This window comes from Nicotiana tomentosiformis, chromosome 8 (assembly GCF_000390325.3).
Source record: "Nicotiana tomentosiformis chromosome 8, ASM39032v3, whole genome shotgun sequence".
NCBI classification, from domain to species: Eukaryota; Viridiplantae; Streptophyta; class Magnoliopsida; order Solanales; family Solanaceae; genus Nicotiana; species Nicotiana tomentosiformis.
Window position 1 is genome coordinate 73573429 of NC_090819.1, and position 72089 is coordinate 73645517.

The 72089-nt window shown below is 38.2% G+C and overlaps 1 protein-coding gene and 1 long non-coding RNA gene across 4 annotated transcripts; one reads left to right on the forward strand and one right to left on the reverse strand.

The window, feature by feature from the left end:
• Nucleotides 1-11625: 11625 nt before the first annotated feature.
• Nucleotides 11626-20628, reverse strand: LOC104089690 (protein ACTIVITY OF BC1 COMPLEX KINASE 1, chloroplastic). The gene is made up of 14 exons (XM_009594645.4): nt 20111-20628; nt 19183-19389; nt 18225-18314; nt 17988-18134; nt 17363-17527; nt 17100-17240; nt 16838-17017; nt 16381-16576; nt 14463-14590; nt 13848-13919; nt 12519-12631; nt 12288-12435; nt 12144-12213; nt 11626-12042 (listed from the first exon to the last, which is right to left on the reverse strand). Exons 1-14 carry the CDS (start codon nt 20375-20377, stop codon nt 11978-11980), a joined length of 1989 nt encoding a protein of 662 aa, XP_009592940.1. The 5' UTR covers nt 20378-20628; the 3' UTR covers nt 11626-11977.
• A 2499-nt stretch (nt 20629-23127) lies between these two features.
• On the forward strand, nt 23128-39021 carry LOC117275079 (uncharacterized). 3 transcript variants are annotated; one of them, XR_011410403.1, is made up of 2 exons: nt 23128-23232; nt 38746-39021. It is a non-coding gene; the product is annotated as an uncharacterized lncRNA (long non-coding RNA). The 3 variants fall into 3 exon arrangements; XR_011410404.1 differs by lacking the exon at nt 38746-39021 and adding an exon at nt 32826-33376; XR_011410405.1 differs by lacking the exon at nt 38746-39021 and adding an exon at nt 25155-32258.
• The last annotated feature ends 33068 nt before the right edge of the window (nt 39022-72089 follow it).

The following is a 72089-nucleotide window of genomic DNA, read 5'->3' on the forward strand; positions in this document are numbered from 1 at the left end:
CCATTAGAACTTTCTCAAGAATTACCCCCTTTGTTCAAATCCACATTACACCGCCCAAATGGGCCAAAAGACACGTTCCCCATTAGTACAACAACTCTCAAAGAAGTAACTCTACTTTAATACCACCTATCAAATTCATACTCCATGCGCACTACATCATTCACAAATAATAACTCACTCATCCCACAATTTTCATATACTCATAAGTGCAATATAACCCATATCCAGGAATTTCCTTATTCGAGCCATCATCGATCTCAACTTTTGCAAGTCATAACTAACCCACCAGTATGCCTCAGACCAAAATTAAAATTTAACACCTAACCATGAAATTAAATTATCAATAGCAGACTCCCCCACTTGGCTCAAAGCCATAGATTAAAACATTCCACAACTCACAATACAAATACTCTCTTACTGCCATAATGCCACAGTCAATCTAATGAAACTTCTTCCCAAGTTCATATAACACCAACCATAAAAATACCCCAATCATCCGCTAAGCTCGTATTCATCCTCTTAACACACAAGTCAACTTTCTCAACCAGATTCAGATTCAAACCTCTACCCACATACCCCGTCGGTAGAAAAGAAACTCTCTACTCACATTATAAGGAATACTCCTACGTAGATTACTCCGCAGGGGATAATTCACATGCCTAGCCTCAATCTGGTATCTTGTTATACCCTTTCGCATTCACAATTACTATGCAATCACTTAGTCTATCTGAGTCCAAACTCATTAACCAGATGTAAGAATTTAGTTTTAACCCAAAATTTAACAATGTGAAAGATCCTTCAAAACATTCCTACTAGAGACTGTACGCCACATCAATTCGAAAATCAAGCACCCAATGGCCTTTCCTTTACATTTCAAGGAAACACTTCTCGTCATATTCAAATCGTCTTAACACATCCCACATTTACATCATACTCATCACAAAGTCATTCCACCGCTCATCGAGCCACAACTTCCACTCATAGGGATATTATCGTACATATGAGTCTAAATGTATAGGTTACAACTGAAGCTACCGAGCCTAAGCTGCGGTCTAAACCTGGCCTTAAGTCCTCCAGACTGGCCCTTTCACCCATACATAGAATACTCATCTCAAACTTCATTCATGGAATCACAAGCCGGTGATGCATAGCTGATACTGAGCGCTCATGTGCGCATACAAAGACGTGGAAGGAATTCATCTATACTGGGTTTGGCAGGTTATTATCATCGGTTCGTGGAAGGGTTTTCATCTATAGCAAGCACATTGACCAGACTAACCCAGAAGGGTGACCCATTCAGATGGTCAGACGAGTGTGAGTTGAGCTTTCAAAAGCTCAAGACCGCTTTGACTATGGTGCCAGTGTTGGTATTACCCACAGGTTCAGGATCATATACGGTATATTGCGACGCATCTCACATTGGGCTTGGTACAGTATTAATGCAAGATGGCAAGGTAATTGCATATGCGTTACGGCAGTTGAAAGTTCACGAGAAGAATAATCCTGTTCATGACTTAGAATTGGCAGCCATTGTTCATGCGCTGAAGATTTGGAGGCATTACCTTTACGGTGTCTCATGTGAGGTATTTACTGATCATCGCATCCTTCAGTATTTGTTCAAATAAAAAGATCTTAATTTGAGGCAGAGAAAATGGTTGGAGTTGTTGAAAGACTATGATATCACCATTTTGTATCACCCCAAAAAGGCCAATGTGGTGGCCGATGCTTTGAGTAGAAAGGCTGTGAGTATGGGCAGTCTTGCGTATATTCCGGTTGGTGAGAGGCCATTAGTTGCAGATGTTCAAACTTTGGCTAATTAGTTTGTAAGGTTAGATGTTTCAGAAGAACCCAGTCGGGTTCTAGATTGCACAGTCACTCGGTCTTCTTTATATGAGCGCATCAGAGAGAGGCAGTATGATGATACTCATTTACTTGTCCTTAAGGACACGGTGCGGCACAGTGATGCCAAACAGCTTGCTGTGGGGAAAGATGGGGTTCTGTGAATGTAGGGTCGTATTTGTGTGCCTAATGTGGATGGGCTTCGTAAATTAATTCTTGAAAAAGCACACAGTTCCAGGTATTCTATTCATCCAGGTACCGCCAAAATGTATCAAGATTTACGGCAACATTATTGGTGGAGGAGAATGAAAAAGAATATAGTTGCATATGTAGCTCAGTGTCTGAATTGTCAGCAAGTTAAGTACGAGCATCAGAGACCTGGTGGTTTGTTTCAGAAGTTAGAAATTCCTGAATGGAAGTGGGAGTGTATCACTATGGATTTTGTTGTTGGGCTCCCACGGACTCAGAGAAAATTTGACGCAGTTTGGGTCATTGTGGACAGGTTGACCAAGTCAGCACTTTTCATTCCAGTGGCAGTTACCTATTCTTCAGAGAGACTAGCTGAAATTTACATTCGTGAGATTGTCCGCCTTCACGGTGTGCCCGTGTCTATTATTTTAGATCGACGTACGCAGTTTACCTCACATTTCAGGAGGGTTGTACAGCGTGAGTTAGGCACGCGGGTGGAGTTGAGTGCAACATTTCATCCACAAACAGACGGACAGTTAGAGCGCACTATTCAGATATTGGAAGATATGCTTCGCGCTTGTGTTATAGACTTTGGAGGTTCTTGGGATCATTTCTTGCCACTTGCGGAGTTTGCTTATAATAATAGCTACCAGTCGAGCATACAGATGGCTCCATATGAGGCATTATACGGAAGGCGATGTCGATCACCAGTTGGTTGGTTTGAACCGGGAGAGGCTCGGTTGTTGGGTACCGATTTGGTACAGGATGCCTTGGATAAGGTCAAGATTATTCAGTATCGACTTCGCACAGCTCAGTCTAGGAAAAAAAGTTATGTCGATCGTAAAGTTTGCGATATTGCATTCATGGTTAGAGAAAGAATATTGCTCCGGGTTTCACCTATGAAAGGTGTAATGAGGTTCGGAAAGAAGGGCAAGTTGAGCCCTAGATATAGCGGACCCTTTGAAATTCTTGAAAGGGTGGGTAAAGTAGCCTACAAGCTTGCATTACCACCTAATTTATCAGCGGTTCATCCGGTGTTTCATGTGTCTATGCTTCGAAAATATCATGGTGATCCATCCTATGTGTTAGATTTCAGCTATGTCCAGTTGGACAAGGATTTGACTTACGAGGAGGAGCCGGTGGAAATTATAACCCGGCAAGTTTGCCAGTTGAGGTCTAAGAGTTATCCTTCAGTTCGGGTACAATGGAGAGGTCAGCTGGTAGAGGCATCTACTTGGGAGTCCGAGTCGGACATGCGGAGTAAATATCCACACCTTTTCTCCAACTCATGTACTTTTTTCTAACTCCGTTCGAGAACGAACGTTTGTTTTAGAGGTGGAGAATGTGATGATCCAAAATATCATTTTTAAATTTAATAAGTAATTCTATGTTCTAAGACCTCGAAAAGCACCATTTATCATTTCTCGACTTGCGTGCGCAGTACGTAAAATTTTCCGGAAAGTTTTATGTGAAAAATGAATTAAAATATGAAATAGAGCTTTAAAAACTCAACTGAGTTGACTTTAATCAACGTTTTGAGAAAATGGACCCGGATTAGTGTTTTGACAATTCAGATAGGTCTGAATCATGATTTGGGACTTGGCGTATGCCCGGAATCGAATTTCGAGGTCTCTAGCTCGAGATATGGAATTTTGAAGAAAAATTAAAAGCTTGAAAGCTTAATGATTTTTAAGAAATTACTGATATTGAATTTATTGACCTCGGGTCCGTATTTTGGTTCCGGAGCCTGGTGTAGGTCCACTATAATATTTATGACTTGTCTGCCGAATTTGGTGAGAATCGGAGTTGATTTGACGTGATTCGGACGTCTGGTTATAAAAATATAAGTTTTAAGGTTTTCTTGAAAATTTCCTTTGATTTGGTATCCGATTCGTAGTTCTTGGTATTATTTTGGCAATTTAATCACGCGAGCAAGTACGTATGATGTTTTAGGACTTGGGTACATGTTTGGTTTGGAGCCCTGAGGGCTCGGGTTGGTTTCGGGTGGTTAACCGATCATATTCGGACTTAGGAAATTTGGGTTTCGGCAGACTTCAGGCTTCTGGTGTGTTCTTCTTCGCGTTCGTGAAGGTACTCTCGCGAACGCGAAGAGCAAATTGGGGCTGGCACATTTTGTGCTTCGCGTTCGCGACACAGTGACCGCGTTCGCGAAGGCCTGAGGTTCAAAGCTTCGCGTTCTCGACCGAAGCCTCGCGTTCGTGAAGGGAAAGAGGCTGGCCAGGATTATTGCCTTCGCGTTCGCGAAGGCCAAGCTAGGCAAGCTTCGCGCTCGCGAAGTAACCCTCGCATTCACGAAGTGTAAAATGGGACAGCACAAATTTGTGCTTCGCGAACGCGAGACACTGACCGCGTTCGTGAAGGGTAAAAGTCCCAGAAACAGAACGTAAGTTCTGAAAAATGGGATTCGTCCCATTTTTAACCCTTTTCCATTTTTGAGCTCGGGTAAGGCAATTTTTATGCGATTTTCACTGAAAAATATTGGGGTAAGTGTTCCTTATCCTATATTGATTATATTTCATGATTTCATACTCATTTATATCATAAATCCGTGAATTTATGGAAGAAAAATCAGATTTTTATAAAATCTTCCAAAAACGAAAATTTAAGATTTGAAGGTCCATTTGACATCGGAATTGGATAATATTTGTATGGTTGGACTAGTCTCGGAATGGGTGTTCAGATTTCGTAAGTTTTTTCGGGATTTGAGACTTGGGTTCCACTGCCGAATATTTTAATAAATTTCCGATGTTTATCCGGAAAATTTGTAAATTCATATAGAACTAATTCCTATGATTCGTATTGAGTATATCGAATTGTTTGTGAATAGATTTGAACCTTTTGGAGACAAATTTAAAGGAAAAGTTGTGGTTGAGTAATTGATTGAAATTTGGAAAGCGAGGTAAGTGTCGTGGTTAACCTTGACTTGAGGGAATAGAACCCTTAAATTATTTGTTATGTGAAATGCATGTGAACGACGTAGAAGCGAGGTGACGAGTGTCTATACGTCGTCAAATTAATTGCTTGCGTATTTACTTGAAAAATCATAAATTATTTTAAAATATGAATTAATTATTATAATAATTGTTTCTCTCCTATTCTTTGTCAAATATTAATTCTTGAATTCCTGCATTAATTGTTACATGCTATTTGAATTATGTGCCTTAATTGTTATTTGACATTTAGCATATTAAATATTAAACTGCATATTTTCTCTCTGATTTCTATAATAATTTGCTATTTGCCTTTGTTTGTTTCGTAATTAAATCATAATTATTGTATGCTTGTTGTCTTATAATTTTTATTAATTGTTGCATTTATTGGGAAAATTCTTCTATAAGAATTGGTAAATGAATATGTTGGAGGAGTGGGTTGCAAGCCGCAACAGAATTAATTATAATAAATATATTGGAGGATCGGGTTGCACGCCGCAACAGACTTATTAAAAGTCCATATTGGAGGATCGGGTTGCACGCCGCAACAGACTTATTAAAAGTCCATATTGGAGGAACGGGTTGCACGCCGCAACAGACTTGTTAAAAGTCCATATTGGAGGATCGGGTTGCACGCCGCAACAGACTTATTTAAAAGTCGACATACATATATATATATATATATATATATATATATATATATATATTGGGGGATCGGGTTGCATGCCGCAACAGACTTGATTAAAATGTGAATATATTGTGAGAGCGGGTTGCACGCTGCAACAGAACTGAATGTGAATATATTGTGAGAGCGGGTTGCACGCTGCAACAGAATTGAATATGAATATATTGTGAGAGCGGGTTGCACGCTGCAACATAATTGAATGTGAATATATTGTGAGAGCGGGTTGCACGCTGCAACAGAATTGATGGAAATGATAATTGGTTATGACTGCTGAGTTGGCTTCAATTATTATAAACGAGTTACCCGATTTATTTCTATTATTGTTGTTGATACTAATATTACGTACAAAATATATAAGTGACCGGCCTTAGCCTCGTCACTACTTCGTCGAGGTTAGGCTCAGCACTTACCAGTACATGGGGTCGGTTGTACCGATACTACACTCTGCACTACTTGTGCAGATTTCGGAGTTGATCTCAGCGGCGTGCCATAGACTTGCTCGGATTTTAGTTATTCAGAGGAGACTTGAGGTATAACTGCATGGCGTTCGCAGTTCTGAAATCTCTGTCTATTTTACTTTAGTTGTGTGTTTATTTTCAGGTAGCTTTATTTTATTCAGACCTTTATTTGTATTATTCTAGAAGTTAGTGCACTTGTGACACCAATTCTGGGATGGTATTTAGACACCGTTATTTTTATGGATTATTTCACTATATTTCAAACTTTGCTTCCGCTTTTGGTTCCTTGATTATTAATAATGTAAAGATTGTTTAAAAATTGGTTAATATTATTCTAACGTTGGCTTGCCTAGCAAGTGAAATGTTAGGCGCCATCACGGTCCGAAGGTGGGAATTTCGGGTCGTGACAATTGTTATTTGGCTTATTTAGCGGGTGAGGTTAGGTGCCATCACGGCTAGTTGAATTTGGGTCGTGACAATATTGCACCAAACGAAGGTGATTTGGAGCGAAAAGAGAAAAAAAATGAGAAAAGAAACTTGAAGCGAGCTCGTACAAAAGCCTTGCATCGCAAGAGAAATATACAAGAAAAGAAAGTGAAAGCTTTCGCAAAACAGTAAACTAATGCCCATGAACGAGAACGGGTGCAAGGAATTAAAAAGAAAGCTGGAAGCTGGCTCGTGCGACGAGGACCCCCTAACGAGGCCTCCAGCAATTTTCAGCTTTTCCTTGCGAATTGGCATTGGACTAAAACACCTCCTACACCAATAAATATACCTTAAACGCTATTTTTATAGGACTTTGATCTAGGGAGAACAAGAAGTGAATGTGGAGCTTGAGGTTCTTCTTTTCTTCCGTCAAACTTGGTGATTTTTATGTTTTTTTGGATGATTTTTGTTTGGCTAATATGTCTATGTAGAAAATAAGATGTTGCTGCCCTTCCCTCTTTCTTTTCTCGCTTTGCTAGTCTTCCCCTCTAACGTGGGCCAGGCGTCGACGGGTGCGAGAGAAAGAAACCTAAGAGAAGACGCTCGTCTCTTAGGTACGTTTTTTAGGTTTAGGAATCCGCAATTCATCAAGAAGTTGAGATTAACCCGAATCAAAAGAAAGCTTATTATCGAGAGACATATTACATGAGAAAGCCCTATATCATATGGCTTTCATTTCCCTTAGAGAAGAAGAGAAGAAAAGCCTTAGAGTTTTCCAATCACAATATTTTCTGTCGAGATTTCTTTCTATATATAGAATACTATATTTTCTTGGATAATTATTGATATGAAGATTGCCATGCATATCAAAAAAATTGTGTTTGGACGTGTTGGAATTAGAAGAAATGTTGAGGTTCTTATCTACTTAAAAGGGTAATCTAGAAATAAAGAGTTATTTTTATTTTCATTTTACTTCTAAGGTTGTGGTTCTTTCATGACCATTGTTGTTTGAATACTAATTTTAATTTTTTGATTTATTATAGTGGTTTATTTATTCACTCTTGCGCTTAATTATTTTATTGTTTGATCACTAATTGAATATTATCTACGAATCTAGAGTTGAACTCGGGAGAGAAAAATCTAAATTGCAAATAGGATTGAGTAGATCTTGTTTCTAAACCCGCGACTCGAGAAATAATTTTGTGGTTAGGAAAGAGATATACCTAACAGTGTTTCTTAGTTAAATGTCGTTGTTACATTTCGTATTTTCGTACATAAAAGTTTCTTCGTAAGTTGATCAATGTAAGCTCGGGAATGAGATTAATTTTGAGGATATAGGTAATTATATTGTTTATAACAGGTGATAAGTAAGTGTCGTGAAGGTTAGAGGGTAAACAAATCGAAGAAAATGAGTTTCGTTGAAATTTGACAATTTAGGATAAAATATGGTCCAAGCTATAATACCCCATATTTATGGACTAGTGTCATACAATGTACCACATGACCATGATAGTAAGGTGTATAAAGTATGTTAGAAGTGATTAGTATTTTAAGTAAATTAGGATAGTACCTAATTATGTTGGTAATGGGTTAATTATTAATTTGAGTGGGAAGTTAACAAATCAATTAGAAATTTGTGAATAAGTTTTTGGTGGAATCATCACCCCAACGTGGCAGCAAGGGGTTATGTTTGCTAAGACCAAACAATGACTCTTGGGCTTATGTGGCTAGGTGGCATATTTAGGAGATTTTAAAAAAGTAATCCATATCAAGTGGGGCCCACAACCCACTATGATAAGAAACCTCCCTAATTCATTAAAGGGAGATGCATATATCTGCAAAGTAACGGAAGAAAGCTACAAAGGAATTCATACGAAACTACATAATGTAATAGCAACGTGACTTGCAATTATAAGGGAGCACGGTATAATCTTTCTTAAGAATATCATACGGATTTTTTCCTACTTCGATCCGCTGTTACGTGTTTTATCGCAAAAGACGTGGGTTAGAGGGATTGTTAAGAGAATCAGCTCAGGTATGTTAAGGTTAACCCTTCTTTCCTTTTAGCATGATCCATACGATACAAATGAAACGAGCAAACGTACAATTTTCATAAATGCTACTATTCTTAAAAGTACTAGGGGTTCCTATGTTCTTGATTCCCCATGTGTCTTATTATTATATCTTTTGTTCATGAGTCTCAGAAAAATATGTACTTGATAAAATTTATCCGAATGCATATTGATTTTATGACATCCGAGAGATCTTATTGACTTACTTTTCATTACATTCATTTATACATGTAACCCATGACCAGATGTGTGTGTGTGTGTGTGTGTGTGTGTGTGTGTGTGTGTGTGTGTGTGTGTGTGTATATATATATATATATATATATATATATATATATATATATAAACGCCGTAACCTTTCCTCATATGTATATATACATATGTACATATATGTATGTATGTATATGGGGTATGAGAAAAGGTTACGGCGTTATATACGCAGCACCACCTGATCAGTTGGTATACGTTGATGATTTCGCCCACTGAGGCCGAGATGATATGATGGGATGCCCTCAGAGGCTTGATAACGTTATGTACGCATATACCTATGCATGATGTGACATTTATATGCACATGCATGACATTATAAATATTTCAGGATTCACAACGTTATCTAGGCTTATAGGCGGATTCCTTTACTCCATACTTCTTTTATGACTTCTATGTACTGATTTTCATGCCTTACATACTCGGTACATTATTCGTACTGACACCCCTATTTCTTAGGGCCTGTGTTTCATGCCTGCAGGTGCATTTAGACAAGCTGACGGTCCCCCTTCTTAGGATTCTAGCTCAGTGAGAGTTGGTGTGCTCCACTTGATCTGGAGCTGCTATTGACTTTGGTATGCTTTTGTATATAGATATGGGTACGACGGGGCCCAGTCCCGTCCTTTATACAATTGTACACTCTATTAGAGGTCTATAAACAGTCATGTATAGTTGGATAGTATGTTATGTGGCCTTGTCGGCCTCTAGTTTTTGATATATAGTTATCTATGGCAGCCTTGTCACTCGCCCTACCATATTCCGCATGTATATATATATATATATATATATATATATATATATATATATATATATATATATATATATATCTTTTGTGCATGTTTTTCTCACGTATGTTATTCACGTGATTCAACAGTTTATTGACATATGTTATATGTGACCTACCCTTAATTCATGTTTATATCTTAGACGCATGCTTAGGGGTGTTCGACAGGTAAGACTCAGGCACTCGTCATGGCCCATCGGTATGGGTCGTGACAGTCGTGTTCTTTATTCATTGATAGATTCAATATAGTAGGAATATAAGATTGATATATTGTGGATAGGCAAATAGTACTGTGAGAACATGTTATGCATATAAACGATCCAGTCAACTAGCAAACCAGATAGATAAAGAAGTTGAATTAGTTGAAGAATACAATAGGATTGTTAGATAGCCCACAACCCTAGATCGTGTTCATCACATCAATAACATAAAAATCTGCCCTTCATCTGTTTAAAGTTCAGTATTTTGTCTTTTTTATTTTAGTTAGTTAGAGTCAAATACTTTTGGATCTAATTCTTGTTTAGATAATTAGGATAGTTTAATCGAAAACTGCCAGCTATCTCCATTAATAAGTAGCTTATTACAAGAATTGGCCAATTCATTAAATATTACTAATATTAGTCAAATGTTACCAATATTAACCAATTAGTTATTTGTAGCCAAAAAAGGGTCAAACTTTGCTTTCTTTTGAGTGGGTGTTATTAGAATAGATTGATTATATCTTAAGAAGTTTGAATCTCAGTTTTGGGATGATTTGGTGGAGTTTTGAGGTGGTTTGAATTGAAAATTCGAAGTAGAAGATGAAACATGAAAAAATATTATATATGTATCACTCTGTGTATCATTTGTGTATCACATATATATCATATTTGTATCAAATATGTATCACATGTATACCTGTGTGTGATACATATTGCCACAGAAGAATTTTTTGAACTCGATTTTAACTACGAATTTTGATACCAAATCAGTCCAAATCACCTCCAATCTTTCTCAAAATTTGTATATTGACTCATCTATATGTTTTAAATGAATTTCAATCATATCCATTGAAAAGGCCCTTTTTTGCTTAGATTTTTGGAATCTTGTATATATATATTGTATTTCATCACCTTGTTTGCTACCTCATCCATGAAATTTTCTTTCCGTCTTGCATCTAATGTGCTGATCACGCTTTAAAATATAGAAGGAGATCTTTGCGTGTGATTCTTGGAGACAAAGAATCTTATTTATTTGGGTTTACAATTTTTATATGTCTTGGCTAGTTTTGGTAAGTCTATGATTAATGGCTAGAGGTTGGCAAGTTGGAACTTATTTGGGACATTTATGTAAGATTCCCTAGTTTAATCTAGTTAATTTAAATTATAAGTCTTTGTGGGTTCGACATCTGATTTTTAGTCACTTTATTACTTGACGACTACATATACTTATGTGTGCGTTTGGCCGCAACATTATGACTATATATTATCCTTTCAGTTTCTTCCTACCTAACTCAAGTTCCATCAGAGCGACATGAGATGAAAAGTTGAAAAAACAATGTGTCCATTAACAAGTTAAGAATTGGTTATAGTGTTATTCTTCAGAGATGTTCAATAAACGAGTAAGAAAATTATAGAATAATTTTCACATATAATAACTTAATATTTTGTACTTACTTTATTTGCATACCCTTTTAAATGCGGTTTGCATCTTGATAACATTACACGCACTAGACGAACCAAGAGGCGAGATTAATTAATAGTTAAGAACAAATTGTAAGTTAAAATTACTTAAAGTTGTCATGAATTAGTCTTCCCTTCACATACATTCTACAGTTTTTAATTTAAATATTTAGGTCTGTTAATAAAACAGTACGTTGCATGAATTAGTCTTTAAATGTAGTTTGCATCTTGGTAACATTACAAGCACTAATATATTTATACACGCCAAAAGGCTTATTATATGCAGAACAAGGGGATTTCAGACAAAATAAAATCATGCTCGATTTTCAGCAAACAAGAACTGTATAAGAATCACTGCTATACATGATGCTTTCTTTTCGATACGTTTGCACGTTGCATCATACCTGTGAAAATTTGGTGTTATCAACACGAATTTCTCATATTACACGACTTTCATCTCTTTACTGCTTCCCCTGTAACTACACAAATATATTTACCCAAAACTTTGGAGATTCCACCTAGATCCCACAGGGAAAATGCGACCAAGAGGAGAAGAAATAAGGGAAGGGCGAAGAGGGAGAACTCAACTTTACATAAGGATAACAAATTCAAATATTATCAGCATCGAGGAATGCACTCAGAAGGGAACTATCGGTCTGATAGTACAGAGGCACTCCATGAAAGCAATATATCTCGAGCAACAGATGGTAAGTCTGCAAAAGTTAAGACACGTAAAGTTCGCGATGAATCATATATATTATGAAATGTATGATTTACTAGTATTTAACTGGAGGAAAGGCTAATGGACGCATACCTTGTGCTAGTCCTAAAGCCATTGAAGGTACATCTACCTGGTCTTCAAGCAGTCTATATACATCAACTACCTGCAAGATACAATCGCATCAGAGTTGAGTATATTCCGACATAGACAATTATGTATCAATCAGATATTACATACTTCTTCAATGTGAAGCTTGGAGTCTTCGGTCAAAGCAAGAAGAAGCTGCCTACGAATTCCTTCATCAAGTATGAAAAGTCGAGCTCCATCCTTGATTGTGTCAGTGAGGTCTAGTTTCTGTTCAATCTTCAAATGTTTGCTGGTTCCTCTGACAAAAACATATCAGAAAAGTGTGATAACAGTGGAACACGATAACTATACTTCGCCAAATAAGGATTGCCTAGAAGTTACCTATTATTCCCTCGAAATGCAGGGTTTTCGCTCAGTTTTGTGACGTTTTCCTTTGCTAGAGTTATCAGGTTCTCCAGTCGTTTCCACTGGAAGAGACCATCCTTGAACAGAACCTAACAAGAGAACAATATCCGGAAGGAAAACATATAGAGTCAATAGCTTGCATAGGAAATATCTATGCGCTAATTGATGTGGAAGATCAGACCGGACTAAATCAGACACTCTTTCGAAAAGCCTCCCTCTTGATTTTACTGTCAATTCAACTACTATTGAATAAAACATAATCCATCATAGATTGTTAGCAGTGGTGTCAAAGGAACTGTATCACATTAACTTTGGATAAACTGTATTGTGAAAGAAAATTTCGGTGGATCAAGTTGTAATATCTATTACACAATTCTTGAAGTCCATGTATGAGTTGAAGTTAGACTAGGTATGGACCACCCAAATACTACATATCTGACCCATGACAAGTTCAATCATTTCTTTTCATTTAACCCTAGTTTGTTTTTGGTAAATCATCGAAAGAGAAAAAAAGACGCCTAGCTAGGCAAAAAGCCACAACTAGCCACTGCCTATGGTTTAAGAAGATCACCCTAATGACTTTTTGACCAGATATCTGATGGCACAGTATGGTTTAAGAAGTTAACCACTCTCTCATTAAAGAAATAATTTTGACTCTTGAGCTGGATAATCCACGAGTTAGCTATCATGAGATCAACAGTTGAACTTCAATCTGATCCGACCTATCAGAACACAACGCTAGTTGCAAAAGCAAAGATTATATGGAGCAGATTGGATCCATTTTCTACTAGATAAACTTTATGTCCATCCGGATTGGTTGCATTTCTACCCATACTTCCTATTGGTTGCCTCTGGATATACAATTCATCGTATACTAAATGAATGGTAATATAGAGTACATGTTCCATATAGTTAAATTTGACACTGATTTCCAGAAAAAGTTAAGACGTCAGCCATAAATATCAGAAGTTAAGTATATCATAACTGCCGAGCCATGGTCCCCAACAAGTCAAGTCAGATAAGCCATAGAACTGAAAATACCATTATTCAGGGATGTCTCAGAATGATGTCATTCACTCATGCAACTCTTTGTCTTCATTCTTTAGTTATTTTTGAATAGCTTACCGAGAACTATCTCAGGTCTAAATTTACACTTTTTAAAGATTAACATATAAAAATATCTCTTATGTTAACATCATATCATCCAACTTCGACAAAAAATTTTCAGAAAGGTTGACTAAGAGGTTAAATAGAAAATACTATGCTCTTCATAAAGCATGATAAAATGAGAGATGATTTACCAACCTGTATAAGGCGTTCACGTAAAGCTGGGTTAGGATCTGTTAGGAGACGCTTTGCCACATAAGGATAGGCTACCTGAAATGATGCTCATGATTATTAATAGCATAAATATACCAAAAAAGTATGCAAAATAGCATGCATAAAAGAGTAAGATTACTAGAATCAAATATTTTCAGCAGAAGGCCTCCTCATATTATTTGACAACATGTCATGACAAAAATAGGTGAATGCCTAAAAATCAAAACAGCCCTATGATTCATCGTTTAATAAAATTTGCCTGTAGCTTTAATTGCTACACTGCCTAAAAAGCAGAGAAGAGATTACAGGATGTGCTTCAGTAGAATTTTCAAGGGGCCATGAGTATGAGCTAAAGTCTACTTTAGTCCAAAGTGATACCAAACTTCAAAATTATTTCCAAGCAGGTCTATTTTTTTTAAAAATCAAACTTAATATCTGTGGATCAACAGGTTAAATTTTTATTCAAATGATTAGTGGAGAAATTTTTCTGGTTTTCTGACCAACAGCATTACCAGATGGCTTATTGCCTTATTAAAAGATGAAATAATAGTAAACATGCACTTTTTCAAAAGTTGCGAGCTAAAAAGCTAGATGTTTCACCTCCAGAAACTTGAAATCTGGCTCCAGGGTCAAACAAATGCCTTCTTGAGTCAATAAAGAACGAATAACGAGAGAAAACCTTTCTGGTATCCGGATAGGATAGTTGTAAACTAGTTGATTGAATTTGCCTGCACGAGAGCATTATTTACATTGTTAGAGACCAAATTGAACTTTATCTCTAGTAGCATTTACATCATATATTTCAATTGATAAATACAGGAGTCTTCAAACAGCAAAGAGTAAACAATTACTGGTGCAATCTTAATTAGTCGAATTGATCGTCACAAATGCCAATCATAAGAACCAGATAATTGGTGAAGACAAAATATTTCAAATGATCACAAGGAGTTACTGAACTCAAATTAGGTTAACAACATAGGCCTCCATGTAGCCAGTTTGCAGTTAGACAAATAGGATAGTCAATCTCTATAATATAGCCTGTTTGGTCAAGCTTCTAAAATCAGGTTATTTTTAGAAGTGTTTTTTCTTAAAGAACTTTTGGTGAGAAGCAGTTTGTGTTTAGCTAATTAATTGGAAAAGTACTTCTGAGCAGCAATTAGTATTTGGCCAAGCTTCTAAAAAGTGTTTTTAAGTGTAATTTTCCTAAAAGTGCTTTTCAAAAAAGTGTTGTTGGGGAGAAGCTATTTTCTTCTGCTTCTACTGAAAAACACTTTTTTGGCCATGGAGAAGCTTGGCCAAAAAGTGCTTTTGAATGGTGCTTTTCAAAAAGTGCTTTTTGAAGAAAAAAAAAAAGTGCTTTAGTAACCATAACAGTTTGCAAAGCATTGTCGCAGGAGATGAAAAAAGTAGGAACCATTTAGAGCTGTATTTTTCAGTATATCTAATTTCTTTTAACCTATAAAGTAAAGTGTTTGGTACGAAGGAAAATGTTTTCTAGGGAAATAAGCGGTTTCCTCACTTATTTATTAGTGTTTTGTTGGTGAGTAGATAATTTTCGTAAAACAATATTCATTAAAGATTGATAATAATGTCAGTTGGATAGTGTTTCATCGAGTATTAAACGTTGGTAATTATATTTAAGTGTTGGATGGATCAAGTGATATGGAGTAAGAATTGGGATTATCGTAAAGGAAAATGACTTCCGCCTATAAATGAAGGAAGTCAAGAATTGGAATTATCGTAAAGGAAAATGACTTCCGCCTATAAGTGAAGGAAGTCACTTTCCTCCTGGTAAAAATATTTCCTTGCAAAATATTTTGCAGAACAAACACTAAAAATGACTTCGTCATGCAATTTTTCAATTGCCAAACCCACCTAACTCCTTTTAACATCTTAATCAGCAAAACAGACGAATACAATAAAGTATATATCCTTGCATCACACGAGTTAGGGCACTGGAGTAGGTTGCAGCTCAACTTTCCAGTCAAAAGATTTTCTCATCTCTAAAAAAATAAAGTGTTCTAAGTGAAGCTACAAATACATTACGGGCCATACCACAGGACAATAGTGTATAGTATCTAATCTCATCCCAGGTCAAGGATGCTAATCAAATAAAACAAATTGATAAACCGAGGGAAGCGTGCACCAGTCAAAGCATGAAATGTTATACTTTAGACATACTAAGGCTAAGCTCAAATTAGTAGGTCATCAATTTCTAAAATACACAGTATCAAATGAAGGAAAACAATACAACAAAAAAAAAAACCAATGGCTTAATCTCTCTCTTGGTGCAACCAAGTGTGCTGGCATGCAAATTTTAGGTGTCATAAGGATCTAAACTATGAGAGCTTGTTGTTTAGTGCATCACAATGTCTCCCATTCTTAGCATATCTCCTAGTGCCAACTTAAAATAGCACAATTACCAAGTAATGTGCTTCACAGGAAAAAACAAAAAAAAATTGTAGATGTTGGGAGCAGAGTGCAATTAACAGGAAACAAAGCGTGTGATTCAAGGTACCTGTAACACTTCTAAAATTAAAGTCAGCAAGTCCTTTTTCAAGGGAGTTTTGCCATATTGCTTCTAATGCTGGAACAATGGGGGCAACATCAGTTCCACTAGCTAGGAATCCAAGCCTGGTAAAATCATTTGCCATCTCGCCATAGTCCTCATTCACCGCATGCACAACAGCATCAATCAGAATCTGTTTATTTTGCTGAAAAAGAGAAGACGCGCAGATAGAATCAAATTAAGTTAACTTAATTCAGTGAACTTAACTAGGAGAAATTTAGAGAGTATTTCATTATATTCACAAGGATACGAGAGTATTTTGTATTTACTTATCCTGTTCGTTAAAGAGACTAATTTCTAACATATTGTACATAACCTAAGACTTCTAAATGAGGAGCTGCTCTTGTAAATTGCTACTCAACTAATTTCACTGAGAAGTACAGTCAAATCACATCATATTACTTACCTGACTGAGCACAGCAACATTGCCAAAATCCACATAGGCAATGCGTCCGTCACGCATAGCAAAGACATTCCCAGGGTGAGGGTCGCCGTGGAATAGGCCAAATTCGAGTAGCTGCCGTAAGGCTGCACTAACTCCAACGGTCAAAAATCCATCTATATCAATTCCTGCCTCTCTGATTGCCTAAGTCACAAGAATCATAACGTATTAATATAAAGAAGATATCCCAAAGCATGCATTTGAGGAAAACTCTAAAGATCCACACCTGTGGATCGGTGCACCGGATTCCATCGATCCACTCCATTACCAAAACACGTGGACCAGAAAGCTGTATGTAAACCCGAGGTATTTTAACAGTAGGGTCATCTTTGAAATTCTCCAAGAAGTCTTCGATATTACGAGCTTCCTAAAGGGGGAAAAAAAGAGAAGGCAGGAGGGATATTAGAAAATACAGACATGAAAGCCTTCCAAGATAAGCAAAACTTCTTTCACCATTCAGTTTGCAAAAAGAGGAATGTGCAGCATTACCAAGGTATAATCCAACTCCTCCAATAGCTTCTCACCAAATTCATCAACTATAAGCTCGGCGTTGCACCCCAGTTTCTGTAGACTGATGCCATTCAAGAATGAAGCCAGAGTGCGGAAGAGAAAAAGATCTCTGTAGATGATAGGCTCTATCTGAGGCCTTTGAACCTAAAAAAATAAAAGGAGCAAACCCCAATTATGAATACCACTGCATCATATTGTTAATTCAATTCATTGAAGCTTCTCCAAAACATCCAGAAGCTTCAAATGAGATGCACATATGTTAAAGGTGAAACTAGCATAAAGAAAAGGAATGATTAGATAACACAAAGGATTGTCTAGACACATTTCTGCCAAGTTTCAAATATCGGACCTTAACAAATCTACAGAGCTTTTACTACTTGATTATTTCCAAGGGCTATACAGATATTTTTCAGCTATTTATGTAATGGACAGTCGTCTTTTTACTGTTCTCGTTCTGCAACAGGTATTTCTCCAAATGACAATAAAAGGAGTTTGTTGAAAGTTCGGTTGACACAGCGACAAAACGAGAACAGGCTTCAATGGTTTAGCAGTAAAACCAGGCGGAGAAAAGAAAGATTGCAAGAAAAACAGGAAAAGGTCAAACCTTTATGGCAACATCTTCCCCTGAAGCACGTAAAGTAGCACGGTACACTTGACCCAAACTTGCAGCTGCAATAGTTTCTGAAGAAATTTTGCTGAAAACAGCTTCAAGAGGCTGGCCCAATTCCTCTTCTATGATGTTAAAAGCAACCTACATCATTGTCAATGATTTCTGTTCAAAGGAAAAGTAGTCTATGTAACAAAGCATGCATCAGCTGCACCTCACTTGTCATCTCATTACCTGATTAGGAAATGCCGGAACGTCATCTTGAAGAATGCAAAGTTCATTCATGTAATCTTCTCTTATGATATCAGGCCTATTTGCAAGCACCTGTAAAAAATACAATAAATAAATGACTATAGTTGCTGAAGAACAGCGAAATCGATAGGAAATAACATCTAAGCTTAAGTGCACATTCTTGGCAAAAATCATGATGCTTAAACAAGTGAAGTAAATTCAGAGCACAAGTCTAGCATATTGCACTAATACTGACTATATATCAGGAAAAAAAGAAAAGTTCAATTGTCACTAGTACTGACTATATACTGTAAAACAGAAATGTTCATTTGTTCCTTTAAAAGTTTGGATTGACGTGTATTCGCCACGCAATATTTATTTCTGCAATGACCCTTAGAAGTTCTAAATATGTTGGTGGTATAGTAATAAGCCACTGATTGACCCAATATGAGACTCCTACTCATGCCAAAAAGAAGGATGAACACTAGCAAACAGGACACCTTGTTTATAGTCATGTTGCTGAGTCACTAATATATTGCACGGACTCTCCGAAATGTGCGTGTCAGATCCTCCAAAAATGGACGCTTTTGGAGATCCGACACACACCCAGCAAAATTTTCGGAGAGTCCGAGCAACAACGATAACTTTCACTGCCTGTTGGAATTTCCAGCCAATGGGGTATGAAATGTTTCTTTGTTACACAATTCAGCAATTGTACAGCAATTTCTAGCATTTCTACAGTCATCTACTAGATATTTGCACAATGCATATTCTTCTGCTAGCAGTTTGTTTCATCGTCAACTGCCATTTAAGTCTTCTTCGGCTATACATACTTGTACAGAATCATTTTACAGTTTCATTAGATTTGACTCCAAATTTTACAATTTCCAAATAGAAGATACTCGTCCACAAGTATAATAACCAACTGTTCTTGAACTTTAGAAATTTAAAAGCACCAAACCTGTCCTGCTTTGATGAAAGAAGGTCCCAAATCACACAACAGAGTCCTCAGCTGCCGAGCACGGAAAGGAACAACTTCTTCGTCACGGCCCACCAAATAATCATACACCAATGTAGTCCAATAGAGCCCCAAATTCCAAACAATCTCTACTCCTCTACCAACCAAAGACAAAATCTGTCCCCTTGACTCTAACACCTTGTTTCTCACCTAAAAACACAAATTTCCAATAAACACACAAAATTGAACATAAGACAAGCCCTTATCAAGAAAATGAACGCATAGGACTAGCACACCAACTCATACTTAATTTCCCAATATATCCGCTAAAATGTTACCAAAATTATAGTAAATAACTATTGAGAGGTAATTCATATACTACTAACTTATCAATAAACCAACAAAAGTAAACCAAAAAAAAAAAACTCAAATAATCACAATGATCTTAATCAAGTATACAAATTTGATTCTCCAATATACCCAAAAAATTAACCAAGAAAGAGCAAATAACTATTGGGAGGTTATTCACATACTCCATATTTTTCCAATAAACCAACAAAAATTATCAAAATAAAAATTCAACTAATCAGTGGGAATTTATCGAGTTCCAAGCTTTTTAAGCAAAACCAATTTCTCAAAATACAAGCTTAATTTTTCCGGACAACCCTTAAGAAAACTAGCAAGTAATTACCAGAATTCTATTCACATACTTAAAATCAATTTTCCAGCAAACAATCAACTAGGAATAATTTTAAAATTAAATTGTTTCTAAATACAGAAGATGTCATCCTTTTGTAGGACAGACTAAAAAAGTCTAAGAAGGACAGTTGTGTGGCTATAGAAAATGTGTGTAAGATTAAGCTGTTTCTGAATATAGAAACTGACATTTTTTCCTGGACGGACTAAAAAGGAAAGAGTGTCATTGACATACAGATTCAGGGGAATATTTGCGAAAGGGAACGCAAACACCACGTTCAAAATCAAGTTGCTCCAAAGCGCTAATCCTAGATATGTCCTTCACTTGTAAAGCACCAGTTTTCTCTGATGGGCTTTGTGTAGGAGAAACACTACTCACTGCACAAATTCTTGGCAATGAAGTTCGGTTTTTTTGAATGGAATTCAAGAGTTTTCTTCTGCTTTTGTACTCAATTGATGGGGTTATTGAAGAGTACAAGCAACTAGTGCAAATTCCCTCCATTTTCTTTTAATTTTGGAGCTCAAAATCAAGAAGATAATATGGTGAAATTGAAGGGGGTATTGGGATTTTACATATATAATTTTTGGGAAGAAATTGATTGAGGGAGAGGTGTGTGTATGTGGTGGTTTTAAGTTACAAGAAGTCATGCAAGTTGGAAAGTTCCGGCAAAAAGAGATGACCACATATTGTGTTGGTGATCAGAAAGATGGAAACTATTACTCAAGTAACTAACTAGCTTTCGTAGAAGTTGTACGGTATGCTTGAAGCATTGAACTTAGTTATTTATGTTCAATTCTGGAGAAAAAGCTCAAAATAGTCCCTTACCTTTGGACTTTGACTCAAAGTAATCCTATTTTTTTCGGGTGGATCATTAATAATTCACGTATTTTGAGAAAGTGGTGCATTTTAGGTCTCAAACCTAATCATCATTAGTCTTCTAACGGAACAAAAGTTCTCACGTGTGCCTTATATGTTTCCCTCCAAACTCAAACTCTTGTTGCTGAAACGTCCTTTGGGCTTCTCCTCTTGAAACAATCAGACTGCAAATAAGTTTCTCTCTTCTTTGTTTCTTATCTTCCAAAAAAACCTAGAACACCGTGGAAGCAACAATGTCTTTAAGGAGTTACAGTGGTAGAGAATCGGCTCCAATTTATGGTGAGTTTTTATTTACTTTTATCGAACCCCTTCCCACAAAAAAATTCTATACAATAAGCATGTTTCTGAATATGTAAAGAGAACCCTTTATTCAGAAAAAATACCTTTGCAGCTTTGTTATTATTAAAAAAAAAAATATGACTTGAATCCACGGCCTAAAATTTGGACGTTTTCTATATGTACTATTGTTAAAGTCTTATTGAATATGTATTATTTTTGTTAAATATCACAATATATTTTTTGTGATTTCAAAAGCGATAACCGAGGCATCATTTGTTAACATCAAAATATACCATGGAGGAATTATGAAACGTATGCCAGAAAAACATTATGTTGGGGGCAACATCGACTATATTGATTATGTTAACGTGGAAAAAATGAACCTTGATGAGTTCAAGAACATGGCAGCAATTTGTGGATATTCAAAGGATTCAATAACTTTTTGGCATAGGTATGGAAGATCTGGTAATAGATGGAGGTTGGTACTACAGATAATGAAGCATATGCAGTTGGCAGAGGAGAAAATGGAGCTACTATTCGTGACAATTGGGCAGTTGATTTGGAGAATCTAACATGCAGCTGTAGAAAATAGAGTATCATGGGAATTCCTTGCAAGCATGCTATTGCAGCAATTTGGGCTAAGAAGGATGATATTCTTGACTATGTGTAGAAACGTACAGAAGAATTTATGAACATGCAATTCTTCCAATAAATGGGCCACAAATGTGGACTAAATCAACTAAAATTTCTCCTTGGCCTCCAAGGATAGTAAGAAATAATAAGAGAGGAAGAAAATAAAAAGTGAGAAGAAAGGAAGTTGATGAGGTTAGAGCAAGTCGAACAAGGATGAAAAGGAAGCAACAGTCTCTAGACTGTAGTATATGCAACAAGCCTAGCCGCAACAAAAGAACTTGCAACTATAATGTTGTGCAACCAGAGATTACTTCAATCTGTGAAAAACTGCCTGTACTATCTCTGGAACTATATTATAATTAGGTATTTATTAATAAACTTAAACTAACATAGAATATATGTATTCATGGTTCAGATTAGACGGGGCAAGTTGAAATGCGACTAGAAGAAATTGGACAAGAAGTAGCAGTTGAAATAGATTCTGGTTGGATATACTCTCAACAGACACAACAAATTAAATGGATTGCTGGTAAATTAGCTTTTTCTAGTGCTAATATGTGTTTAATGTTAATGGTAGTTTATCCTTATTTCAAGTGCCTATCTGTACATTTTTCAGGTTTTGCTATCAGCTTATTTGGTGCTACTATTGTGTTGCTTTCCGATATTTGGTGAATGGTGATGTAGAATTGCTAATGAATTGTAGTTTCACGTGGTGCTATTCTGGTGCATTTTCAAGTGCTCGTGTTTCAAATGACGTTGTTACTGTTCTGCTTTTCTTTTTTGGTGTTGGGGTGGTGCTACTGTGCTGTGATGTTTGAAATTTCTGCTATAGATAAAGTTTTCTTTGTTGTGATTGCCAAAAATATTTCAGTGTTCAGGATATTATCACATATAAGGTGACTTCTTTTGAGTTAATTAAAATGGACTGTGAGTTGATTGAAATGTTGTCAAGCTATTATGCATAATAGTAGTACCTATTATGCTATTATGCATAAATGTTGTTCCCAAGATTTAAATAACTATATATTGTAAATGCCCCTACAATGATACTGAGAGGATGTCGTCTATTTTATTTTAAGATATAGAGAGGAGTTTGTTTGTTTGGAAGGAAATATCAAGTGCATATTCTGATGTCTCTGTTAGAAGACTAAGAGCGGTTAGGTTTGAGACTTAAAATGCACCACTTTTTAAAAATATATGGACTATTAATGCTCCATCCGAAAGAAATAAGATTACTTTGAGTCCAATTCCAAAAGTATCTGACTATTTTGAGCTTTTTCTCTTCAATTCTGTGTTAGTTTTTCACTTTTCTGTGGCAGCTAATAAATTTCAGTAAGAGGTTTTTTTCTTTTCTATTACCGTAGAAGAGCCAAATTGGTCGACCAAGGGCAAATATGTCATTTCAATTAATATTTAAAGGCAATTTAGACGTTATGCTTATTAGCTGATTATTTGCAGAAACATCTAGATAACTCAAATGCTTCTTTTCTTCTTGTGTGTTTCTCTCTCTACTCGATTCTGTATGTTCATGGTTTTGATGATGAGTGCTTTAAAGTTGACGAGCTCAGGTATGACCTGTGTTCGCTTTGCCATATCGGTTTTTTTTTTCCCTCTAATTATCTCTCCCTTATATTTTTTTTTTCTCCTAATTTTTACTTCTTGTGCTAAAAGAAACCTAAAAACCCTAGGGGGGGTTTCATCTTTTTGGTATTTAATTCTAATGTGAGGCAATTTCTGAGCTTTTATAGTGTTTTAACGTAACTTACGTGTCTTTTAATGCAAAAATTGCACAGCATATTCACTTGTCCATTTGACTTTTTCGTCTAATTCTCATTTTCATCTAGAATTCTCTTTAGTTCAGTCCTTCTAGCTTTCATCGTTCATTGACTTTTCTGTTGGGTCTTATATTGTTCATGTTAGTATTATCTCTCTCCCAGTTACTTTTGTTTGTTCTTCGTTTCTATTGTTTATTGTTCTAGATTTTTTCCTTTTTTCCTTTTTTCCCTTTTTGGGTAATTCATGTTCTTATATAGTTTTTCCATCTGGTTTGCCAAGTGTCTTCTATCATAAATTGCTCAAATACCAGCTAAGAAAACACTGAGCTCCAAAAAAAGCGGACAGGGATGGGGATGTGCAAATACAAATGAAAAGATTAAAAAGAGAATTTAGGATCTAAAGTGGATGGATTGAGTTTTAAAACAGTGTGAGCCGCTTGCATTTTGTGTTTCAACTTCTGGATTATTATATGATAGCTCATTAGATAGAGACTGAAGCCTAAATGTAGCACCTGATGTTTTGGAGAGAACCAATCATCTGGCTCAGAACTAAAAACTCTCCCTTTAGAATATACAACAACTTCTCTTAACAAGAAAAATAGAAAATACAGAAATGAGAAACCAAAGAACATAAAAGGCAAACACCATAAATTATTATCTATGTAAATAACATTATTATCTAGCTTCAACCCTGGTTATCGATTTTTAAATTTTCACTTGATAGCTTTAAGAAATTCTGTCATGTAATGGATAAGATAGAATCCATTCATCTAAAGTTCAGAAGGGAAATAACATATGTTGAATGGTACTATTTCTCTACATTTACAACACAATAGTTATCTCACCATGCTTCAGTTAGTGAAAAATATATCATATCCATGCATTAATATTACATTGGTAGATGTTGCACTTGCGATGAATACCTACTTTTTCATATATAGTCTACTTCTTCTTGACGATTCTCATCGGATATTATGAATTTGAACTATTCAACAGGAAATGATATTATTAATACTAGATTTTTTAAATTTACATGATGAAAAATATGGTGAATTTCCTGCATGAATTTGACAATTTTCGATAACTTGTTCTTTTTTCTAAATTTTTCTTTACTGAAATACTCTTGGCCAATATTTCTCATAATCTACTATTTTGTACCATCTCTTTGAAGAACAAAGAGATAGTAGAAGTAGTAGTGCATCTAAATTTTTTTTTCTAGCTGATTAGAGAGAAGTTTTTAGCCAAACAAAAAAAAAAAAAAAAAGAGAGAGAGAAAGCAGTAATCCTGTTAATTTCAGCTATTTCCCAATTATGTATGACAACTAGAAGTCACCTCACTGGGATGCTATGTCATTTCCTAAGTAATTATCGATTGCCCAATTTTGAAATAATTCCTAGTGAAGATTGGCAAATCTGATAAGATGTTGTTCTTGATTAGTTTTTATGTTGAGTCTATTGATTCTGAAAGTTCATTCTTTGTACATTATGTTGTCGATGAGATGGAGGAAAGGGTTAGTGAGATAGAGCATCAAAGTTTTTGTGTCTAGATAATGTGTATACATCTATTATCCATTTGGATTTGAAGTGATTTTTCATTCAATTATAGATTCAATATAAAGTTAAAATTATGTTTGGCTCTTTTTATATAGGAATGCAATGTGTTTAATTTTGTGGTGGCTCTTTGTAACAATTTTATTCTCATAATATGTGTGAAGCATGTGAGTACATACATGGAACCATTGATGATATGTTCATGCACGTACAAGATACAGATTTGATAGCATTATTCTCCATCCCCATTTGCAGGACCTTCACACATGCTTCTTAGTTGAACCAACTAGTAAATGCTCTCAAAGTACGCTATTATTTTAAGGAAATATTTTGATATATCACAAAACTTTTGCATTCTTTATGTTAGTGCTGCTATTTACCGTAGATTAACATCTCTTTTGATTATCATTGTTGTACTAAATTGCAGATTCTTGAGCCATTTGTCATAAGTAATGCAATATTAGATTTTTATATTTAGTGCATTCTGTTAGCAAAGTTGTCACGAGCCAAAATCCTGCCTTAGGCGTCGTGATGACACCTAGTCTCTAAAACTAGGTAAGTCAATCACTTACAACAGTTGAGTCAGTTTAACAATGATATTTTAAAGCAAAGTTTAATATAAATATCGAAATAAAGGTGAAACGAGCCTACGCGGCAATAAATCACAATAATCTCCCAAGACTAGATAATACAGAGTCATGAACACTAGATGAATACGTAGAAGTATCTCAAAGTCAAAATACAATACTGTTCGGGTAACGAATTGACAGTACAATCAAAGGAAAAGGACTCCAAGGGACTGCGACGACCAAGCAGCTCTATCTTGAATCCTTGCGATCAAGAATCTAACTCCAACTGAGTCCGTTATCTCCAATACCTGGATTTGCACAAAAATATACAGAAGTGTAGTATGAGTACACCACGGTCGGTACCCAGCAAGTATCAAGACTAACCTCGGTAGAGTAGTGACGAGATATAAGTCAAGAAACCTACTAGTCATAATAACCTGTACAGTATATGAGTATAAAGCTAATAAGGGAAGCAAGAATTAGTAAAATGACAACAAGGAACAAACATGTGATATAAACAGTAAAGTAATCCGAACACCGTCAAAGTACCAGCGAAATCAAATAAGATAAACAAATGAAAACCAAATAGTCAAGCCATTCTAATACAATTTTTACAACACGATTACTCGTAGATACCTCATCTCATAGACACAAGCCACGAGTCCCAAATCACAAATCATATGCGCATACCTCATGCCCACATTATCAATCATGACCGCACGCACAACTCACATGCCAATATCGCAATCCGCCCGGCATGGTCATAGGCTCACTGTCACAATCCGTCCGTCGTGGTCACCGGCTCAATATCACAATGGAAGCAGATAATACAAGAATACATATGCATGATCAATGAATGTCAAGTTCCATACTCCTGAACCATGGCGTAAACGGCATACTACAGTGTATGCTAGTTCGAGTGTACTATTATAATCCAAGTCAACAAGTAATATCAAAGACATTGAGTAGTTCATTAGAAACAACACAACAAGACACGTAAGGTACATAACACACACAAGAAAATCACACCATCACACGAACATCATCAACATTGTGCCCCCGGGCCAACACATATCAACCCTGGCACAACCACCCTTATCTATCTGTAACGACAATATCATAATAGCCACCCTTATCACTCTACCCAGACAATACATCACAATAGCCATCCTTATCTCTCCGCATAATAGCCAACCTTATCGCTCCGCCCGGAAAATAAATACAATAGCCACCCGTATCACTCCACCAGACAATAAGCACAATAGCCACCTATATCACTACGCCCAGACAATAATTCACAATAGCCACCCGTATCACTCCGCATAATCGACAATAGTGAGATGTCACCCTTATGTTCCGCATTGCAACAATCAATCAACATGCAATTTGCATGTGTTAACATCACAATAACACGACATATCAATCCATACCATAAGTGTCTATAAGCCATAATCTTTTCAAATCAACAATACCGATGTCACCACAACACATAGCTCACGACTCAAACATGATATGAACAAGAATCTCGATAACAACAGAATGAAACAAAAAATAACTCAACAATGAAAGATACTCCATAAAACAACAACTTCAGCTAAAACATGTTAATAACTCTCACTAAGTCTAAATTCTATTACTTGCTTATGAACGAACTTAACAATGAAAGGCATGACGTGTACTAACAACTTCAATTGAATACATATAAGAGTAACTCAACAATGATAGATAGAACATGTACTAACAACTTTGGTCAAAGAATAATAAACTTGACAATGAAAGGTATAACATATAATAATAACTTCAATTAAGACACATGAGAATAAGCTCGGCAATGGAATCTAGAACATGAAATAACGACTTGTCACGACCAAAAATCCAACTAGTCGTGATGGCATCTAACCCAACTCGCTAGGTAAGCCAATTAACAACTTTTCAATTTAATGAGATTTATTGAGACAAATAAATGATAAAATAACTGAACCTTAATACATTTTCCAAGGACTGGTAGTACAAATCATGAGCTTCAAAGATTTAGATTTTTACAAAACTAATTTGAAATAATTACAACATCTATTTGAAATGTAAATGAACAAAATTTGAATCTAATGCTACCAAGGACAAGTGATAGCCATAACTGGAACGCAGGTACATTTTCAAATCCAGCTCTCGTTGTACGCAGCAACATCAACATCCAACATCTGCACGCAAGGTGCAGAAGTGTAGTATGAGTACAACCGACTCCATGTACTCAATAAGTAACAAACCTAACCTTAGGTTGAAAGTAGTGACGAGCTGGGCCAAGGGTCAGAGTCCAACTCCAATAACCAGTAACAGTTCATAACAATCATAATAAAAATAATGCCAGAAGATAACCTAGAGATATGATGCTCAACTCGCTCACAGTTACGGAAAATAGGCATGTTTTTCGAATAAAATAGTAAAACCCAAATCTTTTATCGAAAGCACCAAAATATGAGTAAGTTTGTAAATCCGTGATTTTCTTTCCAAAACTGTTCAACAAGTAAATGTTTCATTATCAAATGGCATGAGGAAATTACATATCTATGCCTACATGTCAATGCGTATGAGAAGTCATAGATGACATGATACCGTACAGCATGAGGAAAATGTATCTATATGCATGTATGTCAAGTGTGCATATCGAATGCAATATAACATAGTGAATAACCATATGCATACTCTCAGAGTATCAATCCACTCAGTCCTCTCAATCACTCAGTCCTCACAGTCACTCAATCCTCCCAATCGCTCGACACTCGCACTCAATAGGTATTTGCGCCCATTGTGGACGTGCAGACTCCGGAGGGGCAATTCCATCCCAAGCGCTATAATAAGCCAATCATGGCATGAATCAAATAAACATGCTGCAGCGTGCATCCCGATCCCATAAATATCCTCACAATCAGGCTCTCGGCCTCACTCAGCCATCAATCTCTTCAGTCTCTAGGGCTCACAAGAATCATGATAATCAGCCCAAACGGTGATGATATGATGTATAAATAAAGGACAATAGAGACTGAGATATGATATGCAAATAATAGTTGTGACTGAGTATAAATTTCAAATTAAGCAATTAATTCAACATGTAACACGACCTCTGCGAGTCCAAACAGTGCCAGCATGTGGCCTAAGCATGATTTCTAACATGGATCACATCTAAATTACTCTAGCACGTAGAGATTTCATGGTTACGGATAAGATTAGGCAACTACGCAACACCACAGAAATAACTGAATCACAATTCATACGGTGCATGCCCACACGCTCGTCACTTAGCATGTGCGTCACCTCAGTACCATACATATATCACATATATTAAGGGTTCATACCCTCAACACCAAGTTTAGAAGTGTTACTTACCTCGAACAAGCCAAATCCAATACTGATCAAACCAAACGATACTCCAAAAATTCTATCCTGCGCGTACCGACCTCCAAACGACTCGAAACTAGCCAAAAGCAACTCAAATACATCAAATAATGCCTGAAGAAATAATTCCAAATGATAAAGGTCGAATCTTTAATCAAAAGCCCAAAGTCAACCAAAAAGTCAAATTCGGGCCCACACCTTGGAACCCGACAAAACTTACAAAATCTAACAACTCATTCAATTACGAGTCCAACCATACTAGTTTCACTCAAATCCGACACTGAATCGATGTTCAAAACTCAAAACTTCACCGTATGAAACTTTAGATTCATGAAATCCTCAATTAAATGCCAAAAACGAAGATAGATTCATGAAATAAAATCGAAATCGAGTAGAGAAATCTTACCCCAATCCATGTGATGAAATTCGCCTAAAGAATCGCTAAATCCCGAGGTCCCCAACTCAAAATATGGATAAATGGCTCAAAGGTCCGAAATTGGACATTAAATCCACTACCCAGACTTCCTTCTTCGCGATCGTGATGAACAAATTCCTCAACAACGATTTCCAAACTCTTCCCACACAGCCTCTAGTATAATGATCATACCCTTTTGTACAAAACTCCAAATGACAAATGATTTGACTTTATGAAAACTAGACATCAAGGGCTACAACTTTCATTTTTCGATCATCTCCAAATCCCTTATACATTGCAAGATATAAGCTTCCAAAACCAACCCTCTGCAGCAGAAATTTCTCCTATGCGATCGCGAAAAGGCTTTCGCGATCGCGATTCACAAGGCCCCAAACTGCAGTTTGCTCTTTGCTAACGCGACCAAATGTTCGCGATCGTGATGCACACCCCTGTGGCCAAAAACCAGCAACTGAATATGTCCTAAAATGGTCGAAAACCACCCCGAAACTCATGACTCGAGCCCTCGGAGCTCCACGCGAAACATCCATACAAGCCTAGAAACATCATGTGAACTTGCTCGCACGATCAAATCACCAAAATAACACCCGAAACCATGAATCGGACATCAACACACATGAAATTTGAAGGGAGAACTCAAGAACTTCTAGAATTACAACCAAGCGTTCGAATGCTATCAAACCAACTCCGAACGACCCCGAATTTTGCAAGCAAGATCCAAATCCTAACGCAAACCTACTCGATGTTTCAAATCTCACTTAACAACATCAAAATCACAAATCGCACCTCAAATCGACTTAGTGAAGTTAATGAACTTTCAAAATTCAAAACTAACGGCGAACAAGCCTAAACACCTCGGATTGATCTCAAATTTGGCACACAAGTCATAAATGACATAACATACCTACTATAACTTCCAGAATCGAAAATCCGACCCCGATATCAATAAAGTCAAACTTATGAACATTTCCAAACTTTCAAATTTTCAACTTTCGGCAATTAGTGCTGAAACCTTCTAGAACTATCCAAATGCAAATTCTGGCATACACCCTAGTCCAAAATCACCATCCGAACCTAACGGAATCATCAAAACATCGATCCGAGGTCGAATAATGAAAAGTCAAAATTAGTCAACTCTTCCAACTTAAAGCTTCAACTATTAAATTCATTCTTCCAAACTAATTCTCAGAACACCGAAAACCAATTGCCGATGATTCACACACGTCATAATACATCATATGAAGCTACTCAAGACTTCAAATAGCTAAACAGAATGCAAATGCTCAAAACGATCGGTCGGGTCGTTACACGACTACAATCTAAGCATATAAGAATGAATTTAACAATGAAAGATGTAACAAGTAATAACAATTTCTAATTAAATGCATAAAGTAACCTAAGAGTCTAAACCAGTTAATTTTTGCCACATATAAGTTGGGTAAACACTCGTCACCTCATGTACACGTCTTCCACATAATTCAAACCATACAATCAATCCAAATCCTAAGGGGTAGTTCCCCCACATAAGGTTAGACAAGATACTTACCTCAAAGAAGCTAAATCAATACTCTAAAAAGTCCTCTCCGTGTGAAACAACCTCCATATAGCTTGAATCTAGCCAAAATAACTTAATATCATAAATAAAAGCCATAGGAAACTATTCTGCATAATAAAGTTTCGATTTTTAATGAAAACCAAAAAGTCAACACCTGACTCGCACCTCGAAACCAGACAAAACTCACAAAATTCAAACACACAGTCCGATACGAGTCCAACCATACCAAAATCATCCAATTCTGACCTCAAATCGGCCCTCAAATCACCATTTTATGTTTTAGAAAGTTTTATAAAAATCCCCAATTTCTCCAATTCAAATTACTAATTTAATGATAAAAACAAGGATAGAATCATGAAATATAATTTAATCCGGGTCAAGACTACTTACCCCAAACCAAATCGTGAAAATCCCCTCCAAAATTGCCCAACATCAAGCTTTACAACTCAAAATATGATAAAATAACCAAATCCTCAAACTATATACTTGATGCCAAGGATTTCTACATTTGCGGACAAACCTGTGCATATGCGCTCTCGCTTTTGCGAGCCAAATCCTGCATTTGCGGCTTCCACTTACCAGACCAGGACCGCACCTGCGAATAGACCATCGCATCTGCGACCCCGCAAAGGCGCCCAAATTTCCGCAGAAGCGAACGACCACCTTGAGCCTCTAATTCGTATTTGCGATCAATATTCCGCAGATGCGATATCGCACATGCGGTTCCTTATCCACAGAAGCGGAACATATGAACATGCCCCAATGTCGCAGAAGCAGCTCCGCACCTGCGCTCCTACTTGCGTAGATGTGAAACACCAGAAGCAGGCCTACCAAAAAACATAGAAATGATCTGAAACTCATCCGGAACACACTCGGGGTCCCCCGGAACCTCGTCCAATCATACCAACCAATACCATAACATAACGCGGACCTGCTCGAAGCCTCAAATCATATCAAACAATCTCAAAGCTACGAATCGCACCCCAATTCAATCATAATGAACTAATAAACTTTCAACTTCTACAACTCACGCTGAATCATATCAAATCAACTCTAAATAATCTCAAAATTTGCATGCAAGTCCCAAAACGACACAACTGAACTATACCAACTCCCAAAATCACAATCCGAACTCGATATCAACAAAGTCAACTCTCGGTCAACCCTATCAACCTTCCAAACCTTCAGTTTTTCCAACTGTCGCCAAAAAGCATCAAATCAACCCACGGACCTCCAAATCCAGATATATGCCTAAGTCTAGAATCACCATACAAAGCTATTGGAATCATCAACACATCATTCCGGAGTCATCTACACAAAAGTCAAATTCCGGTCGACTCTTACCACTTAAGCTTCTAAAATGAGAATCATCCTTCCATATCAACTTTGAAATACACAAAAATCGAAACCGACCATACACACAAGTCATACACAATACGAAGCTACTAGAGATCTTAAACCACCGAACGGAACGCTGAATCTCAAAATGACCGGTCGTGTCGTTACAAAAGTAACTTGAGTGTGACCAAAAGTTGGTCAAGTCATGCATCTATGATAAGATGTTTATTCTTTTATTTTGTTACTACACACATCATCAAACAGTTCCTTCTAAGGTTATAGTACATAACGACCACCAAGCTTGCACCTTATAATGCTGCCACTCTGCAGTTTGCAGGTGAATTGTGTTCTTGGATTAGTGTTATGAACATACACAAGGATGACGAAAATTAAAGAATATACTTTTATGAAGAAAAGGAATAGTAGAGTTTTAAAATATTTGAAGAGATTTTTGCTGAGTATATGTTATTAATCTTCTCATTCTCTCTTGTGTTTTTACTTACTTGAAACCCTAAACATTGTGATCTTTCCTCTTTTACTTTCTTAATAGAAGTTAAATATGAGACTCATCTTGAGAATGGAATACTTCTGCCAAGATTTACTATGAAATATGGTACCTCTTTTCTCATGTTTCGCTTTTTAGTTCCCTTTCTTTCAATAATATGTATGGCGTCAATATGGTGATTTCTGCTTAGGTTATTTTTACCTATCTTTGTCGAGATCTGTTAAGATAATGGAGGAAGAAAAAGTCTACCACTTGCTAAGCGAGGGTCTTATTCTCTTGAAATGCTCTCCAAATTCTTTCACGTGATTGCTAACTAAAGTCTCACTGATGCATCTAGAGCAGCAAGTGGAGACAAAGCTGGTAGAACTTATTAGCTTCAATATTTCGATAATGTGTCCTCAAAAGTTTAAGAAGCATTCGATACCCTGCGATATTAACCAACTCATTTGAAAAATATTTGTGGTGACTTTATGTTTTGACATCATGAATCATTTGTTGGTTGGTTATTGGTTGAGCGTTATTGTGTACCTTTTAGAAACCATACTTGTGAAGGGAATTGATAATTGAAGAGCGGTAATTATATTGACAGTTTTATAGTTTTATTGTAACTATAATGTTGCACTAATAGTTTTATTGTAACTTGGTATAGCTATAATAAATTAGACGTGAAATGCATTCTTGTTAACTTTGTGTAACTATAGGATATTTTAAATGATTTCTTGACTGTGTAGTGATTTATACTAATATGATTTGTGCTCTTGCATATCCGCATAGTCTCGAATTCAATCATGAACACAAACACAAAGGATAAACACGTTGCAAACCATATCATGTCAAATTAAAATCGAATTTTAACTATACTACAGTCTTTCAAGTTATTGGGCCTGTGCTAAGAACGGGCCGCGATGCATCTAGTTCTCTAAATAAATAATAATATATGTTTTCTTATGGTTCCATATTATGGCAAACTTTGTGTGACGACCAGATATGTCGTTTTGATTACTATCCCTTATTTTCGTATTTCGAGACCTCTATTAGTTTCATTTAGTATTTCTCAATTTATGTGCGCAGTCCGTGTATTTTTTCGGAAAGATTTTATGTGAATTTGAAGAAAATATAATTTTTGGCTTTAAAAATTACTTGAGTTGACTATGGTCATCATTTTATGTAAATGATCCCGGATTGATATTTTAATAATCCCGATAGGTTCGTATCGTGATTTTGGACTTAGGCATATGCTCGGAATTGAATTCGGAATTCCCTAACTTGATTTGACTTGTTTTGTCGAAAGCTAGTAATTTGAAGGTTTGGAAACTTCCTAGGTTTGACCGTAGGTTGACTTTATGGCTACCGGGTTCGAATTTTGATTTTGGGACCTCATATAGGTCCATTTTGCTATTTGAAACTTTTCTGAAAAATTTGGTGCAAATCAGAGTTGGTTTGATAGGATTCGGGCGCTTGGTTGTGATTTTAGAAGTTCTTGAGTTTTCTTTGAAATTTCATGCATTTTGACGTCTGATTCATAGTTTTAGGTGTTATTTTGGTGTTTTGATCATGCAAGCAAGTTTGTATGATATTATTACACTTGTGTGCATGTTTGGTTTGGAGATCGAGGGGCTCGCGTGAGTTTCGGATAGGCTACAAACTTTTGCAGACTTAAGAGATAGCTGGTTTTAGCTGTTTCAGGTGTCTGATGCCTAAGCTACTCTCACGATCTTGAAGCTACTCTCGCGATCGCGAAGGGGAAATTAGGTTGTGGGCGGAATTTTTCTTCGCAAAATGCGGGGACTGGTTCGCGACGCGAAGCAGCGGGGGGCTTACCCTTTGCGAACGCGTAGAGTTATGGGGTTCTGGAGAAAGACTTCGCGGAAGCAAACGAGGGGGGAGGGGGGGGGGGGGGTTAAGCCTTCGCGAACGCGTAGGCCAGTCGGCCAATGTCCTTCGCGAATGCATCAGGTGCTTCACGAACGTGAAGAACACCTGACGCCCAAGTATTAAAACATCAAAAAGATGGGATTTGAGTCATTCTTAACCATTTTCAAGTTTGAGCTCGGCCTAGAGACGATTTTGAAGAGGTTTTTCATCCTAAATTCATTGGAAAGTAGATTTAAACTTATTTCATTACATTTCCATAAACACACATTGATTTTAATCTTTAATCTATGATTTTTTATGGTAGAAATTGAGAATTTTGAGAACATGAGATTTAGACCTCAAATTGAGTTCGGATTTCGAAACTAATTACATAACCGGGATCGGGGGTGAATTGATAATTGCGACTGAATCTCGGATTTTGACCAAGCAGGCTGGGGTTGACTTTTGTTGACTTTTTCAAAAATTATTAAAGATTGAATCTTTTTCATCGTATGTAGTTTCTAAAGCCTATTTTAAATTATTTTATCTATATTTGGCTAGATTTGATTGATTTGGAGGCTAGTTCTAGAGGAAAAGCCACAATTGTGCCCTGATTTGGTTGTAGAGCGAGGTAAGTGTCGTGGTTAACCTTGACTTGAGGGATTAGGACTTGTTGGTCCATTTGCTACGTGTATTATGTGTGGGGACGGTGTATATGTGAGGTGACGAGTATATATGCGTTGTCATTGGGTTAAAGCATGCGGGTGGAAATTGTTCCTTTGTATTATATTGTTTCATTGATTATGTTCTCCACGCTTAGGTTAGATTATTACTTTTTAATTATTCCCCTTATATTTATTGTTTATTTTGAATATGTTGGAAATTTTGAAAGTTGAGTTTGTTATCTTGGCACTATAATTGAAGTGAAATTGCTTCCCGCCTTGGATTAGGTATTCAGATTTGTATTGTTGCTTGGCGAGGAAGAGTGAAAAGCACGAAGGGTGTTGTCGTGCCTTATTTGCATTCATTATCATATATTGAGATGTTATGCAGATTAAAACACGAAGGGTGATGTCGTGCCATTTTGTTTATGATATTACATGGGCTTGTGCTAAGCACGGGTCACGATGGATCTAGTTCTCTAAATAAATAATAGTATATGTTTTCTGATGGTTCCAGATTATGGCAAACTTTGTATAACGACCCGATAGGTCGTTTTGATTACTATCCCTTATTTTCGTATTTCGAGACCTCTATTAGCTTCATTTAATATTTCTCAATTTACGTGCGCAGTCTGTCTTTATTTTGAAAGATTTTATGTGAAAATTTGAAAAAATATAATTTTTGACTTTAAAAATAACTTGAGTTGACTATGGTCATCATTTTATGTAAACGACCCCTGATCGATATTTTAGCGATCTCGATGGGTCTGTATCGCGATTTTAGACTTGGGCATATACCGAAAATTGAATTCGGAAGTCCCTAACATGATTTGACTTGTATTGTCGAAAGTTAGTAATTTGAAGGTTTGGAAACTTCCTATGTTTGACCGTAAATTGACTTTATGGCTACCGAGTTCAAATTTTGGTTCCGGGACCTGGTATAGGTTCATTTTGCTATTTGAAACTTTTTTGAAAAATTTGGTGCAAATCGGAGTTGGTTTGATAGGATTCGGGTACTTGGTTGTAATTTTAGAAGTTCTTGAGTTTTCTTTTCAATTTCATGCATTTTGACGTATGATTCGTAGTTCTAGGTGTTATTTTGGTCTTTTGATCACTGTAACGACCCGACCAGTTGTTTTGAGTATTACAGTCTTGTTCCCCCATTTACTACTTAATTTATACTTTACAATTGATATATGACTTGTCAGGGTAATTGGTTCGGGTCCGGTGAGATTTTGAAATAAATTGAGACACTTAGTCTCCAAGATTAAAACTATAGTTGAAAAGGTTGATCGGATGTTGACTTATGTGTAAATGATCCCGCAATAGAATTTTGATGATTCCAATAGTTACGTATGGTGATTTTGGACTTAGGAGCGTGTCCGGAAAATTATTTGGTAGTCCGTAGTTAAATTAGGCTTAGAATGGCTAAAATAGAAATTTAAGTTTGAAAGTTTGACCGGGGAGTTGGATTTTTGATATCGTGGTCGGAATCCGATTCTGAAAATTGGAATAGTTCTGCTATGTCATTTATGACTTGTATGCAAAATTTGAAGTCAATCGGATTTGATTTGATAGGTTACGACATCGAATGTAGAAGTTGAAATTCGATAGTTCTGACGCCATTTCTTTAAGAATAAGTGATATTACATTAAGAAAATGAGCTCCAAATTTAGTTTTGATTGAAGCATTAGATCCGTATTGAAATTTCAGAGTCATAGCAAAAAGAATCGTCAAATTCGGACATAGTATGAGAGCGTTATGCCCATTTTTGTGTCGGGAAAGATTTTCCATCGCTGTGAGCGCCCAGGGTAGAGTGGGGCGCTAGCCCTAGCGCTGGAAATTTTTGGAATTCTGGAAACTACGCCACAAGCAGCGCCCCACGCTACCTGTGGCGCTCAAAAACAGCAGAGGCTCTATAAAAGGGGTTTTTTGCTATTTTTGACAAAAATAGAGTTGTGGAGCTCGGTTAGGGCGATTTTCAGAGGCAAACTTCACAAATTGGACTGGGTTAAGTAATCTTAACTTGATTTGGTATGTTATTCATGAATCTAACACTATTTCCGGCACCTATTTTGTGATTTGGGGGATTAAAATAGAAATTTTTCAAAAATTGATTTGAGGATTTGAAGGCCGAATTGGAGTCGGAATTTAGTAATTTTTGTATGGTTGGGCTCGTGGTTGAATGGGCGTTCATATTTTGTAACTTTTATCGGGTTACGAGACGTGGGCCTCATTGTTGATTTTTGAGTTAACTTCGGATTTTATTATGAAATTTAGCATTTTCATATGGAATTGATTTTCTATACCTCGTGTTGATTGTATCGAATTATTTTGACTAAGATTCAAGCCGTTCAGAGGCTGAATCGCGAGGAAAAGGCTTATTGGAATAAAGAATTGCTCGGATTGAGGTAAGTAACGGTTCTAAATTTGGTACTGAGGGTATGAAACCCCGGATTCTGTGATATGTGATTGATTTTGAGGTGACGCACATGCTAGGTGATGGGTGTGTGGGAGTGCACCGTAGGAATTGTGACTTGGTCAAATTCCATGGAACTGTGTAGTTGAATAATCCGTTGTTATCTTTACATTCTCTATGTAGTAGAGAAATTGAACCATAAATCATGTTTAAATTATGTGTTGGCACTGTAGAGACCCACAGAGGTCGTGTACATGTTGAATTATCTGCTAAATTGTTGTTTTGTACTCAGTCATAGTTTACTTATTTATTTTATCTCAGTCTCTATTGTTCATTAATTATGCATCATATCATTGTTGTTTGGGCTGATTTTCATGATTATTGAGAGCCTGAGAGACTGGAGAGATTTATGATTGAGTGAGGCCAAGGGCCTGATTGTGAGATATTATACTATAGCACGTGAGTTGTTCGTGCGGATCTAGATATTATACTATAACACGTGAGTTGTCCGTGCAGCACGTGAGTTGTCTGTGCCGATCCAGATATTATACTATAGCACGTGAGTTGTCCATGCAGATTCAAATATTATACTATAGCATGTGAGTTATCCGTGCAACACGTGAGTTGTCCGTGCAGATTATAGCGCTTGGGCTGAAGGAGTCCCTTCGGAGTCTGTACACACCCCCAGTGAGCGCAGGTACCTATTGAGTGCGAGTACTGAGTGAATAAAATGGGTGAGTGACTGTGGTCCTGAGAGGATGTATTTGATTTCATTCTTATTGCACTACAATTGTCATGTATCACTGTTTTGGAAATTTCTTAAAGATATTATCCTCTTTTTCAGTCGAACATGATATGAAATTACTGTTAAGTTTTAAATATTGAACATAAAAGCATGCCTAAATCTTATGTTGGAAATTACTGTAATTGGACTCAACTGTGAAGCTCGTCACTACTTTCAGTTCTTTATTTAGTATTGTTACTTGCTGAGTTGGTTGTACTCATACTATACCCTGCACTTCGTGTGCAGATCCAGGTGTTTTCGGACATAGTGGGTGTTGATTCTTTCGCACAGTTGATTTTTCAGAGATTCAGAGGTAGATGTTGTGTTTCGCAGACCTTGTCTCTCCTTCCCTATCTCCTGGTTTACTGTATTTGGTCTCAAACTATTATAGACCGTATTTTCCAGACTTATATTCATATTAGATGCTCATGTACTCAGTGACACCGGATTTTGGGAGTGTTTATATTTGTACTTGTGAGATTTCTTTCGCTGAATTTAATTATTATATTTTCCAATTTAAAAGATATATGGTTTATTGAGATTGTCGGTTTGCCTAGTATTGAGATAGGCGCCATCACGACGGGTGAGATTTTGGGTCGTGACAAGTTGGTATCAGAGTTTTAGGTTACATTGGTATCACGAGTCATGAGCAAGTTTAGTAGAGTCTTGCGGATCGGTACAGAGATGTCTGTACTTATCTTCGAGAGGTTGTCGAACCCTTAGAAAATTTTTACTTTCTTGTATTATATCATGTGGAATTGATTCAACTTGAAACATAACTCTTTGAATTCCTTCCACGCATTCGTATGCGCATGTGAGCGCTCGGTATCAGTTGTGCATCACCAGTTTGTGATTCCATGAAGGAGATTCGTGATATGTATTCTATGTTTGGGTGATGGGCCAATCTGAAGGACTTGAGTTCAGGGTTAGACCGCAACTTAAGCTCGGTAGTTTCAGTTGTGTGAACTTGTACATTTGAACTCATATGTCCGTTAGTGTCCCTATTAGTGGAATTATGGCTCGATAAGTGGTTGAATGGCTATATGATAAGTATGATATGATTGCGGGATGTGTTCAGATGGGTTGAATGTGAAGAACAAAGTTTACTTGTGACTCAAGGGTTTGCTATTGGGTACTTGATTTCTACCTTGATTTTACGTATAGTCTTGAGTTGTGAGTGTATTGAAGGACCTTTCACGTTGTTAAATTGTGGGACAAATTAAATTCTCATGTCTTGTTAATGAGTTTGGACTCAAAAAGATTAAGTGATTGTGTAGTAATTGTGGCCGCGAAAGGGTATAACAAGATGTCAATTTGAGGCTAAGCATGTGGGTTATCTTCTGCAGAGTAATCTACGTAGGTATGTTCCTTATAATGCAGAGTGAAGAGTTTCTTTTCTACCAGTGGAATGTATGTGTTGAGATTTGAATTTGAATCTGGTTGAGAAAGTTGACTTGACTGTCACGAGAAGGAAGGCGAGCTTAGCAGATGAACTAAGGTATTTTATGGTATGCGTTACCTGAATTTGTGAAGAATCTTCGTTGAACTGACTGCAGTATTATGGCAGTAATAGAGTATGGATATTGTGAGCTATGGAATGTTTTGTTCTATGGCTTTGAGTCAAGTGGGGGGAGCCTGGTATTGACGATTTGATTGCATGGTTATGTGTTGTACTGGTTTAGGTTTGAGGCATACATGTGAATCGGTTATGACTTGCAGAGATTGAGATTGAGATCAAGGATGACTCGAGTAAAGAAATTTCTAAATACAGGTTATATTGCACTTTATGAGCATATGAAAATCATGGGATGATCGAGTTGTTATTGTTGGATGTAGTATGCATGAAGTATGAATTTGATTGGTGATGTTAAGGCAAAGTTACTTCTTTAAGTATTGTTAAGCTAAGGGAGCACGTGTCTTTCGGCCTGTTGGGCAGTGCAATTTAGATTTGAGCAGAGTAGATGACTCTTTAGAAGGTTCTAATGAATTTGAGATTTATATATAGCAATCGAGGATTTTTTCGGATTTGTGTATGGATAGAATCTGAGATTTACATTTGATGGTGCCGGGACTTACGGTAATTTTGTATGACGATGGATTCTACATTCCGGTATAAGAAAGGTAAAAGAACAATTTTAAATTCACATAAGGTATTTTCATAGTATGTGTTTCAGTTGCGGTACTTATAGGGGTGCTTAAGAAGAATACAATGGCTTATGGGCCTTGGGGCGGTGTGATTTTATGTTAGGATATCTTGTAGTGAGCTTTGGGTAAGGATAGTAGTGTTCAGACAAGGAGAAATGTCAACTTGAGGGTAATTCAGAAGAAACTCGGAGAAAATAGGATGACTGGGTAGTAGGCTGGACCAGTTTGGTAATGGCATGATCAGATCTTTGGGTACCTATGATGTGGTGAGGCTTTACAGACGTTTTGGTGGCAATATTCTTGGATTTGGTGACCTACGTGGCTTGGTCGAGTTTGAGGAATTCAGTCTGATATCTTAGTTGTGTGCAAATGGATTTCAAAGTGTTCTTAATGGTTTCTACCACAGTTTGAGCTGGATATTTTCTACCGGTGTGGGGAATGTGTTGTGTATTGTGATTTACTCCTTGAATGAAGCAAGATGGAGGTTTCTAACTGACAGGGTATGTAATTTGCTGGTGAGTCAGAGTTGATAATGAGATTCTCATGCTTGTCACATGATGGCATGATAGATGTGGTATTTTGTACGGGGATTAAGATTTACATGTACAAGGTGGCAGTTTATTCCTGAAGGGAAGGTCACGAATTCTGGACAAAATGGTTAGTTTCAGATATTTAGATTAATGTTATAACTGCTCGGTAATTCCTGAAAAGGGTGCGTATTTCAAAAGGCGCATTGTGTTTTGACTTACGGATGTTCATCGGTATTGCGGTACTCACGTGGGTGATAGACTGCTGATATTCCAATTATTGCTATGCGGCAGAATTATGAAAGTATTCCTAGTGGGATGATCGTGCATGAAGGATGTGATAGTCATTCGAGTGATGGAGTTGTGATCAGTCACGGTGGTTCATGTGTTCTATGAATTTGGGGGACTAGGAGTTCTCAGAAGCAAATTGTTTCAGGGTTGCGACCTGGTTGTGGTGAGTATTTTATTTAAACTCAGTGGAGGCACTAATTGCGTTAATTATTTGTGATAGTTGTGCGCCATGAGTGCGTACATATGGGAGGTTTGAGGCATGTGCGGGCATCAGGGCAAGTATTCATACTCAGAAGAATGCTTAGGCAAAGATATGCCTAGAGTGGACTGTTAAGCGTAAAGTTATAACGTTTCTCGTATTCGTACATTTGTCGAGAACTATCTAGACTACACTTGAGGTTACAAAGAGGCTAATTCCCTGAATAAATTGGGGAGTAACTATTTCTGCGTTAACTTGCCGATTTGAGTGGTGATAGCACACTTTGCACCTGCCTACTCTATGACGTGTTATATATACCAGTTCAGGAGCACGAGAATCTTATTTTATTTATCATATACATGTGTACTTATTTGATTGCTCATGTATGATATGCTTGGACCGGAGGCCTGTGACCATGCCAGGTGGATTATGTTATTGGCACGTGAGTTGTCCGTGCAGATCTATATACTGATATTATTGGTAGGTGAGTTGTTCGTGCGGGTCCAAATATTGATACTATAGCACGTGAGTTATCCGTGCAGGTGATGTTAATGTGAGCTCTGGGAGAGCTGGCTACCGTTATTAGATTCGTGTGTCTTTGTTCTACTATATATGATGAGCTCATAACATTGCGGTTGTGGTGGTTCTTGTTGAACTTACAAAATGGCTCTCTTCTTTGAGACATTTTCCATTTTTGGCTACACGGATTGCGCAGTTTGTGGCTTGAGTTATATGGGTGTGGCATGTCTGTGGAATAATTGTGTTTAATAGTATAAGGTCACTAGACCTAGAATGGGTACTATCAGGTTTGATTACAGTATATTCGGGAGGATAATATTAAAAGTTGGCTTAGAAGGTGATTATGGTTCTGGTTGGGGCGAGAGAGCTCCATGGCTTGTTGATCTAATAAGTGGTTATGAGATTCCGCGTGTTTCTTTTAATATCAGTAGTGTACGAAGGTTTTGGAACGAGGTTTGGCTTGATATGGGGTTTAATACTAGTACCGGGTTAGTTTGAAGTAGTTACTGTGATCGGTGTGGTGCGAGCATGCGAGTTGTGCAGTATGTTACGTGATTATATTTGGGGTTATGGTTATGGCTTGATACAACTTGTTCAGACTCATACAGTGTGTAGATGTAAGATTCGGGTCTTGAAAGGAAATTCAGAATGTTGGAAATTGAATTCCAAAGTTTTTGGGCTAAGGTAAATTAATGATTTTCAGTTATGTTATATTGTCAGGCCTATATAGAACAGGGTGATGTAGGATCACCCCCGGGTATGTGCGTGGTAAAGTGGAATAGAGATTTGAAGGTTAGGAACAACTCTTGGAACGTTCGAGGACGAAGGTATGTTTAAGTGGGGCCCGACCGGTTGTTTTGAGTATTACATCCATGTTCCCTCATTTACTGCTTAATTTATGCTTTACAGTTGATATATGACTTGTCGGGGCAATTGGTTCGGGTCCGGTGAGGTTTTGAAATGAATTGAGACACTTAATCTCCAAGATGAAAACTAAAGTTCAAAAGGTTGACCGGATGTTGACTTATGTGTAAACGACCCCAGAATAAATTTTTGATGATTCCAATAGCTCAGTATGGTGATTTTGGACTTAGGAGTGTGTCCGAAAAATTATTTGAAAGTTCGTAGTTTAATTAGGCTTGAAATGGCCAAAATAGAAATTTAAGTTTGAAAGTTTGACCGGAGAGTTGGATTTTTGATATTGGGGTCGGAATCCGATTTTGGAAATTGGAATAGGTCTGTTATGTCATTTATGACTTGTGTGCAAAATTTGAAGTCAATCAGACTTGATTTGATAGGTTTCGGCATCGAATGTAGAAGTTGAAATTCGATAGTACCAACGTCATTTCTTCAAGGATAAGTGGTATTACATTAAGCAAATGAGCTCCAAATTCAGTTTTGATTAAATCATTAAATCCGTATTGAAATTTCATATCCATAACAAAAAGAATCGTCGAATTCGGACATCGTATGAGAGAGTTATGCCCATTTCCGTATAGGAGAAGATTTCCCATTGTCGTGGGCGCCCAGGGTAGCATGGGGCGCTAGCCCTAGCGCTGGAAATATTTGGAATTCTAGAAATTGCGCCACAGGCAGCTCCCCACACTACTCGTGGCACTCGAAAATAGCAGAAGCTCTATAAACGGGGGGTTTTGTCATTTTTGACAAAAATAGAGATGGGGAGCTCGGTTTGGGCGATTTTCAGAGGCAAACTTCACAAATTGGATTGGGATAAGTAATCTTAACTTGATTTGGTACGTTATTCATGAATCTAATACTATTTCCAGAATCTATTTCGTGATTTTAGAAATTTTCCAAAAATTGATTTGAGGGTTTGAAGGCCGAATCAGAGTCGAAATTTAGTAATTTTTGTATGGTTGGACTCGTGGTTGAATGAGTGTTCATATTTTATAACTTTTATCGGGTTTCGATAGGTGGGCCCCACTGTTGATTTTTGAGTTAATTTCAGATTTTATTGTGAAATTTAGCATTTTTATATGGAATTGATTTCCTATATCTCGTGTTGATTGTATCGAATTATTTTGACTAAGATTCGAGGTGTTCGGAGGACGAATCGCGAGGAAAAGGCTTTTTGGAATAAAGAATTGATCGGATTGAGGTAAGTAACAGTTCTAAATTTGGTACTGAGGGTATGAAACCCCGAATTCTGTGATACGTGATTGGTTTTGAGGTGACACACATGCTAGGTGACGGGCGTGTGGGAGTGCACCGTAGGAATTGTGACTTGGTCAAATTCCGTGGAACTATGTAGTTGCATAATCTGTTATCTGTACATTCTCCTTGAAGTAGAGAAATTGAACCACAAATCATGTTTAGATTATGTGTTGGCATTGTAGGGACTCACAGAGGTCGTGTACATGTTGAATTATCTGCTAAATTGTTGTTTTTGTACTCAGTCACAGTTAACTTGTTTATTTTATCTCAGTCTATATTGTTCATTATTGATACATCATATCATTGTTGTTTGTGATGATTTTCATGATTATTGAGAGCCCGAGAGACTAGAGAGATTTATGATTGAGTGAGGCCTAAGGCCTGATTGTGAGATATTATACTATAGCACGTGAGTTATTCGTGCGGATCCAGATATTATACTATAGCACGGGAGTTGTTCGTGCAGCACGTGAGTTGTCCGTGTCGATCTATATATTATACTATAGCACGTGAGTTGTCCGTGCGGATCCAAATATTATACTATAGCACGTGAGTTGTTCGTGCAACATGTGAGTTTTCTATGTCGATCCAGATATTATACTATAGCACGTGAGTTGTCCGTGCATCACGTGAGTTGTCTGTGCATATCCAGATATTATACTAGCATGTGAGTTGTCCGTGCAACACGTGAATTGTCCGTGCGGATTATAGCGCTTGTGCTGAAGAAGCCCCTTCGGAGTCTGTACATACCCCCAGTGAGCGCAGGTACCTACTGAGTGCGAGTGCTGAGTGAATGAAATGGCTGAGTAACTGTGGTCATGAGAGGATGCATTTGATTCCATTCTTATTACACTACAGTTGTCATGTATCACTGTGTTTGAAATTTTTGAAAGATATTATCCTCCTTTTCAGTCGAACTTGATATGAAATTACTATTGAGTTTTAAATGTTGAACATGAAAGCATGCCTAAATCTTATGTTGGAAATTACTGTAATTGGACTCAGATGTGGAGCTCGTCACTACTTTCAGTTCTTTATTTAGTATTGTTACTTGCTGAGTTGGTTGTACTCATACTACACCTTGCACTTCGTGTGCAGATCTAAGTGTTCCGGGACATAGTGTATTTTGATTCTTTCGCACGGTTGATTTTCCAGAGATTCAGAAGTAGCTGTCGTGTTTCGCAGACCTTGTCTCTCCTTCACTATCTCCTGGTTTACTGTATTTGGTCTCAAACTATTATAGACCGTGTTTTCCAGACTTATATTCGTATTAGATGCTCGTGTATTCAGTGACACCGGGTTTTAGGAGTGTTTATATTTATACTTGTGAGATTTCTTCCGCTAAATTTAATTATTGTGGTTTCAAATTTAAAAGATATGTGGTTTATTGAGATTGTCGGATCGGCTAGTATTGAGATAGACGCCATCACGACGGGTGAGATTTTGGGTTGTGACAATCATGAAAGCAAGTTTATATGATGTTATTACACTTGTGTGCATGTTTTGTTTGGAGACCGAGAGGCTTGGGTGACATTTGGATATCCTACGAACGTTTTCAGACTTAAGAGATATCTGGTTTCAGCTGTTTATGGTGCCTGATGCCTTGTGCTTTGAGATCGCGAAGCTACTCTCGCGATCACGAAAGGGAAATTGGGTTGTGGGCGGAATTGTTCTTCGCAAAACGCGGCGACTGGGTCACGACGCGAAGCACTGGGGGGCTTACCCTTCACGAACGCGTAGAGATATTGGGGTTGCGGGGAAAGGCTAGGCTGATACTCATCATGAATGCAAGCCTTGGCTCGCGGAAGCGAAGGCAAGGGGGGTTAAACCTTCGTGAACGCTTTGGCCAATGTCCTTTGCGAACGCGTCAGGTGCTTCGCGAACGCGAAGAACACCTGATGCCCAGGTATTAAAACATCAAAATGTTTGAGCTCGGCCTAGATGCAATTTTGAAGAGCTTTTTCATCCTAACTTCATTGGTAAGTAGATTTTAACTTATTTCATTACAAATCCATAAACGCACATTGATTTTAAGTTTTAATCTATGATTTTTCATGGTAGAAATTAGGGATTTAGGTAGAGATTGGGTATTCTGAAAAAATGAGATTTAGAGCTCAAATTGAGTTCGAATTTCGAAACTAATTACATAACCGGGCTCGGGGGTGAATGGATAATTGAGTTTGGTCCAAATCTCAGGTTTTGACCAAGCGGGGCTGGGGTTGACTTTTGTTGACTTTTTCAAAAAACATTAAAGATTGAATCTTTTTCACTCATGGGTAGTTTCGAAAGCCTATTTTGAATTATTTGAACTATATTTGGCTATATTTGATTTGTTCGGAGGCTAGTTCTAGAGGAAAAGTCGCGGTTGTGCCTTGATTTAGTTGCGGAGCGAGGTATGTGTCGTGGTTAACCTTGACTTGAGGGAATAGAACTTGTTAGTCCATTTGCTACGTGTATTATGTGTGGGGACGATGTATATGTGAGGTAACGAGTATATATGCATTGTCATTGGGTTAAAGCATGTGAGAGGAAATTGTTCCTTTGTATTATATTGTTTCATTGACTATGTTCTCCATGCTCAGGTTAGATTATTACTTTTTAATTATTCCCCTCATATTTATTGTTATTTTGAATATGTTGGGAATTTTGAAAGTTGAGTTTGTTATCTTGGCATTATAATTGAAGTGAAATTGCTTCATGCCTTGGATTTGTTATTCAGATTTGTACTGTTGCTTGGTGAGGAAGAGTGAAAAACACGAAGGGTGTTGCCGTACCTTATTTGCATTCACTATCATATATTGAGAGGTTATGAGGATTAAAATTGCCTTGTTGCTTATTTCAGAAGACGTTATGTGATGCCGTGCCATTACATGATTTCCCCTCCCAGCTAATATTTTAGTATTCTACTTGTAATTTTGTTACTTTATATATTACGAAGTTGTCTTGTCATAGCCTTGTTACTACTTCAATGAGGTTATGCTCGACACTTATGGAGTATATTGGGTCGGTTGTACTCATGCTACACTTCTGCACTTTCCAGTGGCGTCTAGTGGTGTTATACTCGGATTCCGCCATATTTGGAGCCTTGAGGTATAGTTGCACGGCGTCCGCAGCCCTGAAGTCCCCTTCTTTCTCCATTTTACTGTTTACCTAGTCTGAGACAATTGTACTTTGTTTCAGACCATATATGTAGTACTCTAGTTGCCCATGTCTTCGTGACTCCGAATTCTAGGCGATGTTTGGATATCGTCATATGTATTTATTTATTCCACTTCAAACTATTTCGGTTTATCTTTATTAATGTTTTATTTTGAATTGGTAAAATTGGTTTAATAATCTAGCTAATATTGGCTTGCCTAGCAAAAGAAATATTAGGCGCCATCGCGATCCTGAGGGTGAGATTCTGGGTCGTGACAAGTTGGTATCAGAGCACTAGGTTGCTTAGGTATCACGAGTCAACAACAAGCTTAGTAAAGTCTGGAGGATTGGTACAGAGACGTCTGTACTTATCTTCTAGGGGCTGTGGAGCTTTAGGAAAATTTCACTTCTTTCTTTCCCTATCATGTGATTTTGTTCTATCATTGATGTTTGAATCTTTCCATTCTTATTCTCCCGCAGATGATGAGAACACGTAATGCACATTCAATCCGCACTCAATAGTGAGTGGAAACGATCGTTGGAAGAATAGTACCCAACAAGAGTTGGGGTCGATTTCCACAAGGAGTTTAATATGGGTGTTAGGGGTATACACTTGACGAGAGCAAATGAAATAACTAAATTGCACTTCCAAACAAATGGTTTTGTTTTCTATTTCTAAATTGTCACTAACAATTATAAACTAATGAGACAAAACTAGAAAGTGAATGATTATTTTTGTTGTTTTTACCAAATGGTTAAAAGTCCTAGGGATATGACCTTAACCTAGGTGTTCGCCTAATGTGTTAAATACGTTAACACTTGTTTTATGTATCGGGGTGTATTATAGCTCTCAATTCTATGTTACCCACTCAATACCTCTTAGTCATAGAGTGATTTTACCCAATTTTGCTTTCTCAAGCCCAAATGGGTATCAAGCTAAATAGTTGATATGAGATCAAGTCGGGTTATCACTATCTCTAGTTCAAACCCTTTAATTAGGCTAATCAAACCCTTAATTAATCCAATTTCTTGTTAGCCAAGTTATCCTAGACTAGGTCCATATTTCTCAAGTAAAGACCAAGTAAAAAGGCATGAATCAATGTTTGCAACCATTAATTCTAAAATTAAAGCACAAACAAGGCTAAATAATCAATACCCAATCATAAACAAGCATTAAATTAAATACCCATAAGGTTTACACATAGTAAAAGTCTAGCTACTCATAGTGAAAAATAAAGAAATAAAGAAAAAATACTAACTAAACTCATAATCTAAGATTAAAATGATAAAATATGATGTTGAATCCCAAAATAGTCACAAACTTCCTAAAATAGCAAAATACAACGGCTATAGCTGCTCAAACATCAAAACTTGACCTAAAAATGTGATTCTCGTTTATTTATAGTGGTCCAAAATTTATTGAAACAAATGCCCCTCGGGAGGTTCTGTGGACGCACAATTTCATGTGCGGTCCGCAGATTGCTTCAGCTTGCAGGGACTAGGATTCTGCAGTCGCACAATTTGGCTTGCGGCTGCAATGCATCTTCTGCAACCGTACTTCAGGCAAGGCTTCAAGTCTTGGTCATTTGCACACTCTCTGAACTTTGTATTCTTTGTCAGTGCGGACCTTGTTCTGCGGCCGCACAATACATGTGCGGTCCGCACATCAGCTTAAAGTCTGCTGGGCTTCTTCACTTGTTCTGCGGCCGCTGAGGGAAATCTGTGGTCTGCACTTTCTTCTCAATTCTGCGGTCCGAACTTTCTTCTGCCGCATATCGGGAAGTTCTGAGTTGATTCAAATGGAAAATTTTTAATTCGGAAGTTTTAAGTTGGAAGAGTTGACCAAGGTATGAATTTTGAGTAAATGACCTCGGAATCGAGATTTGAAGGTTCCAATAGGTTCGTATGATGATTTTGGACTTGGGTGTATGTACGGATAAGTATCGGGTGTTCCGGAAGAATTTCGGCACTTATTGTGGAAAGTTGGCAATTCGAAGGTGTTGTTCTCGTCTCAACAAGGGGGTAAATATCTGACCTTTGTTTTGATATTTTTCCATGATTACTTTTGTTGGTTATCATTTTTATCCGTGTTTAAATTGTAAAAATTGGGGTTTTGAGCCCTAAAGTTATGAGATGGTAAATCCTTGATTTGAGGGTCAATTCATGGGCGAAATTGGATGATTTTTGGAATATAAACTATATAAGTTATGGGTAATAATTATCTTTGATAATTTTCGAGCCCCAAAGTTATGAGATGGTAAATCTTTGATTTGAGGGTCAATTCATGGGTGAAATTGGATGATTTTTGGAATATAAACTATATAAGTTATGGGTAATAATTATCTTTGATAATTTTCGAAATCTGGGTACGTGGGCCCGAGAGTTAACTTTATTGACTTTTCGAGCAGAGTTGGGAATCACTATAAATTATTAAATTGTAAGCATTGAAGTATATTTTGATTGATTTGCACGTTGTTTGACTAGTTTCGGAATGTTAGGCTTTGAGTTGAGGTGTTAGAGAGGCGTTGGAGCCGGTTATGGAACTTCGGAGCGAGGTAAGTCTCCTGTCTAACTTTGTGAGGGGGAAACTACCCCTAGGTGATGTAATTCTTATGTGCTATTTATTGTGGGTGCTACGTACGCACGAAATGACGAGAGTCCATACGTAGCTAAAGCATGTTTATGTCCGGGTAGACTTAGGACTTTACCATGTAATATTTGGAATATTTGAATTCATTCTGCTGGCTTAAATAATTGAAATTATAATTGAACTTGATTTAGAAATATATACATATATATTAGACCGAGCCTTATTACCTTGAGTTGTTGGCAAGTTATTTAAGAAACGCTAAAGGTTATACTCACCTTTTGTTCATATACTGTATCGAAGCTCGTGTCTCGTAATTCGATAATTCCTTTCCTTTCTTGTGGAGCGGGCCGAATGCCTCGGCAGGATTATGTACCACACTCTCATGGGAGCGGACCATTCGCCTCGGCAGTATAATAGATGCATCTATGGTTCGTGCTGCTCGACCCTTGGCAGTGTACATGTTATGATGGGATAGGGCCGATCGCCTCGGCAATATCATATTCTTTCTGAGATCTGGCTGTACGACCTCGTTATATTCGTGCGTTATATCGCTAACAGTCTGAATATTCACAAGATTTTCTTTCCACTGTGCCTTGCATTTTATATGGGAATTCTTATCCGTTTGTTATTGGCACTTGATATTTTCGAGCTGTCGAGATAGAATACAAGATTGAGAAATTGATTTTGTTAAAAGAAATTGAGGAAGATTGTGTTAGTTACAGATTAACCTCACTACTATTGTTGTACTCTTATCTATTTATGATTTACCATATAGATTTATTGGACCACTAGTAAGTGTCGATGTCGACCCCTCGTCACTACTTCTCCGAGGTCAGGATATATACTTACTGGGTACGCATTGATTTACGTACTCATGCTGCACTGCTGCACTGCTGTACTAAATGTGCAGGATATGACAGGTTTATTTAATGATCATCTTGGTGCGTAGGCGCAGTTGTTGACGAGACTTCATGTGAACTGCATTCCAGGGTACGCATCGCAGTCCACAGAGTCTCTATCGTACTATTTGTTTTATCTTGTCTTATTTACATTCTAGACAGATATTGTATTATTATTGTACTCCTTAGTAAATGCTCATGCACTTGTGATACCAGGTTTTGGGGGTACCTATTGGGTGTTCATTATTGTAGTTCGCATAATTATTATCATTTCACCTTGTAATTTATACCTTATACGGAAATCTGAAAAATGAAATCACGGGTTTTCTACGAGTACTAGATTTTACACTATTTATTCAATAGTATTCATAATTTTGAAAGTAATAAAATGAGTAACTATGTTGATTAATCACTGTTGGCTTGCCTGACGGCGGCATTAGACGCTATCACGACCTATAGTGGACTTTGAGTCGTGATAATTTCATATCAGAGCTCTAGGTTCACTTGGGCCTCACGAGTCATGAGCAAGTCTAGTAGAGTCTTGCAGATCAATACAGAGATGTTTGTACATATCTTCGAGTGGCTACAGGGCTCTTAGGAGCACTTCCCTTCTTGATTCCTCTTCGTGTAGTTTGATTCCATTGGAGCTTATGCCTTCATTTCCTTCCTACTCAATCTTATGCGACGTGGATCGCTTGTTATCAATTGGACATCGAGAAGTTGTAGTGGTACTGCAAATGTGGTGCAGGATGTTTCTCCCTGTGTATTTGATTGGACTATTATCGTTGCCTGGCGGAAGGGTGTTCTGTCGTTTCAGCCCAAAATTTGTATTTCCTATGGTTTCGAGGCCATATACACATTATTATGATGTTCATGCATTGTTATCGCACAGTGTTGGTATAATGGTAGGGTGCTTGTTTATGTGTCGAGCCAGTGAATGACTCAAAAGGAGGATTTCTCAGTCACGTTTTAGAGGTTCGGTATTTAATTCCAGCGGAGGAAAGGCAATCGAACTATGGATGTTCAGGATTTGGTTGATGAAGTAACGAGACTTGATATTTTTGAGCATGGTGGAATTCTCATTTGTGATGTGGTGTCGTTGTCCTTGTTTGAATGCATTAAGGTTCGCCGGTGTTATGGTCTTCTTCGATTTGCCTTCGGGACAGGGTGTTGTGAAATGGTGCCTGAGAAACAGTTGTCAAAGATGGCAGTGTGTAGCGGTTTCATAATCGAATTGGTGTTTCTAATGTTTATGGCTCGAGAAAGATGATCTTCGATAAGGCTTAGAGTTGGTAGTGGTTTAGTAGTTCAGGTGCTACAGAGATGAGTTTTGATTTGAGGAAGCATTTAGGCAGCGAAGGATGAGTAAGGACATGGTGGGAGGTGTCTCGCAATGATTGAATTGCTAGCAGGTCAAGTATGAACAACAGAGATCGAAAAGTTGCTTAAGGAGATGGGTTAACTGAAGTGGGAGTGGTGGAGTAGCATATAGATTCTGTGGTAGGATAGCCACGTGCCTTGAGAAAGTTTAGGGAGATTTGGGAATCGTGGTGGGCAGTGACTAAGTCTACGGATTTTATTTGGAATGGTGGCTACTGTGCTGAGGAAGGTTGAATATGACGGAAAGAAGTTTGCTTGGAGTGTTTAGGGGTGTAAGAGCTTGATTATCGTTATGGGATACGACGTGACTTCGAGTTTAGAATGTATTGTTGTACTTTCAGTTGATGTCAATGGGGAAGGAACAACCTCGTACAGTTGGTGGATGAGCATGGGTTCATGAGGGTTTACAGAATATGTGGTAGTTGTATCCTGTGCAGCGTCGTTGGAAGATGCCGGCATGGAATTCCACAGGTGGGTCATCTCATGTAAGTAGGTTAGTGGTTGCGTGATGTTGATGAAGCTTCTACGAAGAATTCTACTTGCTACCCGGTAAGAGGTCGAACTGAGAGGCGCTCTATTCCTCTGGTTGTGGACTGTGGGAGTTTGTTCCGGATTTGATGGTTGTTATTATGTGTCATGAATATGGTCATTGTGGATCCTTGGAAGGTTAGTGGCCCAGTATGGGATGATTGAAATCGGCTTGAGTCCGCTAGCAGACTTAATGTGGATGTGTGCTCTACATCAAATCAGGTCAGATGTGTTCATTCAGCATAACACTACTTTTGGAGGAGTCTTCGGGTGTTGGGTGTTATTCCTGTTGTCAGCTATTCTCTATAATACTCTATTATTCCATGTGGGTTGTGAGATGTTATTTGCACGCGTGTTGTGGTCCTGTGTAGCTTATTGTTATTGCACCTTAGTTGAGCTCAATTTTTGTAGCGCATGGTGCTATCCATTTCCCTAGGGTTGTACTTTTGCATTTGGCGTGCTTGTAGCCGATATTCGGGTATTCCGTAGGTATGAGCATTATGGCTCGATGAGTATTTCCTTATTAATTGTTATGAGTGGATCGGGTGGCATGCCGCCACGGGTATGTTGTTTGGATCGGGTTACACGCCGCAACGGTATCATATGTGGATCGGGTTGCACGCCGCAACAGTGAGATGTTGAGTTCGGTTCCCTATACTTATTTTTGTGTATTTGTTTCTCATTCTCTCTCCCTTATGTGTCGTATTCGGGTTGTAGCTTGTTGGCACATTGATGGCGTCATATGAGATCTTGGTCAGTGTTTTAGGTGGCTTATTGCCTGAGCAGCTTGTACTAGGTGAGACGAGATTATTGGACCTGAAATCAGTGCAATCATATTTATATAAGGTATATTAAATAGCAAATATCGCTATTCAGTTCAGAATGAGGTAATGGTTCTTGTCAGGAGGAGAGACTCCATGATTTGTTGATTCGGCAGGTGGTTATGAGTTTCTACACATCCCTTTCGTCGTGTCAATGTTGCGAGAGTTGGAACATGGCTTATATGTGTTATGAGGTGTATTGCGGGCATATATAGTTCATGAAATTTCAGCTATTGTGGTCGGAGGATGTTATTGTGGGCAAACGACTTATGTAGTGAATGGCGTGATTTCAATGGAGGAGCATGATCATGTTGATACAGTGTGTGGTAATTGATGCAGTGTTCGTATGTTAGAATTGGGTATCGTGTAGAATTTCGAAAGTTGGAACCTGAAGGCTTGTTGGCTAAGAAAAAGGAAGGATCTTCAGTCTTGGTCGAGCTAATGTGCTCACATGGGTTGTGGTGGCACGGGTAAGTGCACGAGGTGTTAAACAGTGATCTTGGACATCTCCGGAATAGTTCTTGGCACGTTCGAAGACGAACGTATGTTTAAGTGGGGGAGAATGTAACGACCTAACCAGTTGTTTTGAGCTCTAGTGCGTCGTTCAACGATTTGAGGCCTTGTGCATCTTCACTTCATGTAATATTACTTGTACGCGTAGTCGGAATTAAATTTCGGGAAGTTCGGAGTTGATTCAGATGAAAAATTCTCAATTCGGAAGTTTTAAATTTGAAGAGTTGACCAAGGTTTGAATTTTGAGTAAACGACCTCGGAATTGGGATTTGAAGATTCCAATAGGTTCGTATGATGATTTCGGACTTGAGTGTATATTCGAGTTGAGTATCGGGTGGTCCGGGAGCATTTCAGTGCTTATTGTGGAAAGTTGGCAATTCGAAGGTTTTAGAACTTCCTAAGTTTGGTTTGAAGTGGACTTTGATGTTATCGAGGTCTGTTTGGGGTTCTGAGCCTTGGAATAGGATCGTATCGTGATTTATGACTTGTGCGTAAAGTTTGGCGTCATTCCAGAATGTTTAGGTGTAATTCGGACGCGTTCGTCGAAGTTTGAATGTTTGAAAGTTAAAAGGAAGATTTGATCATCGATTCATGGTTTTGATATTGTTTGGTGTGATTTGAGGCCTCGAGTAGGTTCCTATTATGTTTTGGGACTGGTTTCTGTAATTGGACGGGGTCCCGGGGGCCTCGTGTGTATTTCGGATGTGTTTGGGTTGTATCGCGCTCTTATTTGATGTTTCAACAGTGTTTCTTTGGACATAAAGGGTACCATATTGAGCAAACGACCTATGATTTGTGATTGGATTGAACCATTAGATCTGTATCGTATTTATGGAACCATAGCAATAAGAATCATCAAATTCCGAGGTCGTATGAGAAAGTTATGCTCATTTCCGTGTCGGAAAAGATTGTGGGTTTCTGGTGCGTACTTTGTTCTTCTCGAACACGAGAGAGGTCCCGCGAATGAGAAAAAGAAAATTTGGGTTGACCGGTCAATGCGAAAAATTGCTCTTCGCGAACACGAAGAACAAAAATCATGTGGATAGTATTTTAAATGGGCAGACCGAGCATTTTAGTATTTTTGAGCATATCTTGAGTTCTAGAGCTCCGTTTGAGGTGATATTCACGGTGTTGTTCTCGTCTCAACAAGGGGGTAAATATCTGACCTTTATTTAGATGTTTTTCCATGATTACTTTCGTTGGTTATCATTTTTATCCGTGCTTAGATTATAGAAATTGGGGTTTGGGCCCCAAAGTTATGAGATGGTAAATCCTTAATTTGAGGGTCGATTCATGGGTGAAATTGGATGATTTTCGGAATATAAACTATATAAGTTATGGGTAATAATTATCTTCAATAATTTTCGATATCCGGGCACGTGGGCCTGAGGGTTGACTTTATTGACTTTTCGAGCATAGTTGGGAATCATTATAAATTGTTAAATTGTAAGCATTGGAGTATATTTTGATTGATTTGCACGTTGTTTGACTAGTTTCAGAATGTTGGATTTTTAGTTAAGGTGTTAGAGAGGCGTTGGAGCCGGTTATGGAACTTCGGAGCGAGGTAAGTCTCCTGTCTAACTTTGTGAGGGGGAAACTGCCTCTAGGTGATCTAATTGTTATGTGCTATTAGTTGTGGGTGCTACGTACGCACGAGGTAATGAGAGTCCGTACGTAGCTAAAGCCTGTTTATGTCGGGTAGACTTAGAACTTTACCATGTAATATTTGGAATATTTGAATTCATTCTTCTCGCTTAAATAATTGAAATTATAATTGAACTTAATTTAGAAATATATACATATATATTAGACCGAGCCTTATTACCTTGAGTTGTTGGCTAGTTATTTAAGAAACGGTAAAGGTTATACTCACCTTGTGTTCATATACTATATCGATGCTCGTGTCTCGTAATTCAATAATTTTTTTCCTTTCTTGTGGAGTGGGCCGAACGTCTCGGCAGGATTATGTACCACACTCTCATGGGAGCGGATCGTTCGCTTCGGCAGATTAATAGATGCATATATGGTTTGTTTCGCTCAACCCTTGGCAGTGTACACGTTATGATAGGATCAGGCCAATTGCCTCGGCAGTATTATATTCTTTCTGAGATCTGGTCGTACAACCTCGGCATAATCGTGCATTATATCGCTAGCAGTCCGAATATTCGCAAGATTTTCCTTCCACTGATGCCTTGCATTTTATATGGGAATTCTTATCTGTTTGTTATTGGCACTTGTTATTTCCGAGCTGTTGAGATAGAATACGAGATTGAGAAATTGATATTGTTAAAAGAAATTGAGGAAGATTGTATTAGTTACAGATTTACCTCACTACTATTGTTGTACTCTTATCTATTTATGATTTACCATATAGATTTATTGGACCACTAGTAAGTGTCGATGTCGACCCCTCGTCACTACTTCTCCGAGGTTAGGCTATATACTTACTGAGTACGCATTGATTTACGTACTCATGCTGCACTTCTGTACTAAATGTGCAGGATATGACAGGTTCATTTAATGATCATCTTAGCGCGTAGGCGCAGTTGTTGACGAGACTTCATGTGAACTGCATTCCAGGGTATGCATCGCAGTCCACAGAGTCTCTATCGTACTATTTATTTTATCTTATCTTATTTACATTCTAGACAGATGTTGTATTATTATTGTACTCCTTAGTAAATGCTCATGCACTTGTGATACCGGATTTTGGGGGTACCTACTGGGTGTTCATTATTGTAGTTCGCGTAATTATTATCATTTCACCTTGTAATTTATACCTTATATGGAAATTGGAAAAATAAAATCATGGGTTTTCTACGAGTACTAGATTTTACACTACTTATTCAATGGGATTCATGATTTCGAAAGTAATAAATGAGTAACTATGTTGATTAATCACCGTTGGCTTGCTTGACGGCGGCGTTAGGCGCCATTACGACCTATAGTGAATTTTGGGTCGTGATAATTTCATTCTTTTTTTCTCCCCTTTTATGCTCATTTAGGGATCATTACATCTTTTTGAATCCATCAACCCTTCCACTTATTCTCTTTTTTTGCATTTTTTTTTCTTTTCTTTTCTTGCCCTATATTTTCATAGAGATCTTTTCTTTTCTCTTTTTGTGCCTTGATACCTTTTTTAAATTCCTCATCTCTCCCTCAAACCTATGCTTTAAACAACTTATTTCACAAGAGTGTTATGGAAAGTCCGGGTGCTAAGAGAGGGTCATGACCAAACGGGTAAAGTCTTATAACATGGTTATCAAACGAGAAAGGCTAGAGGCTCAAAGGGGTTGACTAGAGGTAATGACATTGGTTAGCAATAGAAAGCTCAACCAGGCAAAGGAAAGCCTACAATCACTTTTCAAACCAAGCACAACGTAGGATTTTGCCTTGAAACACATTCAGGGCAAGTTGGACATAATACTTGGACTAGCAACAATTCATCTCACGCTCACGTAACTAGATTGTAAAAGAGTATAGAGTCGAGAGCCTACAATGACCACATTCAAGTTTAATGATCACTATGGTCCAATAAACCACTCGATGATCACCAAAGTCAACTCAAGAGTCACAAAGTCACTAACTAGAGTTATTTCTTTCAAAAACCTCGTCTCTAACCATAAGCACGTAGTTAAGTGTGTTGGTACCAAATGAAGCATGATTAACTCTTCGAGAATGACTTGATTAGGCCTTTTTATTCATTATTACTACTACTACTACTACTACTACTACTACTACTACTACTACTACTACTATTATTACCTAAATACAAAAACAGACTCATTCCCTTAAGAAGGTTATCACGCCATCCATCATTGAGATGAGTCACCCAATTCACACGAAAAAGCTATCTTTGGAAAGAACCGTGACGTTAAGAAAACCAAAGGCTTATTATCTATGAAAGCATAAAGAGAAGCTACTTAACAAAACAAGAACTAAAGTGGAAAAATAAAGAAGCTAATGAACAATAACTACTAAAGAAAAATAAAGAAGCTAATGAACAATTAACTACTAAAGATAGATAAATACAAATAAGAAAAGAAAGAGTATCATCAAATTAATACATGCCAAATGTATCCAAAGTGTGTCAATGTATCAAATAAACTCCACCCCCATCCCCACCCTCACCCCCACCCCCTAATAGAATTAAGCATCATTCCAATGCTTAGAAAACTAAGAGTGAAAGAAGATAGGGTGAAGAAAAACTCCCTAAGGATCCTTGGACATCTCAGTGTCCCTAGCAATATCAACTCCCTCAGGGTCAGCCAATTGAATCTCATCATCGTCATATCTAGGCGTGCCAGGAGTAGCGAATATCGCACGCACTGCTTAGGCAGTGTCGGCACCAAGGTCTGGCTCCTCAGACTGGCCAGCTAGTGCTACCGGTGCAAATGGTGTTGATGGCTCTGGGACGGACTGGTGCGGGTCAAGTAGCATATCAAAAGGAAGATCTTCAGCTGTAGCAAGTTTAGTCACCTCCTTTCTGAGCTTGTTCACTGATTTCTTGCTTGCCTGGGACTTCCTCATCTTCTTCACTTCGTTTCCTAGCTCCTCAATAACTGACCTATGCTGCACCAATGTGTCCATGATAGTCTTTTGGTTGTCCAGAATCTTTTTCAGTGTCTCATCAATGTCAGATGGGGTATGTGGTGCCTTTGAAGTGGACTGTGCTGCAACAATACTAGATAAGTCAGACATCTTTGTAGTAGTTGTCTGCGTCCAGTTGTTGAGACTCGCCAATACCTGGGAGACTCGCATCCAGATAGCGGAGAAGTGGGCATGGGCACTGGCCTCAGAGATGCCCTAGGGGTTGTGGTTGAAGCTGAGGATGATGGCAGAGGCATAGCAGTGGCACTGGAATAAGGCTCAACAGAGGTGGATGGAAGATCAGTTGTCTTAGAAACTACCACTGCTGGCTCATCAAACTGGCATGTGGTGGTAGAAGGTTGGACTTTCTTATTTGGGTTGCTCACATCCATCAGTGAATACCTGTCAAACGGATTCTTCGGCTTCACCTTGGTGTCAAAATCTCTCGACTCTACCTTTGCATCAGTGAGGTACTTTGTGATAGTGTTGGGATAAGGGTAGGCCGAGCTATCCTGTCGTGCTATCAATGAAATGTTGGCCGATATCACGGCACCCACATTGATTGGGTACCCAGCCATGATGGAAGCCACAAGGATTGTCCGAGGAATAAGAAGATGAGTCTCATTATGGCTTGGGTCCAATCTGCTGCAGACAAAGGTTTGCCACCCTTTCGCCTCAAAACTCAAAGTGCTCTGGGGATGGAAAGCACAGCAGTAATCCATGGTGGTGGTGGCCCTGGTGGTGCTAAGATCTCAGCCAGCCAAGGTCGGACTTCCTCCTTCATTGTGCATTTCTCCAGATACTCCTTTGGCTCAATATCCTCGAAGCCCAAGTACGCGTTTAGGGTATTCTGATCAAACCTCACCTTGAGGTTGCGCACTTTGGTCACCTTCATCCCATTCTTTATATGAGAAACATTGGCATAGAACTCTCAGATGAGGTTTTCTTTGGCATCCTTCACTCTCTCGGTGAACCACATACAACCTTTACGTGCTCTAAATTGCCTCAATATTGCCGGGTTATATGTTTCCAAATCTTTCAATAAGAACTATCGCTCAAGAGTCAAAGATCTCACTAGCCACCACATACGAAAACTAGTGAAGGCAGCCAAGCTGACAAATCTATCCTCATAGTTTTCCTTCTTCTTTGATCTCTCCATACTTGTAGCTGTACCATCTCCCCCTCTACCATCATCAGGGATCTCATGTATAATCTGTGCTTGTAGGACTGGTGTAGCTGATGGCTCAGAAGCCTGGCTAGCACTCTCCGACCCCTTGAAGATGTTGTGAGATGAAGAAGACTCATCCCTGAGCTGGTACCTGGTATGTGGCCTCGACTGTGTAGCTGTCTACTTCTCCTGAACATAGGTTGAGTTTCCCTCTAACACTTCCCTAGACGGGACATAGGATCTAGACTCGGAAAGGTCTGCACCTCTCCCTCTATCGGCCGTGGTTTTCAACCTGATTGTCTTAGACTGGCAAAGAGTCAAGGTACCTCTACCTCGACCCCAAGAAGATTCACCTCTTCCCTTTGAAGTGTTGCCTCGGCCTCTTGATAGAACCATTATCTGTATCAAAGCAAAGAAGATTCTTAGTTGCAATTCATTGAACACACTCAGGACTTATGTAGGTAAGGGAGAAACAATTGGACACAGTGGGGTTATGAATGTAATACATGTCTGCAGGATAAGGGATTTGTGGTCTGCACATTTTTTATATGCGACCGCAAAAGGGGGTTGCGGTCCGCAAAAATCTGTTATGCGGTCGGCACATTTTAACTAGCGGCCGCACTTGTGACTCTCAAAAATGTTGAATCTCTGATGACAGAGAAATGGTTGACATACGGCCACAAAGGGAAATATGTAGTCCGCACATTTTAACTTGCGGCAGTAGATTCCTTCTTTACTGAGTTGCCCAAATTCAACATCTGCGAACCACACAAATTCAAGTGCGGCCGCAGATTTCAAAAGTTACAAACAGATCAATGTTTTCTACTTAGAGTTTTTCAATTTCTTACACAACTAGACATGGTAAAAATACGAAATTACACTAAACCTAAACCCATTAGAGCATGTATTAAGTATACCCAGTCAAGATCTACCTGTAACGACCCGACTTGTCGTTTTAAGAATTTACACCTCGTTTAGTGACTTAAGCTCTCGAGCAGCTTCGCAATATGTATTATGACCCGCGGGTGTGGTCAAGTTCGGAATTAAATTAAAAGAACAATCCTTAATTTGAAGCTTAAATGGAAAGAGTTGACCGAAGAGTTGACTTCTAAGCAAACGAATCCGGAATAAAATTTTGATGATGTCAATAGCTCCGTTGGGTGATTTTGGACTTAGAAGCGTGTCCGAAAATATTTTTGGAGGTCAGTAGTGGAATTAAGCTTGAAATGCACGAAAAATTAAATTTTTGGGAAGTTTGACCGGGGGGTTGACTTTTGATATCGAGGTCGGAATCCGATTCTGGAAATTTGAATAGGTCCGTTATGTCATTTATGACTTATGTGCAAAATTTGAAGTTATTCCGAATTGATTTGATCTGTTTCGACACAAGTTATAGAATTTGAAAGTTCAAAGTTCATGTATTTTTTATTTGAAGTGCGATTCGTCGTTTTGATGTTGTTCGATGTGATTAGAGACCTCGAGCAAGTTCGTAATGTGTTATGGGACTGGTTGGTATGATTGGTTGAGGTCCCGGGGACCTGGGGTGTGTTTCGGGGTGGTTTCAGATCATTTGGAGCTATTTTGGAACTGCTGATTCTGGTGTCTAGTTTCCTTCTTCGCGAACGCGAAGAAAGTCCCGCGTTCGTGAAGAAGAAATTTTGGGGATGCTGGATTTGACCTTCGTGAACGCGAAGGAGTGGACGTGAACGCGAACGCGAGGCAAGGTCTGGTCAAGCTTACGCTAACGCGAAGCATGGATTGCGAACACAAAGAAGGAGGGCAGTTGGCTACCGCGAACGCGAACGCGATGCTGCGCATGGTCAGAGCTCGAACGCGAACGCGATGCTGCGCATGGTCAGGCCTTCACGAACGCGACACTGGTCATGCGAATGCGAAGAAGAAAAGCTTGGGCAGTGAGTTTAAGTTCAGAAAATGGGACTTCGTCCCATTTTCCATTTTTGACGGATTGGAGCTCAGGATGAGGCGCTTTTTGAGAGATTTTCAGAAGAAACAATGGGGTATGTGTTCTTGACTCAATATTGGTTAAATTACCCGAATCCATGATTGTTTTTAACATTTAATCGGTGAATTTAGTTGGGAAAAATTGTGAAAACCCTCTTGGTTCAATTTAAGATTTAGAGGTCGAGTTGTTATCGGAATTGAATGAAATTGATATGGTTGAACTCGTATCGGAATTGGCATTCATATTTTGTAACTTTTGTCGGGTTTCGAGGTGTGGGCCCCACAGGCAATTTTTGAGTTAAATTTTGGATTTTTGTAGAAAATTTGTATTTTCATATGGCATTTATTCCTACAATTTGTATTGATTGAATCTAATTACTTATGACTAGATTGGAGCCGATCGGAGTCGGAAAATCGAGGAAAGGGCATACTACTTGACTGATTGAGCGCAGTTTGAGGTAAGTATCTTGCCTAACCTTGTGTGAGGGATTTTCCCCTTAGGATTTTAGTCATCTATGCAGATTGTAGTCTGTGTACGTGAGGTGGCGAGTGCGTGCTCAGACTTATTTGTGGAAAGTTGGCCTTTTAGGGTTCTTATGTTCTTATATTCACCGTGTATGATGTTGCTCTAGAAAGATATTTATTTGAAGGAAGAATATTTCAAAATAAATAAATAAATTTCTTATTGAAAAGGATTATATTCTAAAGACCTCAATTTAAAAACTTACGGGTGAAAGTTTACACTTGAAGGATTTGACTAATTAATTGGGGTTTGTTGACTGAGTCCTGATGTGAAAACTATTGTAGTTGATGAGATACTACTTGCCTTTACTGTATTGTGATTTTCGGATTTGGGTTGTGCTTTCGTTCATTCTTCTGTGTCTTATTCTGGTGTCTCATTGTTACTTGCTGCCTTTCCTTCCTTATTGCAGTTGTTATGTCGTTAGCCATATCGTGGGGTCCTCAGATAGATGACATGTTCTGTCATTCCTATACTTATAGTTGTTCAGTTTATTAGACCAGTGGGTGTCTTGACAAGTCCTCGTCACTACTTCACCGAGGTTAGTGTTGATACTTACTGGGCACCGTTGTGGTGTGATCATGCTACTCTTTTGCACATTTTTGTGCAGATCCAAGTATCGATCATTAGTAGCTGTGCGGATCCTTGCTGAGGAGACTCAAGGTAAACCTGCCACTGCGTTCACAGGCTTCAGAGTCACCTTCTTGTTTTGTATTTACACTGTTTTTACTTACTTTCGAACAGTTGTATTTAGAAGTGATAACAAACTCTTTAGAGCTTATGACTTGTACTACCGGTTTTGGGAATTGTAAGAGATTTCTATTTAACTCGTTAGATGTTATTTAAATAATGTTGTTTCAATTAATGTTAGGCTTACCTAGTCCCTAAGACTAGGTGCCATCATGATACCAAACAGAGGAAAAATTGGGTTGTGACAAGTTGTTATCAAATCCCTAGGTTCATAGGTGCTACGAGTCATAAGCTAGTTTAGTAGAGTCTTGCGGATCGGTACAGAGACGTCTGTACTTATTTTCGAGAGGCTACAGAACTATTAGGATAATCTCACTTCTTTCATTCCATCGTGCGAGTTCATTGATCTCGAAGTTTGAACTTTTATGATTCCATTCTCTCACAGATGGTGAGGACACGAGCTGCAGCTGCTGATAACGTTACCCCGGAGCGGATGTCGCTAGAGGCTGAGGCTGAGGCTAACGAGGAGCACGTGCCGCAGCCAGAGTAACTCCAGAGAAGCAGGTTCACATTGGTCAGGTTTCGGATATAGTACCAGTATAACCCGTTATTCCGGTTCAGCCTGAGGTCAGGCCAGAGGCATCAGAAAAAGAACAAAAAAAGCTTGAGAGGTTTAAAAAGTATAACCCACCTACTTTCAGTGGCATAGCTTCAGAGGATGCCCAAGGATTTCTAGAAAAGTGTCACCGTATTCTCCGCACCATGGGTATTGTGGAAGTGAGCGAATTTGCCTTTACTACATTTTAACTATCAGGTGCAGCGTATCAGTGGTGGCAAATCTATGAAGAAAGTAGACCAGCCGATGCAACACCACCAACTTGGCTCAATTTTCGAAAATGTTCTTGAACGCGTTTGTTCCACAGACTCTCTGAGATGCATGACGCATAGAGTTTGAACAGTTGCGTCAGGGCACTATGGCAGTGTCAGAATATGCTATCAGGTTAAGTGAGTTAGCCCATCATGCACCTATCTTAGTTCCTACAATCAGAGAACGGGTCCGTGGATTCATTAAGGGGCTCGATTATGATGTTAAAATATACATGGCTCGAGAGTTGCAAACTAATACTCCATTTCAACTAGTGGAGATTGGAAGGAAGATTGAGGGTGTTTTAGACAAGGAAAGGGAGTCTAAGGAGGCCAAAAAGGTCTCGAAGATCTGGAGGGTCCAGTGGATTTTACTCTTCAGCTAGAACCCATTATAGCGGAGGCTCGAGCAGTCGGCCAGCTCAGTCCGCACATCAGATTACTCGGAGTGCTCCAGTTTACAGCGCACCACCGACACGAGATTTCTATAATGATCATTTCAGTTATACGGCACAGGCTCAGTACGAGCATCCATGACCTCAGAGGGGTTGTTATTAGTGTGATTGTACCACACGCATCAAGAGGAATGTCCTAGCTTTGGAAGAGACGGATTTCATCAGAATATTTAGGTTACAAGCCTTATTCCAGTTAATACTACACGTGCACAGTCAGCTAGAGGTGGAGGACAGGCGGGTAGTGAGAACCTAAGAGGTGGAGACCCAACTCGTTGATATAATTGCTATGATTTGGCTGAGGCCAGTACACCATATGGTGACATTACAGGTATGATCCTGATTTTTATTATAAAAGGATATTTTTCTTAATTTGATTCGGTTCTGAATATTGAGGTGAGTCCTCCTATTATGCTCCACTTATGGGTGAGCTTCGTAAATTTGTGACTCACTTATATGTTTATCCCTGTTAGGAGATTTAAAGATGTGAACCCGTGTCTGTCATTATATTTTTGGTACACAATCCCAAAAGTAATTTTTGTTATTAATTACAGTGGGTTCAATGTGTATCGGAATAATTGATTCCAATTTTTATGAATTATATGCCTTACCGGTAGGAGGGTTCATTATGTGTTGTGAAAACTGTTTATGAAATATATTGAAAAGAAAAAAGAAAGGAAAAATTTAAATTTCAGTTGGCACAATGTGCAAAATACTTGTGATTCGGAGTGGAGGACGAGATTCTCGCATTTTTACATGATGTGAATTATTTAAACCGGGCTTCAAGCCACAGTGGAAGTTATATAAGGACGGGGTCCTTGTGGTGAAATATTTATGAGTTTAAAATTCTCCCTTTGTGAAAAATTTATTTGTACAATAATACTAATAGGGAGTCATTCCTGTTAGGCTTTTCTGATAATTCTTGTATATTTTCTGTGCATATTCAGCCATTTTCGTGATGTAAATATTGAGTTTTAGCCTATGAGATGAGTGCCCAGGTGGCGTTAAATATGACTCAGTAATCCGAGTAAGTAATCATGAGGTTTTCATGCCTCACATTCTGTTGTCAGTATTGTGAAAATTCGAAATGAGGTGGATGATGCTGAAATTTATTTATGAACAACTCTTAAGACCAGAGATGTGGTGATGAGTGTACATATGATGTGCATCATGCCCGGATATCATTATGATAATGCAGTGCTTGTAATGCGGAGATTAGTGTTATTGATATATACATTGTGGTGCTTTGTTGGGTTGTGGATGTGTTGTTAGGAGTTGTTTGGTGTTACTCTGGAAGGTGGATAGCCCAATTACAGGGGAGACTCTGCCGAAATTTCTGAAAAATTTGGGAGTTAGTAAAATTTGAAGGATTGAGAATTGCAAAAGAAGAGATAAATATGTTATGTGTTTGAGGGCGAATGATCCTAAGCGGGGAATAATGCAGCACCCCAAGGAAAGTTTTGAATTACTTCAACACTATCGAGAAAATTGATGTGTTCATAGGCACGAGTTGCTATAGCCAGTTGAGACTAATACTGTACGTTGTTGTGAGAAATCAGGACTTTTGAAAATATTGGAGCGTAAGAAAATGGCCTTAAAGTTTTCAAGTATGGATAAAAGAAATAATCTCAAAAGAGATGATGTTGTCACGCTTATCTCAAATGTGGTAGCGTGGAATCAACCGTGAGTATATGTGTAAAAGTAAAAATTATCAATTTGGTAATCTCAGAATAATTCTTAGAGCATTCGAGGACGAACGTTTGTTTAAGAGGTGGAGAATGTAACGACCCGACTTGTCGTTTTAAGAATTTACGCCTCGTTTAGTGACTTAAGGTCTCGAGCAGCTTCGCAATATGTATTATGACCCGCGGATGTGGTCGAGTTTGATTTACTAAAGATTCAGAATTAAATTAAAAGAACAATCCTTAATTTAAAGCTTAAATAGAAAGAGTTGACCGGAGAGTTGACTTCTGAGCAAACGACTCAGGAATGAAATTTTGATGATGTTAATAGCTCCGTATGGTGATTTTGGACTTATGAGCATGTCCGGAAAATTATTTGGAGGTCCGTAGTGGAATTAAGCTTGAAATGCCGAAAAATTGAATTTTTGGGAAGTTTGACTGGGGGGTTGCCTTTTTGATATAGAAGTAGGAATCCGATTCTGGAAATTTGAATAGGTCCGTTATGTCATTTATGACTTGTGTGCAAATTTTGAAGTCATTCCGGATTGATTTGATGTGTTTCGGCACAAGTTATAGAATTTGAAAGTTCAAAGTTCATGGATTTTTGATTTGAAGTGTGATTCGTCGTTTTGATGTTGTTCGATGCGATTTGAGACCTCGAGCAAGTTCCTAATGTTTTATGCGATTTAAGACCTCGGCACAAGGTATGATTGGTTGAAGTCCCGGGGGCCTCGGGTGTGTTTCAGGGTGGTTTCAGATCATTTGGAGCTGTTTTGGAACTGCTGATTCTGGTGTCTCGTTTCCTTCTTCGCGAACGCGAACGCGAAGAAAGTCTCGTGTTCGCGAAGAAGAAATTTTGAGGGTGCTGGATTTGACCTTCGCGAACGCCAAGCAGTGGACGTGAACGCGAGGCAAGGTCTGGTCAAGCTTACGCGAACGCGAAGCATGGACTGCGAACGCGAAGAAGGAGGGCAGTTGGCTACCGTGAATGCGAAAGCTCGAACGCGAACGCGATGCTGTGCATGGTCAGGCCTTCGCAAACGCGACACTGGTCACGCGAACGCGAAGAAGAAAAGCCTGGGCAGTGAGTTTAAGCCCATTTTCTATTTTTGACGGATTGGAGCTCGGGATGAGGCGATTTTTGGGAGATTTTCAGAAGAAACAACGGGGTAAGTGTTCTTGACTCAATATTGGTTAAATTACCCGAATCCATTGTTGTTTTTAACATTTAATCGGTAAATTTAGTTGGGAAAATTTGTGAAAACCCTCTTGATTCAATTTAAGATTTGGAGGTCGAGTTGTTATCGGAATTGAATGAAATTGGTATGGTTGAACTCGTATCGGAATGGGCGTTCATATTTTGTAACTTTTGCAGGTTCCGAAACGTGGGCACCACGGGCAATTTTTGGATTAAATTTCGGATTTTTGTAGAAAATTTGTATTTTCATATGGCATTTATTCCTACAATTTGTATTGATTGAATCTAATTAATTATGACTAGATTGGAGCCGATCAGAGTCGGAAAATCGAGGAAAGGGCATACTACTTGACTAATTGAGCACAGTTTGAGGTAAGTATCTTGCCTAACCTTGTGTGGGGGATTTTTTCCTTAGGATTTGAGTCATCTATGCTGATTGTAGTCTGTGTACGTGAGGTGGCGAGTGCATGCTCAGACTTATTTGTGGAAAGTTGGCCTTTTAGGGTTCTTATGTTCTTATATTCACCGTGTATAATGTTGTTCTTGATACGCTTAAATTCCTATTTTCTAGTTTCACCTTTACATGCTTTGATTAGAGATAATTGCTTTAGGATTCACTCTTATTATCTATTTGACCCTTATGCGACGTAACCAAAGATTTTACCTCTTCTATCGTCGTGCTATATTTTTCATAGCTGCTTATCTTTAATTGAAATCATTATTTTCTCATCCTATAATTGTTTAGTCTTAATTGGAGTTATGATTATCTTATGTTGCTTATCCTTACTTGAATTGTTGAATTTTACTCGTAATTGGTCAACCTCAAAAGGAGTTTAGATAACCTATATCTTAGTTGACTTGCCATTATTTGGAACTATTTGACTCGTGTTGGCTTCTTATTGTTGACTTGAATACTGTGGAATTGTTGCTACATTTTTGTTTTGTTTTCCCTTGTTAAGTTATTCTCCTTGTGCCTAGCATTCTTTACTGTGGTTATTCCTTGTGAATGAGTTCTATCGTTCTTGTGATTTAAGTTCTTGAGTTGATTTGCTCGACGTACCTTGCATCTTTGTCATTGTTGCTTTTGCACTTGTTGTGGTGAGGTACGAGGTTTCTGTCGTGTTATAGTTGTTATCTCTGTTGTTTGTACTGCATATTTAAATTGGGACTACGGACGTATTCCGAGAGATCCCCCAGTACTGCATATTTAAATTGGGACTACGGACGTATTCCGGGAGATCCCCCTGTCTTGCATATTTACTTTGGGACTATGGACGTATTCCGGGAGATCCCCCAGCACTGCATATTTAAATTGGGACTACGGACGTATTCCGGGAGATCCCCATGTCTTGCATATTTACTTTGGGACTACGGACGTATCCCGGGAGATCCCCCAGCACTGCATATTTAAATTGGGACTACAAACGTATTCCGGGAGATCCCCCTATCTTGCATATTTAATTCGGGACTATGGGACGGTATCCCGGTAGATTCCCCTGTGGTTATATCTGTGTTCGGAGCTGCTAATCTTCCATACTTAAGTGTCACAGGGTGACTTATACTCGAAAGATATTACTGGAAAAGTTTATATTTGAAAGGTTTTAATCTTGAAAGAACTATATTTGAAAGATATTTATTTGAAGGAAGAATATTTCAAAAAAAAATCTTATTGGAAAGGATTATAATATAAAGACCTCAATTTAAAACTTACGGGTGAAAGTTACACTTAAAGGATTTGACTAATTTATTGGGGTTTGTTGACTGAGTCCTAATGTGAAAACTATTGCAGTTGCTGAGTTACTACTTGCCTTTACTCTATTGTGATTTTCGGATTTGGGTTGTGCTTTTGTTCATTCTTCTGTGTCTTATTCTGGTGTCCCGCTGTTACTTGCTGTCTTTCCTTCCTTATTGCAGTTGTTATGTCGTTAGCCATATCGTGGGGTCCTCAGATAGATGACATGTTCTGTCATCCCTATACTTATACTTGTTCAGTTTATTAGACCAGTGGGTGTCTTGACTAGTCCTAGTCACTACTTCACCGAGGTTAGTCTTGATACTTACTGGGCACCGCTGTGGTGTGCTCATGCTACTCTTCTACATATTTTTGTGCAGATCCAGGTATCGATCGTTAGTAGCTTGCTAAGGAGACTCAAGGTAAATCTGTCGCTGCGTTCGCAGGCTTCGGAGTCACCTTCCTATTTTGTATTTACACTATTTTTACTTACTTTCGAACAATTGTGTTTAGAAGTGATAGCAAACTCTGTAGAGCTTATGACTTGTACTACCGGTTTTGGAAATTGTAAGAGATTTCTATTTAACTCATTAGATGTTATTTAAATAATGTTGTTTCAATTAATGTTAGGCTTACCTAGTCCCTAAGACTAGGTGCCATCACGATACCAAAGGGAGGAAAAATTGGGTCGTGACACTACCCCACATAGATACATAATTGAACTATAATAACATATGGCCTAAAAAGAACTAAAAATCTAAAAATTAAACTAACACAAATTTAACATGAGATTGAAGCATACCAGATAGAGTGAGTACAATGAGTGAATAATCAAGGTGGTGGTGTGTGAGGACGTTAGAAATCTCCAAGAAAATCAACAGAGCAACAATGTTTTGTTTAGAGAGGGAAAAGTGTACAATGAGTCCTATTATTCTATTTATACCAACCATTTTGAGAAGGCAAAAGTGGCGAGTGCGGCCGCACATTTTCATGTGCGGTCCACACTCTGTCACCTGGGTGGACTCGTCTCAGAACTTAATCTGCGGTCCGCACATTTTCAGGTGTGGTCGCAGATCAACCTCTGCATTGACAAACTCAAACTTCAGAGAGTTGGTATTTTGACATTTCAAATGTGTAGTCCGCAAGAGAAATATGCGGCCGCAATGCTCTTCTGCTATGGCACATAGAAATGTGCGGTCCACACAAATAAAGTGCGGTTCGCACAATTTTGAACACTTAGCCAAATTTTTGTCCACCATCCTTTAAGTCATACTCATCCCTGTAGCACACTTCAAATCAAGTTAGAACACAAATAACACCTAACTACAAAAGTAAAAAGGAAAATAACTTGGGGTTTCTCCCAAGAAGCGCCTAATTTAACATCGCTGCACGACGCAGAATACCCTCAAATGATGTGAATGACCGCCACCATGTGGAAATCTCTAACCTTGCCCAAGTAATGCTTCACCCGGTGACCATTGACTCAGAATAATTCATTGTTTTTGTTCTTCAAGTCTAATGCCCCAAAAGGTGTCACACCAACAATTTCAAAAGGACCACTCCACTTGGATTTTAGCTTCCCGGGAAACATCCTCAACCTTGAGTTAAACAACAATACAAGATCGCCCACCTTGAACTCTTTGTTCCAAATGTATTTGTCATGAAAATATTTCATCTTTTCTTTGTACAAGGACGAACTCGCATAAGCATGGTACTGGAACTCATCCAATTCATTCAAATGTGCAACCCTCAAGTTAGCGGCTACATCCCAATAGATTCAATTTCTTTAGAGCCCACATTGCCTTGTGCTCTAGTTCCACCGGAAGATGACAAGCTTTTCCAAACACCAACTGATATGGTGACATTCCGATAGGTGTTATGTAAGCGGTCTGATAGGCCCATAATGCATCATCAAGCTTCTTGGACCAATCCGTCCGATTAGCATTCACCGTTTCAGACAAGATACTCATTATCTCCCGGTTGGAGACTTCCACTAGCTTGTGGGTGATAGGGAGTTGTGACTTTATGAGTGACACCATATTTGCTAAATAAAGTGTCAAAAGCCTTGTTGCAAAAGTGTGACCCCCCATCCCCCCATTTCTTATAATTGCACGTGGACTGCAAAACCATGTAAAAATATTCTTCTTCAAGAAAGACACTACACTTCTCGCCTCATTATTGGGTAAAGCGACGGCCTCAACCCATTTGGACAAATAATCCACCACGACCAAGATGTAGGTGTTTCCACAAGAACTCACAAAAGGGCCCATGAAGTCAATGACCCACACATCGAAAATATTAATCTTCAAAATGGTTGTGAGAGGCATTTTATTTTTCTGTGAAATTCCACCGGCCCGTTGAAATTCATCACATATTTTCACTAACTCACTAGCATCCTTGTAAATAATGGGCCAATAGAAACCACAACTAAGCACTTTGGCCGTCATTCTCGCTCCACCGCGATGACCACCATATGGCGAATAATGAAAAGCCCAAGAATATCACCTTGCTCTTCTTCCGGTACACACCTCCTAATCACCCTATCCGTACAAATCCGGAAAATGTATGGTTCGTCCCAATAATAATCTTGACAATCCCTTTTGAGCTTCTTCCTTTGGCTTGAAGAGAACTTATCCAGAATGATTCCACACACAAGAAAATTTTCTAAATCTGCGAACATGGCACCCCTTTCATTGAAATTGCCAAAAGTTGCTCATCGGGGAAGGAATCATTGATTTCAAGGCCATCATGCGGCCTCCCCTCCTCCTCCAAACTAGACAAGTGATCCGCCACTTGGTTTTCACTACCTTTCCTATCTTGGATGTCAATATCAAATACATGTAACAAGAGTACCCACCTCATCAGGCGAGCTTCGGAGTCCTTTTTGCTCATAAGATAACGAAGAGCCGCATGATCCGTGTGGACAATAACTTTTGCATCCATCAAGTACGGGCGGAACTTCTCAATTGCAAACACAATAGCAAGGAGTTCTTTCTCTGTAACGGTA

Coding starts and splice junctions, on each gene's coding strand:
- LOC104089690 (XM_009594645.4), bottom strand. CDS start 20,377: ATGGAGGGAATTTGCACTAGTTGCTTGTACTCTTCAATAACCCCATCA. Junction 17,241..17,362: donor AGGAGTTGGATTATACCTTG/GTAATGCTGCAC, acceptor TTCCCCCTTTAG/GAAGCTCGTAATATCGAAGA. Junction 12,043..12,143: donor GGCTTTAGGACTAGCACAAG/GTATGCGTCCAT, acceptor TAACTTTTGCAG/ACTTACCATCTGTTGCTCGA.